Genomic DNA, 72,089 nt, shown 5'->3' on the forward strand with positions numbered 1-72,089 from the left:
GGGCAGTGAGAACTGTGAGAGCTGTGTGGGCTGTGAGAGCTGTGTGGGCTGTGAGACCTGTGTGGGCTGTGAGACCTGTATGGGCTATGAGAGCTGTGAAAGCTGTGTGGGATGTGAGCTGTGTGAGCTGTGAGAACTGTGTGGACTGTGAGAGCTGTGTGGGCTGTGAGCTGTGTGGGCTGTGAGCTGTGTGGGCTATGAGAGCTGTGAGAGCTCTGTGGGTGTGAGAGCTGCGTGGACTGTGAGAGCGGTGTGGGCTGTGTGGGCTGTGAGAGCTGTGTGGGCTGTGAGAGCTGTGTGGCATATGAGAGCTGTGTGGACTGTGAGGGCTATGAGGCCCGTGAGAGCTGTGTGGGATGTGAGAGCAGTGTGGGCTGTGAGAGCTGTGTGGGCTGTGAGAGCTGTATGGGCTGTGAGCTGTGTGGGCTGTGAGAGCTGTGTGAGCTGTGAGAGTTGTGTGGATTGTGAGAGCTGTGTGGGCTGTGTGGGCTGTAAGAGCTGTGAGAGCTGTGTGGGCTGTGAGAGCTGTGCGGGCTGTGAGAGCTGTGTGGGCTGTGTGGGCTGTGAGAGGGGCTTGTAAATATGCCAATAAAACTACTACACTATCTCTATATCAGCATTAATGTCAAACATTGCGCAAGGGGCTTGTAAATATGCCAATGAAAACATTAGGCTATCTCTATACCAGCATTAATGTCAAACATTGCGCAAGGGGCTTGTAAATATGCCAATGAAAACATTAGACTATCTCTATACCAGCATTAATGTCAAACATTGCGCAAGCAGCTTGTAAATATGCCAATAAAACTATTACACTATCTCTATATCAGCATTAATGTCAAACATTGCGCAAGGGGCTTGTAAATATGCCAATGAAAACATTAGACTATCTCTATACCAGTATTAGTGTCAAACATTGCGCAAGCCGCTTGTAAATATGCCCCTCTTTATCTTATATTCCAGCATTGAATCCAAGCATAAAAAACAATTTAAAAAAAAGTCTACCTTATAAACTAAAAAATACAAACTGTAAGCACACACAGCTAACATTATGGAAAAAGGTAAAAAAATAATTCCTTAATTCAAACAGACACTCGCTGTGATCCTTGTCAAAAATCTTTAAGCCACACATGTTATCAAAAAACATTTAGCATGGTAAATCAATTTACACACAGAGCACAACCCATTTAAATGAACACTACACTACAATGCAGACACCTGACTCATTTTCAAAATACAACAGGAATGAAGCCCAATATGCTTGTTATGCTTCCCAATACTGCAAACAGCACTCTCTCTATATTACTCATGTTTAAAATCGCTTTTGAAAATATTGAACAGTGTCAAACACACAGCAGATTTTCTTAAGCAGAATCTCTGAAATGCACCTCAGACACTGAAACCAGAAATGGCACACTTTCCCACTCATTCTTCACACATATTTCAGGTCTTAACCAATGACATCTCTTCCCACACTATTTCAAAACTAAACTAACATTTCAATTGGTTCTACATTCCCACAATTTCAAACTCACATAATATTCACCCATCCCCCTAGTGCTCATTCAACCTGTCACCATGGTAACTCCCCCCTAAGGAAGAACAGAGTTTAAAAGTTCATTATACTTTGTTGCAAATGAATCCACCAAGGTTGTTAGAGCTTTCAAAATAACAGCTAATCATCTGCAATGTTCCTTTCAATGACCTTTTCTGAACCAATACAATTGCTTCTTTTAAAAAACAAAACTATGCACCCTAATATGCTCTTTTCCATTTTCAGAAAGCACCAATCATTTCTTAAGCTTCAAGTGCAGTGAATGTCCTCCTCTTTTTTTCTACAATGCAAGCTTTCCAACTGCCACTTCATTTACAGCCCTCATCTGAGTACAACCAGACCTGCCTTGAAGATGCCTTCAGTATGGTTTGTAGGACACAGTTTTGTATTCTGGTCTAAAAGGTATGCAACAAACAGAGGAATTTTAAACCTTGATTTACCAAATGTGGATATTTTATGGATTGGCCAGAGAGGATTGAAATGTCACCAATTGATACCATTGGTGAAATCCTTCATGCATCTCCCACATCCTGACCTTATAATTGTGCACTGTGGTTGAAATGACTTATGCACTTTGACTGGGGTTGGTCTGGAAATGCTATTGAAGGACATCTTTGGACAATTGATGTCACTTTTTCCTCAAACTGCCTTTGTCTATTCCAATATATGCCAAAGATAAAAATGGAATTGGTCAAATCAATTTTGTCCACAGATTGAGAAAGCAAGGAAACATGTAAATAAATCTGTTTCTGCATACATGAGAGTCTATGGAATGGGTTGTATATACCACAACAACTTGCGTTACAACATGCAAGGCATCTATAGGACAGATGGTGTACATTTCACTGATGAAGGGAACAGAGTCTATCTCTGTAACATCAGACTCTGCATTGGTACTTACTTGTAGGTACCAAAAAAAAACACAATGAACACAACGGCTCTTTTTAGAGCCAACTAACATGTAAACACTCAAATATAATTTATAACTTTATTTTTTGTATACATTTTTACCGAGGTCTGCGCACCGAGCACTCACCGAGCAATCCCCGTGCGCGGACCTATCGTGTTTTCTCTTATTTAAAAAAAAAACACATTATTTTTAACCTTAGGAGTCCTTGAACGACCCCCTGAGAAGGCCTAAGGGGTCAGGGACACTCTACCGTACCCCCTTCCCACGTTTTTAAGTTATATTTTTCACTCTCTTCTGAAACCACAAAATGGCGGCGATAGTGTTCGCGCACCATGCATTTACCGAGCACTCACGGTGCGCGGACCTATTGCAATTTTTTTAAATAAAAATAAAACTAAATTGAAATGGACATCGTCTCCTCTGTAGATACCTTGTATGTTGTAATGCAAGTTATTGTGGTGTATTGAATCCATACTATAGTCTTTCAGGAAAGCAGAAACAGATTTGTTCACATGATTCCTTCCTTTCTTAATTTGTGGTCAGAATTGGCGTTGGGGATCATGAGTTCCTACTCTGGTGAAACACACTTGCTGTTCTATATACTTACTTATGTTGTAAACTAGTGCATCAGAGACAGTCAGTGACAGAAAGGATACAGGACACGAAGAACACAAAATTGTATCACTTTGCTACTACCTCATAAATTACATTTAAATAAGTATAATTTTCAAAACAATTTATCTTTACTAAATTAAAATTTATTTATCAGAATTTTCAAAATCTAAAAGAACTTGTAGCATTTCTTCATCAGAAATTTCATCCATCAAAGTGTCTGAAAATGATTTGTCAAACTCAACAATGTCTACACATTCCATTAATTCCATATCTAGTGTTTCATCAAAAAAATCTGCCATGGTATCTGCTTCATGTTCTTCTTGATTTGTTTCATCTATAGGATCAATATACACCTCAGAATAGGTTGCCTCAGTAAACGTTGCTGTTATTTCAAAGAAGATGTTGGTAGGCTCCTCATTTTCATTCATCATTTTATGTTAGTGTACTATTAAAAGAAAGAGTAACAGCGCTTACTACATGATTTCCTGCTCTGGTGAGACACACTTGCTGTTCTTTAAACTTACTTATGTTGCAATCTTCTGCATCAGAGACAGACAGTGAGAGAAAGGATGCAGGACATGAAGAAGAGATGTCAAATACACATTTAAGAAACTTTTGAGGAAGAACGGAAGTATTTATGAGTAAACTTACTATGTAACACAAAAAAATATCAGTTTGCTACTACTTCATAAATTACATTTAGTTAAGTATAAAATCCCATACAATATTTATTTACTAAATTTAAATTTATTATTGGGAATGATCGTCTAAGATTGCATCATCAGCAATGTCAATATTGAAAATCTCCCAAAAAGAATCCTCAAACTCAATGAACTCCAAAGCTTCCATTAAATCTGAATCCAAAGATTCATCATAGAATTCGTCCATGCCATCTCCTCCATCATAAAGCTCTCCTTCAGGATTACTCTCATCAACAGGAACATCCTCAATAACAGTCACAAACATTTCTATAACGATGTCAAATGACTCTTCATTTTCAACCATTATTGATGTAAGTGTACTATTAAAAGAAAGAGAAAGACAGTGAGATGTTGCAGGGTAAGAGTGAGATAGGGCAGAGAAAAACTAATAAATTCTATAAGAAGAGTTACTACTGTGTACATTTCACACCAGAAATTCAACACCAAAATGTCCACACAAAAGTACTTCAGACACTATAGTCACTAAATGGCCGTGTTTCCCTGGACAATGTATAGTATCAAGCAAGAATTAGAAATATAAAACACTGCATCTGATGTTGCCCTACTCAATCCATAAGTATAACAGAAAAACATTAAATAACTAACAGAAAACATTTTTCCTATTAACGTAAAGTGAACAACAGAGTTCTCCTTATAAATTAACAACTCACCTTCTAGAAAACTGTTGTACAGCAAATTCTGTCTCAATCTCACACCTCAGAAGTATACCTCAAACACTAAAATCTCAAAATGGCTGTGTTTCACTCTCATTTTTCATACATATTCAAATACCCAGCCAATCACATTTCATCACACACAAAATCAAAACCAAAGAAACATTTTAATTGGTTCAAGTTATCAACACATTCAAACTCACATAATCTTCAACCTACCCCCAATGCTCTCTACCAACTACCATACTAACTCTCCATAAAACACCTACCTAAACCCAAAGGTGAAAGAGTCATCACTCAATGTTGCACTCAACTAACATCTAAACACTGAAACTTGTTATTTTAATGTATTTCTTTTTTGTCTGTTTAAGCCGCGGTCCGCGCACGGTGCGCGGACCCCGCGATTTTTTATTTTTATTTTTTTATTTTTGTCAACCTTCGGGGTCCTTTACCGACACCATGACGAAACCTAGGGGGCTCAGGAATCTCTACCCTGCCTCCTTGTCAACTATTACACTTCTGTTTACAACCACTATCATCTGCCACAAAAACAAGATGGCGGACAACATTTCCTCATTTCGACTGAATGGAATGTTGACAGACGTCCAACAGCCAATCAGAATTCCGCCAAGGTCCGCGCACGTCCAAGAACAGTGCAAGGACGGTGCAAGCCCATGCACGCACCGTGTCCCGCCTATAGATATATAATTTGAAAAAAGTTGATTTTCTCAACAATTACTGGAGGGATTTTTACCAAATATACAAAATACATTATTGCATATCAGTCTTTACAATTTTGCCAAGTTTTCAGTAATTCCATTCAGCCGTTTGGGCTGTAGCTGTGTCTAAAGGTCCAATGCAAAATTGCATTGGACTCATTTTCACATTCAATTTTCTCAAAAACTACTGGACGGATTTACACTAAACATACAAAAGGCACTGCTCCATACCAGGCTCTACCATTTTGCTAAGTTTGGTGTAATTCCATTCAGCCATTCGACCTGTAGCCTTGTCAGAATGTCCCTATGGAAATTAACATGGGGAAAACAAGTTTTGGGACCCCCCTTTTTTCTCGGCCCCCGCTTGACGAATCCCCCTAAAACTCTCAGGGAAGGAGCGGAACGCAGCGAGGCAAATTTAATGAAAATGACAGGCAGATCCCTCAAACGGCGCCAAAGTTATTCCCAATAGAATGTTCGCCATTTCCTATGGTAACTAGGTCCTAACTATATATACCTACTGGCGACCGCCAGTAGGTAATATATATATATATATTCACAGAAAAAACCATAGGTTATAGACCATATATAGTTAGGAATTAGCATTTACAAAACCTTGAAAATTCACTGAAAAAACCATAGGTTATAGACCATATATAGTTAGGAAATAGCATTTAGAAAACCTTATTTTACTCACACAAAACCATTGAAATTCCATATATAGTCAGTTGCACTAACTATATATCGCGCACCTGCAATCCACTGCTGATGATGTCACATATTACATCATTCATGACATGGTCAGTGACATCACTGATGACATCACTGATGACATCTCAAATGACATCACTGATGACATCACTGATGACATCTCATTTGACATTACTGATCACATCACTGATGACATCATTCATGTGATGATACAATGAACCTCTTCAGACTCTAATATAACCTTAGATACACTCAGTGTAAACAGACACTCACAGACTGTCACTCATCCATGGAGTTACTCACACACCTAGTCAGTCTTGCAAAGAATCAATCACACCTCGATTTCCTCAACTATATAGTTATACACACCTTACTTATTGGAACATATAATAACACATATTTACTCTGTTATACAATCCCTGATACAAGTTCACAATAATCCATACAGCCACTCACACATTCACTGGCTCTTATGCACAGTTATTTATATATGTCAACTATCACATGTACTGTGTTTTACATATGTACTTACTTTGACATGTAGCACTGAGATATCCATTCACTCACCAATACACTCATGCACACAGTCAACCGCCCATACAGATGTTTCCACATGCACTTTTGAACCCATACATCTAGTGAATCAACTGCTCACACATCTATGCACAGAGTCATACACCTCCCAGACACCCACACACACACTCAGTCTCCCATACAAATACTTGGGCAACTAATCAATAACCCATATAGTTAGTCATATAGCTAATGATCAACACATGCATCAGATTACAAAACAACAGACACAATGATGCACAATTTAAAACAGTTTAGTCACTAACCCATGCACTCAGTGAGACACATTTAATCACTCACTTATACAGTCAGTCATGCACCTACTAAATCCTTCATCCAGACACTTATACATCCACTCATTCTTCAATATGTAAGACATATTTTAACTTTACAGAAGCATACAGTCACTGGATGTTGTCATCAGTGATGTCATCAGTGATGTCATTTGAGATGTCATCAGTGATGTCATCAGTGATGTCACTGACCATGTCATGAATGATGTAATATGTGACATCATCAGCAGTGGATTGCAGGTGCGCGATATATAGTTAGTGCAACTAACTATATATGGAATTTCAATGGTTTTGTGTGAGTAAAATAAGGTTTTCTAAATGCTATTTCCTAACTATATATGGTCTATAACCTATGGTTTTTTCAGTGAATTTTCAAGGTTTTGTAAATGCTAATTCCTAACTATATATGGTCTATAACCTATGGTTTTTTCTGTGAATTTCATTGGTTTTTTAACAGCTAATATCTGTAGCTGTAAAATGTATTCTTCTTTAAATCCAAAAATATATTTTATATGTTTATGAATAATTTTTTTTTAAAATATTTTTTTTTCTTCGTTCCCGCTTCGCGAATCGGGAAGCTTCCCGTTAGCTGACCTTGATGCCGCGAAATAGACCGCGAGCCGGTAAACGTTTCTTTACCGCAAGTGCCGCGTTAGAAAACAACATCGTGACGCCTCCCGTCCGCATGACGTTCCACGTTGTCGCTTGATACGTCATATGACGTGCTACGTTAGCGAACTGGTACGCGAAGCGAGTGCCAAAGCGCAGGTTTCTGGAAGCAAACAGGGAGGCCCTGCAAAGCGCTTAACGTAAACACAGCAAGTCATGTGACTTGGTAATAACACTTTTCATTGGTTCATTTCACTTTTGGTTTCCTAATGATGTAAGACTAGGTCATATAATCTAAAATGAACACTTTTGATTGGTTGAGAACTCTTGTTTTTCCCAAATGATGAAAATCCCTCCTTCTTTCCTCACTCTGACTTTCATCCTTGTGAGAGAAAGACCCTTTGTGATCACTGAGCAATGGCTTCTTTAGTAGCTTCAGCTGGTGCTTCCCCACCACCTCCACCACATCCAAGGAAGAGTGGACCACCTGCTCAAGTTGTAATTCAACAAGAAGAAGAAGAAGAGGAACAGGAGGACGAGCACGAAGAGAGGCAGTTTTTGCCTGAGCAGCCCAAGACGTCTCACCGGAAAGAAAACTTCATTTGGCAATTTTTTAAAATTCCCAAAGGTCAGAAAAAAGTAAATGCAAGATACGTAACTTGCCTTATATGTCAAGATAGACTGTCCAGAGGGACCGACAAAAAATACAGTTTCGGAAACTACACAATGCATCGCCATATGACTAGGTGGCATCCTAACAACTACAGTGCTGCACAGTTTCGGAACGACCTAGATAATCTCCCTATTATGGCCAGAAGATCTGTTGTACCGGAAGTAACGGGACCAGAGGGCAGGGAGATGGTGCCAAATATACAAATGAGATTTGGTGAAGTAAAACACACCTGCGTATTTTGCGATGGATTCATTTCCTACGGAGAAAGAAGCATCACTCTGATCAACAGAGCTATTGACTATCATATGCAAGTTTGTCCGAAACGCCCAAAATAATAAATACTTCTTTTTTTTGTTTTGTTGCTCCTGTTGAGCCCTTTACAATGAATCGTTTTCATTGCCCCCTCCAAGAAAAACCCAAAAAAATATAAAACTGTTCCGAAAAATTCAAAAACAGTAAAAAAATGTTCAGAAAAAAAAAAAAAAAAGTTCTTTTCAGAACTACCTCCCCGTTATTAAAAAATTGGTACAATATTTGGAACTGTGCCAACCTCTATTTCTCTTAGTTCGCTTCCTAGTTCGCTCGCTGGTACGCGAACTGGAAGCGAACCAAAAACAGTAAGTATAAGGGAAGGAAACACACACTTATGTTAAAAGAAAGACAGCTATAGGGGAGTAAACTAGAGATACTATTACCCATAATCCACTACTGATGATGTCACATATTACATCATTCATGACATGCTCAGTGACATCATCAGCAGAGGATTGCGGGTTTTTTGGCAACATGCCTTATCCACGGTTTAATAACGCTGCCTTTTGCTTTATATAACTTTTCAAATTGTATGAAATATATACCAATAGGTCTTTATGAACCTTTAGGTAGTGCTTTTGTTCATGAGGTCTGGTCGCTTCCATACACATACAGATGTTTCAAAGATGATCAAGAAGTTTATCTGAATGGAGAGGAATGCACTGAGACGCCAGATCATTCACTAATGTGTAGGCACATACAGTTACACGATTCATGCAACAAACACCGACCAAATATGGCTTGCGTGTTGCAAGGCACGCCAGTTCCTGCTATCATCCCCACGTTCAAGTTGTTGGAAAATGGTAGTTATTTGATGCTCAATAATGAAGATTGTTCTGAGTTAATTAAAAGTATTCCTTTTATCGTAACAGTAAGTGAACGGGTTATTTGCTGCAGAAATGTTCTATTTCCTCCCACACATGAACATAGGGAGTTTTCAATCTGGCCACAAATACCAACCTTGGGACACGTTTCAACGGCATGACAAGAATAAGAGCTCTTTTGTCTCAGAGAGAGGTGGCCTTGAGTTCGGCCCGTGAAACTTTCGTACTTCACATAGCGAACACCCGTACACAGGTTTGCCTTTCAATTTCAGCAACATGTTTCCGACTATCTTTAACGCATCCTCCACAAAATCCCTGGCACACTTTTTTAAAGTTGTTACCAGTGGTCTCGTGACTTCATTTGAGAAAATCTTTGGAGTCATCCCTGCTCCCTTTCATTCCATTTTCTCCACTCTGGTTCGTGGATTGCATTTTTACTTGCATTACCAGCGGACGCTCTTGTGCTTTTTTACATTTTTAAATATGGATGTCCCTCCTATGCAACCTCCGACCCTGCAGCTGCTGACACTGTTCCGCAATCGCATGCTAGAATATTATGGCACAATGCCGTTGGCGATATTAAGCACGGCATATGGATTATCTTTTCGGTTCTCCTACTTCACCTGTGTCCAGCCTGTATTTCACTGCCTGACCTGTGATTTCGATTGGGCCATTGATTTGTGTCTCTGCGGACCGGTTTCTCCTGACGTCGACTTTAATCAGCTGATGACTCCTATCATTACTCACGAGTTGGTTTGTCCTGGCGAAAGGATTATGGCTGTGGCATTGATGCATGGACTACTTGGTCCCTGGAATTTACTGGCGGCAGCACAGTCTTTCTTGGAACACAGCTTTCTTGAAAACCCACCGAGCTGTCCTCTGATGGTGATAGAGGATCCGGTGCTGGGAGAGCACGTATGTTCTTTTCCGCTTTTAAATTGGATGGCTGAACTGTTTTCGGATGAAGACGGTGACTTCCTATTGGAGGCTGTTGCAGCTTATTTTGCATACACAGTTATGTCATAGACCTTTTTCATGTTTGATATGCTGAGTACTAGCATTTCATTGACAATTCATTGACTTATTTGTCAAGTTTTTATTATTTACCTTGCCTATTGGCTTAAGACTCGATAAAGTACTTGGCTGTTTTATTTTTCTTTAGCATTGAATTTTCCTAGTTTTTAATGCTTTACCTTGCGGACCGTCCACATATAAACTTGCAATCTGCTCTCATGAGATGGCACTTCTATTATCTTATTCAGTTCGTTTCCGGATCATGAGGAGGTGTCATCTAGGTCCTGGATATCTTTACACCGTGTTAAGTTAGCATGGGCTCATTACCGGTTTAAACGCCATTTTTCCTTTTTTGCAACTTCTGCACACGACACTTAGTTGTTGCTTTAGCTTTCCACCTAGTAGTTCATCGTGGTTTACATGAGAATAATATGTTATTGGTCTACTATCTGCTTTACTTGTTAAACTATATCTGTACAGCGAGTGCTAAAGTTTCAAGAACAACACGATACAGAATTGTTATGAGGTCTGATCTCCACGACTTCATACTCATAACATAAGTGCAACTTCTGCCAATTCTGGGCATGAGGCGGGTTTTATATTGCTTTGCCGAACACACATACACAACAGTTGATGCGGTTCACATGAAGAGAGAGCTGGTGTATGCTGATGTGATTCCTTCAAATCTAAGACACTAAAGTATGGACACGCCCTAAACCAACACAAAGAGACCTTCTTAGCAAATAATATAATATGTGTATTAGGGAGGGTGAGATATAAGCAGCCGTGGAGGGAGTTACGATGGGGCAGAGAGGCGGGGAGGGGGAGAAGCAGGGTGGAGCCCTCTCTACCTTGCCCCTCCCCCTCCCCGCCTCCCTGCCCCACCGTAACTCCCTCCACGGCCCGCGGCTGCTTATAAGTGTTGCTAACTCTTATTAATTTACAGCATGTTAACATACTGTCACCATTCGCTTTTTATGTACTAGTAACTATGCTGGTAATTTTGCTACTGATAATATGTGTACTTGTATTCTCCACCCTGCTTCTCCCCCTCCCCGCCTCCCTGCCTCACCGTAACTCCCTCCACGGCCCGCGGCTGCTTATAAGTGTTGCTAACTCTTATTCATTTACAGCATGTTAACATACTATCACCATTCACTTTTTATGTACTAGTAACTATGCTGGTAATTTTGCTACTGATAATATGTGTACTTTTATTATCTAAGGTACTACGCCTGAGAAGACGGCATTAGTAAATAAACATTTCAAATACACATGTGTTCTTCTTAACTCCATGTTCTGGTTTCTAAGAAATATATAACGACCGACTGTTCATGAGTTCCACGTATCCTGAGGTACTATAAGTTCATATTCTGGATTGTCTAAACATTGAGAGTTTGTTATATCCAATGTGACACTGTACCTAGCTTGCTAAATAGTTTTTGATTACTAACGTGAGTTTTGGGACACCCTAATTCGCCGAGGTTCCAATCCTCTGTCCACAGTTCTGTGTGAGAACAGAAACCCTGCGACAGGGGCACCCCCGACCCTTGCTGGAGCTTCATCACACTTGCGATACAACTCCAGCAATGCGCCACCTTTACGGCACAGATACATCACGCATCTGTGCTGTTTTTGCCCCATGATGCGCCGCATTGTAAATGCAGCACACCATAGGTGACGGAACAGCGGCACAGAATGACTAACACATCCCTGGTGATGCGCCAGTCATCATAAATCTATCCCTATGCTTCTTATCTTGTTAGAGATGAACCGCCATATGTATCATCAAAGTTATTTGCATTTCCTAAATAGCGAACTTTAAGGAATAAATAGCGATTCTTTACCATTCCTAGTTTGCGATGAGCTATTTGCTAATTAGCCGAATGTAGCCCAATGAAGCCCAATGTAGCCCAATGTAGCCCAAAGATGGCCGCCAGACACACAAAAAAACAAATGTAGCCCAAATATCAGCCAGATGTAGCCCAACTATAGCCCAGTGACAGAATGACCAATCAGCTTCGCAAACCTCCGTTACGCGAAGCGGAGCGCTGTTACAGATATATATCTTTTTTTGAACGTTAATTTCTCAAAATCCACTGGAGCACATATATTGAGACCTAGCAAAGGCACATCGGGCTACCAGTCCCTAATATTTTGCCAAGTTTCGTGCAAATCCATTCAGCCGTTCAATTATTATTTTTTTTTTTTTTTTTTGCCCCGCGGGGCCCTTTTAAAACCTCCACATCAAACCTAGGGGGTCAGCGAGGATCTACTATGCCCCCTTATAGTTATTTCCCCCTTTGTTTTGACCTCCTCTTGTCTCTCGATCCTACCGAGAGACAAGATGGCGGCCGCTACGGACTGTTTGGAATGTTGACAGACGCCGGAGAACCAATCAGCTTCGCTTCACAAAGCTCCGTTGCGCGAAAAGTCCGCGAACCAGAGCGCTAACCGGTCCGCTGTTACAGATATATATCTTTTTTTAAACGTTAATTTCTCAAAATCCACTGGAGCACATATATTGAGACCTACAAAAGGCACATCGGGCTACCAGTCCCTACAATTTTGCCAAGTTTCGTGCAAATCCATTCAGCCGTTCGGGCTAAAAGTGAGGCCAACCGCCCTATGGAAAACTCAATGTTAAAAACACGTTTTGGGACCCCCCTTTTTTCTCGGCCCCCACTGGACGAACCCCCCCCAAATTTTCAAGGGCTGCTCAGAAACAAAATGTGCCATGTTCCTGAAAATTTCAGCCAATTCCGTCCACAAACGCCAAAGTTATTAGACATAGAATTTTCAAAAAACCCATAGAGAAAAAATCCTAACTATATATACCTACTGGCGACCGCCAGTAGGTAATATATATATATATATATATATATATATATATATATATATATATATATTACCTACTAGCCAGTAGGTAATATATATATATATATATATATATATATATATATATATATATATATATATTACCTACTGGCGGTCGCCAGTAGGTATATATAGTTAGGATTTTTTCCCTATGGGTTTTTTGAAAATTCTATGTCTAATAACTTTGGCGTTTGTGGACGGAATTGGCTAAAATTTTCTGGAAAATGGAACATTTTGTTTCTGAGCAGCCCCTGGAAATTTGGGGGGGGTTCGTCCAGGGGGGGCCGAGAAAAAAGGGGGGTCCCAAAACGTGTTTTTAACATTGAGTTTTCCATAGGGCGGTCTGTCGCACTTTTAGCCCGAACGGCTGAATGGATTTGCACGAAACTTGGCAAAATTGTAGAGACTGGTAGCCCGATGTGCCTTTTGTAGGTCTCAATATATGTGCTCCAGTGGATTTTGAGAAATTAACATTTAAAAAAAGATATATATCTGTAACAGCGGACTGGGCAGCTCCCGGTTCGCGGACCGGGGCGCGTACCAAAACTTCGCGTAGCGAAGCTGATTGGTTATCCGGCGTCTGTAAACATTCCAAACAGTCCGGAGCGGCCGCCATCTTGTCTCTCGGTAGGATTGAGAGACAAGAGGAGGCCAAAACAAAGGGGGAAATAACCATAAGGGGGCATAGTAGATCCTCCCTGACCCCTTAGGTTTAATGTGGAGGCTTTAAAAGGGCCCCGCGGGGCAAAAAAAAAAAAAAAAAATTTTTTTGTTTTTTTGCGTGGTTAGCGCCCGGTACGCGAACCGGGAAGCGTTCTGGGCAGCGTACTGCAATGAAAAATGAATGATAGACTTTTCAAATGCTGTATGTTAATTGATTGTTGGTTTTGTTGATTATTTTTTATTTTTTTTTATTTTTTAAGCATTTTTTATTGTGTTTCATAATTTATTAAACTTTCTAACATTTCATTGTCAGAAATTTCAAAATTATCATGGAATATACATTGTAGTCTCTGAGGTTGTAAAATGTCCTCATTTGCAAGGAGGTTATCTACTGCTTGTACACATTGCAGTAGTTCTTGGTCCCAAGTTTCATCCATAAATTCAATCTCATTTGGATCAATGATTTCTGTGTTGGACTCTGGAAGGACAATTTCAAATGAAATTTTTTGTTCGCTTTCCATTTTCCCTGAAATTTGCATAAAAAAAATATATATTAGTAGAGGTAGGGCACTGTTGGGATTAATTTTAGATAGGCAGTTTTTAACAGTGAATTTATCTTTGGGCAGTGTATAGTATCAGAGTGGAAGTAGGAATATAAAAAAGTGTATCTAAATTTATAAGTACTACAGAGGGATAGTATATAACTAACAGAAAAAGTTTGCCATATTAACTTAAAGTGCACAATATACTTCAGTTTTAAAAATAACAACTTACCTTTAAAAAGAAGTTGAAATTATTAATGAAAATCCTATTGAAATGTACACCAGGAAGTAGTAGTCAAAATGGCTGTGTTTCCTTCTCTTCCTTTATATATATTCGGGTACATAACCAATCAAATGTCAGGTAAAAAAAGTAGAAAATGAAAGTAACATTTTAATTGGTTGTCAATTCCAACACTTCAGATGTGTTTTGTGAAGTAATTTACCTCACGGTATTTAGAGAGGTCTACAGGCTAAATGGCTAAATGGAATTCCAATCAAATTTGTGAAAATGGTAGGGATTGGTATGTAGTATGAGCTAATCTATATTTGGTGAAATTGTCTCAAGTGGCTTTTGTGTGAACTACTTTCCCACCTTTTTTGATGGTGCGCTTCCCAGGGAGCGACCCGGTACGCGAACCGTTGAGCGCCCCGGTTCGCGGACCTTAAGCGTTCCAGGAGTCCACCATTTTGTGTTTCGGTCGAATTAAGATACAAGATGGAGGGCAAATAATGTTCAGAATGGGTAGAAGGGGGCACGGTAGAGTTATCTTGACCCCCTAGGTTTTCTGAGGGTGGCTGAGGAGGCTTATATGTGCGAAAAAAAAACATTTTCAAAAAAAATTTCGCAAGGTTAGCTCCCGGTTCGCGTACCGGGTAGCGGCCCCGGTAGCGTATTTTGTTGAAAATTAGTGAAAAATGTTAGAGTTAAATAATAATTGTGAGTGATCAGATGTAGGGTAGCTCTGAGAAGAGCTTTTGGGTTTATGGTACATTTAGGTACTTATAAGTAGGTACCAATGCACATTCTTAAATTCAGAGTGAAAATTCTGTTGCCCTCATCTGAGAAGTGAACTCCATCTCCTCTGTAGATATCTTGCATGTAGTAACGCAAGTTATTGTTGTACAGGGAGCCCATTCCATGGTCTCTCATGTAAGCTGAAACAGATTTGTTTACATGCTTCCTCGATTTCTCAATTTGTGGACAAAATTGGTTTGACCACCTCCATTTCTGTCTTTGGCATATATTTGAATATACCAAGGCAGTCTGAGGAAAAAGTGCCATCAATTGCTCAACGGTGTCCTTTAAAAGCATTTCCAGACCTACCCCAGTCAAAGTGCCCAAGTCATTACCTCCACAGTGCACAATTAACAGGTCAGGTTTGGGCAAATGCATAAAGGTTTTCACCAATGGTATCAATTGGTGACATTTTAATCCTCTGTGGCCAAACCACTTAATTTCCACATCTTGTAAATTGAGGTTAGGTAAATTCCTGCTTTCAACGTACCTTTGAGCCCAGTGAATATAACTATGACCAACAATCCAGACAGAAAACATGGTGAGAGAAGGTTCTCCTGCAGTCAGATGAAGTGTGGCAATGAAATGGCAGTTGAAAAAATGAGAGTTTGAAATGAAAAAAAACTGTGGAGTTTCTGTGTTCATGAAGCAGTAACAGTGATTGGTGGATTTTGATTGCTGAAAACAAAAAGTTAGGGTGCACGGATGTGTTCTTTGAAAGATGTATTTTGAGTGGTCAATAAAAAGTCATTAAATGAAAGAATGCACTGGATATGCAGGTGCACTGAGAGTTCAGAGTTCAATTGCAACATTGTTGTGTGAACTTGCAAACAACAGAGTTCTTCCAGGAGGTGGTTGCCATGCAGATAAAGCAGAAAGGGCAGAGGGGGGATGGGTTTTCATTTGAAAAAAGTGAGGGAAGACTTTTGATTGGGTGACATGAGAGATATGTGTGAAGAATTACAGCATTTCTGTGCTTTTCATAGCTGCAGACTCTGGAGTGCATACCTTTTGCTCTGCTGCAGACAAATTGGTGTGTTTCTGAGACTGTTTTCAAACTCAAAGTATTTGCTAAGGTGAGAAAATATTTCTTTACTTTAGATAGAGAATAGTGTGTTTTAAGGAGAAAATTATGATTTGTGTGGCGCAAATTGCTTGTAAATATGCTCTCACATGTGTATGGAAAATTTTGATTTTGAATGTTTGTGTTACATAGCCATGTTAAAAGTGACCCAACCATGCTGGAAAGGCAATCAAAAAATGCTTTCATGTGTTTTATTGACATTTTAAGTCATTTTCCCATGTGCAGTGTTTAGAAATTATGATTTGAAAATCGTTTTTGGGGAAAAGGAATTGTTTTTAAAATCATGACAAGGAGATAATGGTGTATACTTCTTTATAAGGCTATTGACTGTCCTTGATGTTATTTTTCTCATTTTAGTGTAAGACCTTTCTCTGTGGCGCAAATTGCTTGTAAATATGCTCCCACATGTGCATGGAAAATTTAGAGTTTGAATGTTTGTGTTACATAGCCATGTTAAAAGTGACCCTACCATGCAGGGAAGCCAATCAAAAAACGCATTTATGTGTCTTAAGGACATTTTAAGTCATTTTCCCATGTGCAGTTTTTAGAAATTATGATTTGAAAATCGTTTTTGGGGAAAAGGAATTGTTTTTAAAATCATGACAAGGACATAATGGTGTATGCTTCTTTATAAGGCAATTGACTGTCCCTGATGTTATTTTTCTCATTTTAGTGTAAGACCTTTCTCTGTGGCGCAAATTGCTTGTAAATATGCTTCCACGTGTGCATGGAAAATTTTGATTTTGAATTTTTGTGTTACATAGCCATGTTAAAAGTGACCCAACCATGCTCGAAAGGCAATCAAAAAAAGCTTTCATGTGTTTTAATGACATTTTAAGTCATTTTCCCATGTGCAGTGTTTAGAAATTATGATTTGAAAAACGTTTTTGGGGAAAAGGAATTGTTTTTAAAATCATGACAAGGACATAATGGTGTATGCTTCTTTATAAGGCAATTGACTGTCCCTGATGTTATTTTTCTCATTTTAGTGTAAGACCTTTCTCTGTGGCGCAAATTGCTTGTAAATATGCTCCCACATGTGCATGGAAAATTTAGATTTAGAATGTTTGTGTTACATAGCCATGTTAAAAGTGACCCTACCATGCAGGAAAGCCAATCAAAAAACGCTTTTATGTGTCTTAAGGACAATTTAAGTAATTTTCCCATGTGTAGTGTTTTGAAGTTATGATTTGAAAATCGTTGTTGAGGTAAAGGAATGTTGTTAAAATTTATGTGCGCCATATGACCCCAAATTTCTTTTTCAGGGGTGCAGCAGGGTGTTCTTGAGATACCCCTGCACGCTTGAAAAAAATCCTATTTTGTGATGAGCTAATTGCTAATCACAAATTGCAACCTTCATTCCTATGAGCCTCCTAGCCCATGGAAATGAATGGTTAATTTGCAATTAGCAATTTGCTCATTGCAAATTAGGAATAGTAAAGAATTGCTATTTATTCCTTAAAATTTGCTATTTAGGAAATGCAAAATAGTTTGATGGTACATATGGTGGTTCATCTGTAACAAGATAAGAAGCTTAGGGATACATTTATGATGACTAGCGCAATAAAGTGCACATTACTTACTTCATTGGTAGGCCTTTACATGTATTATCTCCTCTGTATTCTTCATCAAGCGTAACTTTAATCTGCAATCCTGAGTAGGCCTCACCTTAAACAAACCTCTGGATAGGACACACTTTATTGTCATCCTGGATTAATCATTTAAAATGGTAGGGACAGATTTATGATAGGTGTATGCCTCTTTTGTGCCACTGTGCGTCACTTTTATGATGCAGCGGTGGTGCAAAAGATTTGCTATGAGGCGACAACATTACAAATTGATGCATTTAGGCAGATATGTCATGGTGTAAAAAAAACGTACCACATAAAACCCAAGCAGCAGTGATGCAAAAGATGCACCATGCCGCAAGACAGGCCTCACTTGGGGCCATATGTATGAAGGTAATTAGCATTTGCAAAGATCAAAATTCTACGAATTTCAGCCTTTGTTAATGTTAATTAGACAAATGGTATGTATCAAACAAGTTTGATGCAAAATAAGGAGTAGCAAAATTTGCTATTCCTTATTTTGCAATTGCACTGAAGGATTTGCAAATTTTGTGATTCCTTAAATGCAATGTATCAAACAAAAAATATGTAAAAAATGACATTAAGGATTTGGAAACTATTGTGGTAAATTGGTGGTAATTTGTGAATTCTTTTCAAAAAGCTTTTTTTCAAAAAAACAAAAGGTGCTATATGACGCCAACACATGCCCTTAGGGCATGTATGTGTGCCATATGCCCCCAATTTTCTTTTTCAGGGGTGCAGCAGGGTGTTCTTGAGACACCCCTTCACCCTTGGAAAAATTCCTAATTTGTGATGAGCAAAATGGTAATCGCAAATTAAACCTTCATTCCTATGAGCCTCCTAGCCCATGGAAATGAATGGGTAACTTGCAATTAGCAATTTGCTCATCGCAAATTAGGAATGGTAAAGAATCGCTATTTATTCCTTAAAATTCGCTATTTAGGAAATGTAAAATATTTTGATGATACATATGGCAGTTCATCTCTAACAAGATAAGAAGCTTAGGGATACATTTATGATGACTGGCGCATCACCAGGGATGTGACAGTCATCCTGCGCCGCTGTTCCGCCACCCATGGTGTGCTGCATTTACAATGCGGCGCAGCATGGGGCAAAAATGGCACAGATGCGTGACGCATATGTGCCGTAAAGGTGGCGCATTGCTGGAGTTGTATTGCAAGTGCGATGCAGCTCCAGCAAGGCTCAGGGGTGCCGCATCTCCACAATGCTGCGTCAAGACCTATGCCAGCTTCAAGCAGGCGCAGGGTTTTGACGCAGCTTTCTCCTATCTGATTGTAAATGCGGCACACCATGGGTGGCAGAGCAGTGGTGCACGTTAACTGGTGCATGCCTGGGGATGTGCCATTTAATATAAATCTGCCCCTTTACATTTAAGTATGTGCAGGGGACACAGAGTCGGTGAGGCTTATCCAAGGTTAAGAAGAGATGAGTCCTGTTCAGTGAATAATTAGACATAGGCTTCACCTGCTCAGCATTGCTGGACATGGCTAAATAATAGCTGCTAAATGTTAATCTTGTTAAACAATTTTACTAATATAATCTCTGAGATTTGTCTCTTACTCTGCAACATCTCATTGTTGTTATCTTTCTTTAAAGATAAAGACAACCTCAACATGAGCGACAATCTGCAATCAGTTGATTTTGACCTCATCATTGAACTTGTAATTGAAACATCAGTGGATGTTGATCCTTTGGATGATTTAAATCCTGAGGATGAAGAAGAGCGTGATGAGGATGCAGATTTGTCCGAACTATATGATATAGGATGGGAAGCTGACCTGCTTGAGCCTTTGGAAATATAAACATTTATTTTTAAAATTTATAATTAATAAAAAGTAAAAAGGTAAACCGTTTAATTTAAAAATAAAGACACCTTCAAAAACAGGTTATGTGTAGTGTCTTCAATAAAATATTAAAATATGTTCATAAAATTAGATCAGATTCACATATAAAATAGCATAGATTCTTTTCTGGTATTTTTGTATTGTAAGATTGCCAATGACTAAAAAATCTTCAAATTAAAATGTCAAGTAGTGTGTTAAGTTTTTGATCACTGTTACTGATTTACTGTTTGGTAATAATGTTTATTAACATTTTTTATTATATTTTTCCTCAGATTCAACTGCAGATCATTTCAAGATTTTACCATGCCTACAATACAAAGACAGATTAAGGCTGCAAAACGTCAAAGACAGCAGGTGAAAACAAAAACCCAGCAGTCCTCTAACAAAAAGATTTCTCAAGCCACGAAGAAAGCACCGGGTAAGAGCTCTAAATATTTCATAAGAAATATTTGTAATAAAAAAAATATTACTACAGAAAATGTTTCAGTCCATAACACGAGAAGGAAATCAAATGGAAAGAAAAGGACAATGAAAAATGTTACTGCTAGAGCAAGAGATAAATCTGTGCATGATAGTAGAAGGAAACAACAGTTTAGGGAGATTCGTAAACGAATGTTCCGCAACAGGATAATTGGCAATTTGTTAAAAAATATTAAGAAAGGTCAACAGAAACTAGTTTTTTATAAGAGAAAAAAAATAGTTGAGAAAGTTATTGATCAGGCATTTGAAATTAAACGTAAGTTATTTATTTTGACAATCAATAGAATTAGGAAGCTAAACAAGGCAATTTTTGATTTCAAAAGAAATAGTAGATGGAAGAGAATAGTTAATCGTAGTAATTTTTGTGAAGTTTTTTCTGGAGAATGGATGCATAGTTCAAGCTCTGAGGCATTTTTTAATGAGGAGAGTTATTTCCAGGATAATGATTTGGTGCATGCAGTTGACACCAGTGGTCGTGCTTATGAAGTGAAAGATGGTTGTCCAGTTGAAAAAGAAAAACTTGTGACAACAGAGGCAGAAGAGGTGTTAGGTAATGAGGTTTTAGGAAGACGTGCTAAGGGTCCTGTGTACACCTGGAAGTGTAGTAGTATTTGCAGTGTGCGACAGGATTCCATCAATTTGCTTTGTGATTTTGTACGGTCATTTAACAAAAAAAGTTTGAAGCAGAAAATGATGTTGTTGCAAGAATTAGATCCTTGCAGAGTAAGAGAAGTGACAGGTTTGCATGGTCATTCACTGGCTTGTCTTTCCAGGAGAGTATGCCAGAGTGTTTTTCATCATTTCAGGATGCTAGCAGTGCATCATAACAAAGTGAGGAAATTAGTTAGAATGTTGTATTATGCTAAGAGTCCAGCAATTATGCTGAAACAATTATGCGCTGCTCTTTTGCATGGTTCTGAAATAGATGTGAAGAATATGTGTGAAGAAATTGAGTTTTGTTACTTTGGAAGTAAAGAGGAGAATGTTGAAATTGAGCAAGAAGTAGAGGGTCATGTGGAAGATAGTGTACAGGTTTCCAGTACAGATAATTTCCAGAGGGAAATTGCGACGTTTGAGGTGAAATCAAGTGAGAGGCCTAATTTCACTTGTGTGTGTTGTCGACGCACTTATTATAAGAATCAGACTAAGTTAGTGGATTTATATGCAAAAAGTGAAGGGGAAAATAATAGTGAATGGAAGGATTTTGCAACATACTTGATGGTAGAAAATTGTTTTGATTTGGGATTGGATCAACGTGTGTGTACTTATTGTTGTAACAAATTAAAACAAAACCAGATGCCTGCTAGAGCAGTTCATAATAATCTGGAATTGGTTGAGATTCCTTCTGAATTGAAGGACTTAAATACTTATGAATCTATTTTGATTCAAAGTATCCATCCCTTTCAGGCTATTGTAAGAATGGAGCCAAAGACAGGGAAATTGCCTCCATCAGATTTACAGAGAGGATTAAAGGGGAGAGTTGTTTATTTGCCTCTAGATTTCAAGAAAAACATTAACACAATTGGAGTAGAAAAAGTGGAAGAGGAACCTCTGGTTATCTTAGTTAATGGGGTTCCGACAAAGAATAAGAAAATATGGCAAGATTTAGTAGATGTTAGGAAAGTTAAAAAGGCAACATTGTATTTGAAAAAAAATAATAAATACTATAAGAATGTATATGTTGCAGAAGAGGAAGTAAGTGAGGAAGAGGATAGCGATTTGTGTGCTGGTCAAATTGAGAAAGTAGAAACCTCTACTAGTGAAGAAATATATGAACATTATAGTGTTCATCCTTTGCATTCCAAGGAAGTCATGGGGAATGCTATTGAGTTGTTTCAAATGAAACAAGCCAAAGGGAGTCCCATTAGTGTTTGGGAGGAAAGTTTGGAAGCTCGGTGTTTCCCACAGCTTTTTCCAACAGGTCAGGGAGGAAGATATGATGAGCGACCTCGTCAAATTCCTGCTTCTGAATACCGGACTTTGCGATTGTATGCAGGAGATGCTAGGTTTCGACAATGCATTCCCTATTTGTTTCATCTCCTGTTTGAAAGCGATCTGTCTGGACTGTCATATGCAGTGAACCACATCTTGAAAAGTGGTATACACATGCAAAACATCTCGGCAAGTGACTTTATGGATAAAGTCAATGTCCAAGATAGTATTTTGGATTCTCACCTGATTAATCTCATGGCGTGTCAGCGTGGTACTAATGAGTACTGGTACCGTCGTCATGGTGATTTAAAATGTATGCTGAGGAACTTAGGTACTCCCACATGGTTCCTCACTCTGAGCTGTGCCGAGTATGGCTGGGAAGACTTACTTGAATTTCTACGAGAGGCAAATGCTAACGTAGATAACATCGAATTCAAGACACCCGGAGAACTGTGCTCTTTGGATCCAGTCAATGTATGTAGGTACTTCAATCATAGATTTGAAGCTATGATGTCTTTCATCATGAATAAGAAGAATCCACCTCTTGGAGAGGTGTTGGATTTCTTCTGGAGAAAGGAGTACCAAGCAAGAGGTGCTCCTCATATACATATGTTGCTGTGGATCAAGGATGCACCTAAATTTGGAACGGATCCAGAAGACTCAGTGATGAGTTTCATCCAACAGTATTCTACGTGTGCTGTTCCAAACGCAAAGGAGAAGAAAAGCCTAAGAGAAAAAGTTCTGCGTTTCCAAAGCCATCGATGTGGAAAGTACTGCCGACGTAAATTCCGAAACAAAGACAAGTTCTACACCAAATGTCGTTTCGGCTTTCCACGACCGGTGATTTCTAAAGGAAGAGTAAACAGTTTGATGTCTTCGCTGCGACACAATGTGATGAAGAAATCACCTAAAAACACATACAATTTGAAGAGGAACGAAGAGTCCAAGTACATCAACGACTACAACCCGGTGATTTTGTCCATGTGGAATGCTAACATGGATATACAGTTTGTGGCTGATAACTGTATGGCTGTGGCTCGGTATGTGACGTCTTACATCACCAAAAAAGAGAAGACAGAATTGAAGGATATGTGGGAGGACATTTCCCATGAAAAGAGCCTCAGCAAGAAGTTGTACAGTTTCAGTCTGAAGATGTTGTCGCATCGAGAAATCGGAGCGTACGAATGTTCTGACCGGTTGTCTTCAGCAAGTCTCTATGCCAAGTCCAGGAGTATCGTTTGGGCGAGTCTTGGTCTTGCTGCAACGCGTAATAGAGTTCTCAAACCTGTGCGGGAAATTGAGTATTTGGCGGAAAAGGAGCCAAACAGTACCGACATTTTGAAGACAAACATGTTGGATACATATTATCCAAATCGAAGCAGTCACCTCGAGAATGTTTGTCTGTATGAGGTTCTGCAAAATTACATATTCAAGAGGAACATCAAAGAAGATACTGAGAAAGGAGTGTATGCTGTAATAGGAAGTGAGGGATGTCTGGTCAAGCAAAGAAAATGCCACTTGATAAACCATCGAAAATTGAGTGGCGAATCTCCTGAAAAAAAGGAGTTTTTCTATTTAGCACTTTTGCAACTTTTCAAGCCTTGGCGTGCAGAAGAGGAACTGCTTGGAGATTTCCTCTGTTACGAAGACTCTTTCAATGCCGCCAAGGAGACCATAGAATGTCCTGCTTTTCCCAAATATGTAGAAATGTTGAATGCGGAAATTGAGCAGGAAGCAACAATTGCAGCCAAGATTGCCAGAGACAGTTCTCAGGACAGTCAGAGTTCTGCTTCATTGAGTCAGGATCCACTAGGAGGACCTCTTATCGAAAATGAAGCTGCCACTGCTATGAATGAAGTGGAAAGAGCCATGGCACATGCTCAAGAGGATGCGGTTAACTTAGAAGAGTTGGAAAGGCAACTCAACGTTGAGCAGAGGAAAATATATGACGAAGTTACCATGCAAATTGATCATGGATTAAGTCATGATAAGAAAGAGTGCTCATGTACGTCGTTGAAGCCTGTCCGACTGTACGTGAGTGGAGAAGCGGGAACTGGAAAAAGTTTCCTCATTAAAGCAATTTCATGCTATTTGCAGGAAAAGACAGAGTCATCGCTGTCTTGTGTTGTCACTGCTCCAACTGGACTGGCAGCACATAATATTAAAGGGATTACTTTACATCGTTTACTGATGCTGCCAGTGGAGCATGACAACAAATTAGAATATCACAAGCTATCTGGAGATGCTTGTTTTGAAGTTTCAAGAATCTTGAGGAAAATGAAACTTCTTATCATTGACGAAGTAAGCATGGTTTCCAATGTCATGCTTGCCTTTGTGCATTTGAGGATGCAAGAAGTTCTCAAAACAGAGTATGATGTGTTATTTGGTGGCAAACACATCATTGTTTTCGGAGATCTTTTGCAGCTGACACCAGTGAAAGGGCAACCTGTGTTCAAAATGCTCACGCATGAAGATACCAGGAAGTGCCAAGGCAGCATTGGCAACGTCAATATATGGTTAAACTTCAATTATGCTGAACTGCATGAAAATATGCGTCAGGCGAAGGATGAAGTTTACAAGACTATTCTACAAGATGTTAGAATTGGAAAAGTGACCGAGCATGGGAAAGAAGCTTTACATGCACGATTACTGTCAAATTTATATCCAGAACAAGATGTTGTGCCTGAGAATATTTTTCAGAAAATTACTGAAAAGAAATCTGGAATATGTTTGATGCCAACTCTTGCAGAATGTGCCAAATTTAACAACAAAATGTTGCATTTAGAAAAGGAAGAGATTGTGAAACTGGAAGCTATTGATAGAGTAGAGCATATGGGATCAACAATTATTTTGTCTGAGAATCTGAAAACAAAATTGGATTCATTAGAGAAGAGTATATCTAAAACTGCAGGTTTTGAAAAGACTCTGAATGTGTGCTTGAACTGCCGTATAATTTTAAGAAGGAATTTACATGTTGAAAGAGGTCTGGTAAATGGATCAATGGGTAATGTTGTTGATTTTGTGAAATACAGAAATAGAGATGGAATTGAATTTTTAAAAATTAAATTTGATGGCATTGAGGAAGTACAGCTAATTGCTCGTTGTTCTGCTAGATTTTTGCTTGTAAAAGACTTATATGTTCGCCGTAAGCAGTTTCCAGTTTGCTTGGCATATGCGGTGACAATCCATAAATCGCAAGGTTTAAGTGTAGACAGTGCATTGGTGAATATTGGCAGTTCTGTGTTCAAGGAGGGTATGGCATATGTGGCATTGTCACGAGTTAGAACTTTATCGGGATTGTACTTGATTGAGTGTGATGTCACAAACATTTGTGCAGATCTAGATTGTGTTAAGGAATACAATAGGTTAAGAAGAGAGTATGCGCCACATTTGCCTCAGTTTCCTTTGTTTGAGAAACGTCTGGTAGGCCGGAAACGAAGAAATGAGAACAATACTGGGGAGGTTATAGCAAAAAGACAAAAAGTGAATGAACCTAAAATTACAAGCAGAAACAAAAAGGATTCTGTTGAAGATGTTGTTGGTTTTCAGTTTGAAAACAGTTCTGGTGTCAACTGCTATGCTAATGTAGTAATTAATGTTTTGTTTTCTCTAAAAAATGTAAAAGAAGAGATTGTGGTCAATTCTGATCAAAGATTTTGCGGTTTGTTAAATTCTGTGTTAGAGAAATGTACCACTGATAGAAGAAACATAGAAAGTGTGTCTGAAATTCGAAATCTGTTAGACAGATGTTCAGGCCAAACACAATTCTCTCAAAATATTCAGCAAGATTGTCAGGAGTTTTTAATGTATATGCTTGATGTATTACATGCTGAAGGTGTAGATGTAGATCAGCTGTTTGGGCTTTCTTATCAATGGCAGCATGACTGCGAGAACTGTATGATATCAAGTACTACTAGTGTAGACTCAGAAAGATTTATATATTTAACTTTGCCAGACAGTAAATCAGTCTCCTTTAATAAGCTAGTAAAAGCTGCTAATCACAACATGGAGTGTAGCCAATGTAAATCTGAAATGATGTCCACATTATTTATACGAACATATGGCCAGTACGTCATTTTAATGTTCCAACGATGTAGGCCTGATGGAACAAAATTGACAACTTTAATAAAAAAAATTGTAGCTTCGCAGTTGTCAATATCAGGAAGGACTTTTGTAACTACAGCAATTATATATCATGACGGCCCTTCAATATCATCAGGACATTACACAGCTTATTTAAAGTCTAGAAATGGCTGGTCATTCTGCAATGATTCTGTTTTAATTTTCAAAAAAAAATTGCCGTATGACCTTAAAAACTCTTACCTGGTGTTTTTAAAACCAAAATTTTAGGGAAATAATCTCGGGATGTGCTCTGTGGAATTTCAAGAAGTTCTAATGGCTCCTACACAATTTGGCCTTGAGGATAAGTGTAGTTCAGAGACACAACTTCTAATCATAGGACTGGACATCATGGAGATATATGTGCACTTTGAATGAGTTCAGAAAAACTGTTTCTTTTTATAAGCTAATTGAAGCAGCCAATCAAAACATGGAGTAGAGGGAATGTAAGTCTGCAATGCTGTCTACTGTTTTACATTGCTTTGTGATTAAAAGTGATGTAGAGAATTAAATAATTGTTGTAGTCATAGAGGTAGTGTAAGTCTGCTTCATATTAAGCAGTATCAGTGTCATAGGAAATGTAGAACATGACTGAGCAAGAAGGGGAAGATATTACTATTCCAGGATTGTGAAAATGATCTTCAACATTTTAATTCTGAAAGTTGCGGGAATGCCAAATGATGGGATTGGCTAACAAGAAATCCAAGAGTTATACATGGCTCTGACAAGATTTGGCCTTGTGGAATCTTGTGGTAGAGAGCAAGAAGTCATTTATTGTATGTAACATGTTTTTAAAAACGATGGAGATTTTCTTTCAGAAAGTGGCGGGCTGAAAGTAATAACAGCACAAAAGAGTGTAAGCTATTCATAGGACATCCTTGGACGTCATGGAAAGTAAGTTAACTTTAAGGAGTTCTGATTTTTGATTTCTGATGTTGTATGGGTTTTTTAAACACAATCATTTTGATTGTGTTTTTTTTTTCCCCGCTGTTACATGATGAATACCTTCAAGTCACTGTTTTTAGTGAATTTTGATACATTCTGAGAACAGCAAAAATAAACCATTTAACATGTATAATTAATTCTGTACTGTTTGCATTTATGATGTATATGTAGAACTGTGTAGGAGGCATGGAGAAGGTGAGGCTTCTGTAAGTGTCAAAGTTGTTGCATGCAGTGCTGCACTTCTGCGTATTCTTTGATATGCTAGACTACATCTGCACAATGAGATACCTAAGCAAAGGAAACACAAGTGATGTGATTGTGAAATGAGCAAAATAAATTGCATGTATTTCAATTACATCATGTGTGTTTCCTATCATTACGAATCACATTGTGCAGATCAAGTTTAGGTCTGTCCAGGGAAACATAGGAGGTTTGGACTTTGTTGAAGATTGCAGTGGACATGACTCACTTCATTGGTAGACCTTCACATGTATTATGTCCTCTATTCTCTTCAACAACTCGAAATTTCATCTACAACCCTGAGTAGGCCTCACCTGAAACAAAACTCTGGATAGTAGACATCTTATTGGCATCCTGAAGCATTTATTTTAAATTTTAGTGTCTTGCGACACTTTTCTGAGACAACAGCAATGCAAAAGATGCACCATGTTTTAAGATAGGCCTCACTTCATCTGCATCAAGATAGTGTTAGTTTAAAATGTATATCTTTAGGACTGTGTAGCTTCTGTAAGTGTCAAAGTTATTGAAAAACTGTTTGTCCTTCAATCTTTGCCCTTGTCTTTTGTAATTTTTTAATACATGTTTTTATATTTTTCAAATGTTTGTTCTCTCTTTCACAGATTGAAAGTATAAAAATAAAAAGTGAGGAATTTAACGACAATTATAAGGTAAGTATTTTGTACTCTTTTCGTTACCTTTCTATCACATTGAACTACTATTAGTTCCACTGCTTCATTTCTTTAATCCTCAGTTTCCTGCCTTTGCTACTTCCCTCATTCCTTTCTCTATTACCTACTTACTCAACTCCTTCCACTCTTTTTCTCAGTCCCTCTCTTCTCATAGTTCCTCACTCTTGTTCACTCACTCCGTCTCTATTACTCTTAGTGTCTTTGACTGATCACTGTATCACTATTTGTTCATAATGCTTTCTCTGTGTAGTTGAAGCACACTAAGGGGCATATTATGAATGCAGCTAATAAAATTATTGCTCTTTTTATTGGCAGAAAACTGGTGCAAAAGCGGCTTTAGCGGCAGTTTTCTGCCGCAAAAGCAGCTTTAGCGACACATTTCTGCCGATAAAAGCTGCAAAACTTTTATTGCCTATGTTGATAATATGCCCCTATGTTATTTACATTAGGGCTATATTGTCCAGTATAACAATCAAAATTGCTCTCCAAAGACACCAGGCAAAGCAGACGCTCCCTCAAACAGATCACCAAGCGCAATTTACCCTACTTACAATCTAGCCTGTTCTCTGTCGAGACTTTAGCAATCTTTAGAGCACAAGATAAGATTTTTTTACATGGAAGAGCCATACGTATTGCAATTCTACTTAAGAAACAAGCATTGGCATAGACAATAGGTCTCGCCTTTGGGACCTTATACGTGTTTAGCCATGCAACAGTTGATGTTGCTGCACCAAGGATATTATGCTGCATAACTAAATACTTAGAAGGTCCCAAAGTCGATACCTATTGGCTATGCCAATGCTTGTTTTTCTTTCACTTCGTTATCTATTTTGTTTTTCACAATTATACCCTCTTCTGTCTGTTCTTTGGTAAATAGATCTATTAAACAGTATCTCTTCTTTACTCCCTATAGCTGTCTTTCTTGAAACATCACTCTCTGTTTACTTTCCTTATACTTACTCTTTTTTTAAAAAAAAATGTTTTTTTTGGTTAGCTCCCGGTCCGCGTACCGGGAAGCTAACCCGGGAGCGAACCAAAAGAAAGAGAGCTTGCCAGAGTGCTAAACATTGTAGCAATTTTTTTGGAAAGGGAAGGTAGTTCTGAAAAGAACTTTTTTTTTATATTTTTGTTGTTTTATATTTTTTTTGTATTTTTTGAACATTTTTTGTTTTTTTTGTATTTTTTGAACGATTTTATATTTTTTTTAGTTTTTTTGGGGGGGGGGAAACAACAAAAAACAGGCGTTGAAAAGGGCTCAACAGGAGCAAAAAAAAATTACTGGGGGCGGTTAGGGCAATCATGGTGTTCATACGCCAGGTTCAGTGCATTGATGCTCATGTTGCCACAAGCTAATAATGCACGACAGCGCATACATAAGTGTATCATGTTCCCAAAATTGGGTTGGATATTTGGCACAGTTTCCCGTGCCTCCTCTGGTGATAAAGAAACCGATGTTGCTGGTCTCGTCACAGGAGTTGGTCGAGGATTGTCCATCATATCCCTTAATTCCGCCCGGCTGTAATTTAAGGGATGTTTCCTCGTCATGTGCCTATGCATGGTATGATTACCGTAGCTGTATTTTTTGTCCGTCCCTCTGGACAATTGTTCCTTGCATATGAGGCATGTTGCGTACCTGGCATTGACCTTTTTTTGGCCACGAGGGATGGAAAAAAACTGCCAGATGAAACTGGGTTTCTTTCTTGAAACCCGGGGCAACTCTTCAAGAAATTGTGGTTGTTCTCCCTCCTCATCCATCTCTTCATCTTCCTCCTCAGTGTTGGTAACCACCTGGGGAGGTGGTCCTCTCTTCCCATGAGGAGGTGGAGGTGGTGGTGGGGGTGCACCAGCTGAAGCAATCAGTGAAGCCATTTTCATGCAATCAAAATAGGTCTTCCAAGAAGCAAAATAGGTCTTCCTCTCACAATAATGAAAGTCAGAGTGAGGAAAGAAGGAGTGGTTTTCATCATTTGGAAAAAACAATACTTCTCAACCAATGAAAAGTGTTATTTTTAGGTCACCTGACCTAGCCTTCCATAATTATGAAACTAAAAGTGAAATGAACCAATGAAAAGCTTTATTAACAAGTCACATGACCTCTAACTTTCATGTTACGCGCTGCGGAACGCTCCCCGGTTAGCTTCCGGTTCGCTGCGCTTCGCGCCTCGGTCCGCGCCCCGGGACACTTCCGGGTGCGCTAACGCGATACGTCACAAGACGCATTTCGCGGCAACGCGATACATCGCGCTTTCGCGCCGCGGATCGCTTCCGGGGAGTTGCGTTTCGCGCCTCGGTCCGCGCCCCGGGGCACTTCCGGGTGCGCTAACGCAGTACGTCATAAGACGCATTACGCGGCAACGCAATACCGTCACTATGTTGATTTGTTACCGGTTCGCGGACCGGATCGCGGAATCGAATTGAGCTAACGGGAAGCTTCCCGGTTAGCGGACCGGGAGCGAAACAAAAAAAATATTTAAAAAAAATTATTAATAAACATATAAAATATATTTTTGGATTTAAAGAAGAATACATTTTACTTCTGTAGATATTAGCTTTTAAAAAACCAATGAAATTCACTGAAAAAACCATAGGTTATAGACCATATATAGTTAGGAATTAGCATTTACAAAACCTTGAAAATTCACTGAAAAAACCATAGGTTATACACCATATATAGTTAGGAATTAGCATTTAAAAAACCTTATTTTACTCACACAAAACCATTGAAATTCCATATATAGTTAGTTGTACTAACTATATATCGCGCACCCGCAATCCACTGCTGATGATGTCACATATTACATCATTCATGACATGGTCAGTGACATCACTGATGACATCACTGATGACATCTCAAATGACATCACTGATGACATCACTGATGACATCTCAAATGACATCACTGATGACATCACTGATGACATCTCAAATGACATCACTGATGACATCACTGATGACATCTCAAATGACATCACTGATGACATCACTGATGACATCTCATTTGACATTACTGATGACATCACTGATGACATCATTCATGTGATAATACGATGAAGCTCTTCAGACTCTAATATAACCTTAGATACAGTAAGTGTAAACAGACACTCACAGACTGTCACTCATCCATAGAGTTACACACACACCTAGTCAGTCATGCAAAGAATCAATCACACATCCATTTTCTCAACTATACAGTTATACACACCTTACTTATTCAAAGATATACTAACACATATTTACTCTCTTATACAATCCCTGATACAAGTTCACAATGATCCATACAGCCACTCACACATTCAGTGGCTCTTATGCACAGTTATTTATATATGCCAACTCTCACATGTACTGTGTTTTACATATGTACTTACTTTGACATGTAGCACTGAGATATCCATTCACTCACCCATACACTCATGCACACAGTCAACCGCCCATACAGCTGTTTCCACATGCACTTTTGAACCCATACATCTAGTGAATCAACTGCTCACACATCTATGCACAGAGTCATACACCTCCCAGCCACCCATACACACTCTCAGTCTCCCATACAAATACGTAGGCAACCAATCAATAACGCATATAGTTAATCATATAGCTAATGATCAACACATGCAGCAGTTTATAGAACAACAAACATAATGATGCACAAATTGAGACAGTTTAGTCACTAACCCATGCACTCAGTGAGACACATTTAACCACTCACTCATACAGTCAGTCATGCACCTAATAAATCCTTCATCCAGACATTTATACATCCACTAATTCTTAAATATGTAAGACATATTTTAACTTTACAGAATTATACAGTCACTGGATGACGTCATCAGTGATGTCATCAGTGATGTCATTTGAGATGTCATCAGTGATGTCATCAGTGATGTCATTTGAGATGTCATCAGTGATGTCATCAGTGATGTCATTTGAGATGTCATCAGTGATGTCATCAGTGATGTCATTTGAGATGTCATCAGTGATGTCATCAGTGATGTCACTGACCATGTCATGAATGATGTAATATGTGACATCATCAGCAGTGGATTGCGGGTGCGCGATATATAGTTAGTACAACTAACTATATATGGAATTTCAATGGTTTTGTGTGAGTAAAATAAGGTTTTTTAAATGCTAATTCCTAACTATATATGGTGTATAACCTATGGTTTTTTCAGTGAATTTTCAAGGTTTTATAAATGCTAATTCCTAACTATATATGGTCTATAACCTATGGTTTTTTCAGTGAATATATATATATATATATATATATATATATTCACTGAAAAAACCATAGGTTATAGACCATATATAGTTAGGAATTAGCATTTAATAGTTAGATATATAGTTAGTTGCACTAACTATATATCGCGCACCCGCAATCCACTGCTGATCATGTCACATATTACATCATTCATGACATGGTCAGTGACACTCATACATTCAGTCATGCACCTACTAAATCCTTCGTCCAGACACTTATACATCTACTCATTCTTCAATATGTAAAACATATTTAAACTTTACAGAAACACACAGTCACTGGATGATGTCATCAGTGATCTCATCAGTGATGTCATTTGAGATGTCATCAGTGATGTCATCAGTGATGTCACTGACCATGTCATGAATGATGTAATATGTGACATGATCAGCAGTGGATTGCGGGTGCGCGATATATAGTTAGTGCAACTAACTATATATGGAATTTCAATGGTTTTGTGTGAGTAAAATAAGGTTTTTTAAATGCTAATTCCTAACTATATATGGTCTATAACCTATGGTTTTTTCAGTGAATTTTCAAGGTTTTGTAAATGCTAATTCCTAACTATATATGGTCTATAACCTATGTTTTTTTCAGTGAATTTCAATGGTTTTTTAATAGCAAATATCATAAGCTGTCGAATGTCAAGTACGTGGTAAGTGAAAACATTTTCGTGTTTATGCACACTGATCTGCTTTGAATGGTGCCCCCCCCCCTCATTTCTATTAGGAGTACTCTCTCTTTGCACATAGTGAAGAGTAGTTAACGCAGGCCTTTGCCCCCGTTGTAATACGTCGTGCCTGCTTCTCTCTCCATTTGATTGATTGTTATCCAAGTATTTACTGTTTTAGAATTGGTTCTCTTTGGTTCATTCTCTATTTACAAACAAACACAGAGTCGCAATACTCTGTTTAGTCTTTGCAGATAACGAAAAATCGTGTAAAAAAAGAAAGAAAAGGAATCGAGCAAAATCAGTAGGCCACTAATGGGATCTCTTTTTGACCTCGCTAAAATAGAAACATTAGGAACAACCCCTCATGACAAATACAAAACTAGTGAGATGAACTGAACTCCACACAATGATGGCTGCAAAACAGCTCGGCTCCGCCACCTACCCCGCCCAAAATAACGATAAAAAGCGGCTGCCATGATTGGTTGCGGAATGGCCACGACGGAGCTACGAAATGGTGCTGCTCTCATGCTAACCCCAGCTTCAGTCTGAAACATCCAGAAACACTGCAGACTACCAATTCGATCAGTTCCGGTAGCGCCCCAATGTAACCCGGTAGAGAAGAACTAGCCCTCCCCTCTTTGACTGATGGTTCTTGTTGCCTGTTCCTTCTGTTGTCATTTAACAGAACTATTTAGCCTGCTGAAAGGGGTTGTGTTCGGACCGCTGGTTGGTGGAGACATTTTGACTATATTCTGGACCTGCGTTGTCGCGTAATGCGTCATATGACGCGCCGCGTTAGCGCATCCGGAAGTCATCCGGAGCGCGAAGCGCGTAACGTAAGCATAACAAGTCATGTGACTTGTTAATAAAACTTTTCATTGGTTCATTTTACTTTTCTTATTCTAATGATGAAAGGCTTGGTCATATGACCTAAAAATTACGCTTTTTATTACTTCCGAACATTATTTTTTCTTAAATATATGTTATAATGTTCCAGGCTAATGTACTTTCCCGGAAAATTTACAACTGTCCTGCAAGTAAAATATATTCTTTTTTCGAGAAAAAGAGCGTTTCTTCGTCCCATGACGGAGCCGTTGAGCAAAAGAGGGTCGACCTGCTGTCTTAGTCGCCGATAAGCCTGAATATGAGATTCTTATCGATCACTTTATGTTGCAGGAGTAGAAAACACAACAGCCCTTGACCATTTATCTTTACTGCGTTCCTTCGAATTATACCTTTTACCCTTCATGTAATTGGTCTGCTTTATTTCACTTGCCTTTTAATGATTCTAAAACAGTGACTATTATTAAAAACTTTACCAATGTATATACTACTACCATGTTTTCTTTTAAAAACCTTTATTGTGAAAATTTCATTATACATATACGAGCCTATAACCACGTGGGCCGGCCACGGAGCAAACTGTAATCGTATATGATGAGTAGATATTTACACTGTAGAGGAACGTAACGGGCGGGCCATTAGGTTGCAAGAACTAAGGTGTCTAACAGTTACGGAATCGGTGGACGTACATTTTATAATTAAAATACGACAGGGCCAGTTACAATAAAATTATCTAGATATACATTTGCGGGCAAGTACCATGGGTGACGTTAATTCGAACTTTCAATAGTACAGTAATCAATAACACATCAGAACTTAATATCAATAGGGATGTCGAAATATTCAATCAATTCTCGTCCCCGCCCGCCATGTGCTTCAAAACTGCATACGTATCTCGTGATTTCAAGGTTCTGCAACCAGTACACAACAAGGAGTTACGACTCCCATTTATTCCGGCGCCATTTTGGGCGAGGACGGGCAGGTCCAGGATATAGTCAAAATGTCTCTACCAACCATCCACTATGATGATGTTCATATGCTGTATTTATTAGAGTAACACTCATCTGTCCACATGAAATTAATTTGCCACAATCTAAACATGTCATTTTAATCTTTCCAAACTTCTTCTAAATATTTGGGACCGTTTCCCTTGCCTCTGATGCTGTCAGTGCCACTTCTTTGATGAATGTACTAGCAGGTCAGGGGTTCTCCTCCAAATCTCTCTTTTATGCAGCACTACAATTAATTGGTGCCACCTCTCCATATGACGATGCATGGTATAGTTACCATAACTATATTTTTTTTCGGTTCCTCTGGAGAGTTCATCGTGGCAGATGAAGCGTGTAACGTACCGGGCATTTACCTTTTTTTGCATGTACAGGAAAGGAAAAAAAAATCGAGCGTCCGAGTTCTAAGGTGTCCCAGGGCCATTTTAGTGGACCAGGCCCAAATCCAAAGAACAGGCCGCCATTTTGAGAGTCCTGTTGCACCCGCCTGTCGCTGTAGCATCAAGAGCAGCCGAAACTCAGCTGAATGGCAACTGAAACGGTAAAGGGGCGCCCCACTACAGCAGACAAGCCTCCACCTAGGAAGGCCCGTTCACGCCGCCTCCCCCCCCCCCCCTTCGGGCACCCCACGCCGTTATTCGGAGCAGTATTGTAGGATGGCCACACCAGTGCGGCAACTTGCTAGACATCACCTCTGTGGTAACTGAATCTCAGCCCCTTGTGGTGTCTCCTCTTCAGAAAATATTCTTGCGCTACCTTTGCCCCATTCACACATCGGTCCGCTACTGACGCCATCTCACAGGCTAATGGGGCGCCCCACGCCGAGTTTCAGCATTGTAGGATGACCACACCAGTACAGCAACTTGCTAGACATCACCTCGGTGCCATCCGGATCTTGGCATCTCAACGCCTAGTGGTATCTTCCATACAGAAAATATTGTTGCGCTGCCTTTGGCCCCATTCGCACATCGGTCCGCAACTGACACCATCTCACAGGCCAACAGGGCGCCCCACGCCGACTTTTACCATTGTAGGATGGCCACACCAGTACAGCAACTTGCTAGACATCACCTCGGTGCCATCCGGATCTTGGCATCTCAGCGCCTTGTGGTGTCAGTCAGAAAATATTGTTGCGCTGCCTTTGGCCCCATTCGCACATCGGTCCACTACTGACACCATCTCACAGGCGAACAGGGCGCCCCACTCCGACTTTTACCATTGTAGGATGGCCACACCAGTGCCACAACTTGCTAGACACCACCTCGGTGCCATCCGGATCTTGGCATTTCAGCGCCTTGTGGTGTCTTCAATTCAGAATATATTGTTGCGCTGCCTTTGGCCCCATTCGCACATCGGTCCGCTACTGACGCCATCTCACAGGCCAACGGGGCGCCCCAAGCCGACTATCAGCATTGTAGGATGGCCACACCAGTACAGCAACTTGCTAGACATCACCTCGGTGCCATCCGGATCTCGGCGCCCCACTGCAGATGAAGTGCCTCTCAACTATGAAACCACCACGGTGACATCCGGATCTTGGCGCCTTGTGCTGGTTCCGGCCTATTCACACATCGGTCCGCTACTGACGCCATCTCACAGGCTAATGGGGCGCCCCACGCCGAGTTTCAGCATTGTAGGATGACCACACCAGTACAGCAACTTGCTAGACATCCCCTCGGTGCCATCCGGATCTTGGCATCTCAACGCCTAGTGGTATCTTCCATACAGAAAATATTGTTGCGCTGCCTTTGGCCCCATTCGCACATCGGTCCGCAACTGACACCATCTCACAGGCCAACAGGGCGCCCCACGCCGACTTTTGCCATTGTAGGATGGGCACACCAGTACCACAAGTTGCTAGACACCACCTCGGTGCCATCCGAATCTTGGCATCTCAGCGCCTTGTGGTGTCTTCTAGTCAGAAAATATTGTTGCGCTGCCTTTGGCCCCATTCGCACATCGGTCCGCTACTGACGCCATCTCACAGGCCAACGGGGCACCCCACGCCGACTTTCAACATTGTAGGATGGCCACACCAGTGCGGCAACTTACTAGACACCACCTCGGTGCCATCCGGATCTTGGCGCGTTGTGCTGCCTTCGGCCTATTCGCACATCGGTCCGCTACTGACGCAAACTCACAGGCCAACGGGGCGCCCCACGCCGACTTTCAGCATTGTAGGATGGCCACACCAGTGCTGCAACTTGCTGGACACCACCTCGGTGCCATCCGGATCTTGGCGCGTTGTGTTGCCTTCGGCCTATTCGCACATCGGTCCGCTACTGACGCCGCCTCACGTGCCAACGCATTTTCTCCGCATTTTATACCCTATGCCACATAACAGGTCATGTGACTTGTTTATAAAACTTTTCATTGGTTCATTTTACTTTTGGTTTCCTAATGATGGAAGGCTTGATCATATGACCTAAAAACAACACTTTTCATTGGATGAAAACTTTTTTTTTTTCCCAAACGATGAAAGCCCCACCTTGTTTCTGGATGTTTCAGACTGAAGCTGGCGTCAGCATGAGAGCACCACCATCTCGTAGCTCCGTCGTGGTCATTCCGCGAGCAATCATGGCAGCCGCTCTCCACCAGAAGCCTACAGGAGTCGGGGGCCCCCAAAACTTTTGATGAATCCTCAAGGCGGAGGGGACGCTTTCGAAAATGGGGTCCAAGACCTAGCAGACAAGCGTCCGATTTCCAAGGTGTCCCAGGGCCATTTCAGTGGACCAGGCCCAAAAAGGAAAGAGCCTGCCGCCATTTTGAGAGTCCTGTGACAGCCGCCTATCGCTGCACCGCAAGAGTGGGCGCAACTCAGCTGAATTGCGGCTTTTGACACAGTGGACCAAAAGCGAACGGAATGGCAACTGAAACGGTAAAGGGGCGCCCCACTACAACAGATGAGACTCCACATGGAGAGGCCCGTTCACGCCGCCTCCCCCGGGGCGCCCCACGCCGTTATTCGGAGCAGCATTGTAGGATACCAAAACCAGTGCGGCAACTTACTGGACATCACCCTGGTGCCATCGTTCTGCTGCCTTGGAACTATTCGCACAACAGTTTGCTACTGATGACCCACCCCCCGCGACGCCCCACGCCAGAAATCTGGACGTTGTGCTGCGTTGGGACTATTCGCACAGCCGACCACTACTTCGTTGTTTTTCCCTAAAAATGTTTATATGTTATTACTGTTTTTGTTTTCTTGTATATATTTATAAGTTATTAAAGTTTTATAATCTTACTACTTTGTTGGAGTGCTATATATTTTTAATGTGACACATAATTGTAAAAACTTTGATGTACAAAGAGTCATCCCTGGAATCTTCCGCTTCAGGCTCGGTCCCCTCCCCAATCACAATACAGGATGGTTTTCAGATAATAGGAACGCGTCTGCTGTGACGGATCTCATCGAGTGTGGGCCTTGATCTACTATAACTCCTTTGAAGAGGGGTGATTCTTTACAGCTGGGGCCATAAACTACATCTGCAGGGCTAGCTGATACCCTACGACCGGCCTGGACAATCGGACACAGAGGAAAAGGAGTGTCAGACGATGCGGTAGTGAATAGGGCGAAAGGGAGGTGTCGGGCGGGCACAGGGTGTGATTCTCAGGGAAGAGCAGCGCAGATGGGGGATGGTTTATTACCCATGCATAAGACAGAGAGCGGGGGTGACCACTGCCTGGGGGAGATGCTTGCGAGGGTGGGGAGCCATGCTAAGGATCGACAGCGTGCACAGAGTGGGTCTGGTCAAGGCATCTAAAATGACTGCCGTGCACGACAAAAGTGTGGCATTTGAAAAAAGGCAAGATGGCGCAGACAATGTTTTTCAACACTTCCTGATTTCCTTCGAATCGAACGTTAACAGACGTTGGGGCATATTACCAAAGTTGAGCGATATTTATCCCTAACGATGCTTAGCAACGATTTTTTTACCGCTAAGCATCGTCAGAAATTATCGCAGATAAACCTTGCTATTATCAAGGTTTATCGCAAATACGATAAAAAACGACCGCAATGCATTAATATCGCTGAAAACTCAGCGATATTCATGCATTACCGAGCTAATGCTCTTAGCCATGTTATCCACCTCCCATTGGATAACATGCCTAAGAACTGCTCAGGGCAGGTGCTAGCTATTGGAGATATTCGCGCTTATCGCGAATATTTCCAAAAATTGATAATAGGAGATAGCGATGTTAGCGACTGTTTCCAGTCACTAACATCTTGGCATGCCCACTTTGCATGTCATTAGTGATAAATATCACTCACATGCAAAGTGGGGCCCAAGATGGTCGCTATCTCCTACTAGCCGTCGCTAACTGGTGTTAGCAACAGCTAGGTAATACAGATATAATTTTATCTCCGCGAAGCGGAGCGCTGTTACAGATATATATCTTGTTTTTGAACGTTAATTTCTCAAAATCCACTGAAGCAGATATATTGAGACCTAGCAAAGGCACATCGGGCTACCAGTCCCTTATATTTTACCAAATTTCGTGCAAATCCATTCAGCCGTTCGATTATTATTATTATTTATTTTTTTGCCCCGCGGGGCCCTTTTAAAACCTCCACATCAAACCTAAGAGGTCAAGGAGGATCTACTATGCCCCCTTATGGTCATTTACCCCTTCGCTTTGGCCTCCTCTTGTCTCTCGATCCTACCGAGAGACAAGATGGCGGCCGCTACGGACTGTTTGCAATGTTTACAGACGCCGGAGAACCAATCAGCTTCGCAAACCTCCGTTACGCGAAGCGGAGCGCTGTTACAGATATATATCTTTTTTTGAACGTTAATTTCTCAAAATCCACTGGAGCACATATATTGAGACCTAGCAAAGGCACATCGGGCTACCAGTCCCTAATATTTTGCCAAGTTTCGTGCAAATCCATTCAGCCGTTCGATTATTGACATTTAGATACGTCTACAGCCTGAATGGCTGAACGGAATTACACCAAACTTGGCAAAATGGTACATCAAACCTAAGAGGTCAGGGAGGATCTACTATGCCCCCTTATGGTCATTTGCCCCTTCACTTTGGCCTCCTCTTGTCTCTCGATCCTACCGAGAGACAAGATGGCGGCCGCTACGGACTGTTTGGAATGTTTACAGACGCCGGAGAACCAATCAGCTTCGCTTCACAAAGCTCCGTTGCGCGAAAAGTACGCGAACTGGAGCGCTGCCCGGTCCGCTGTTACAGATATATATCTTTTTTTAAACGTTAATTTCTCAAAATCCACTGGAGCACATATATTGAGACCTACAAAAGGCACATCGGGCTACCAGTCCCTACAATTTTGCCAAGTTTCGTGCAAATCCATTCAGCCGTTCGGGCTAAAAGTGAGGCCAACCGCCCTATGGAAAACTCAATGTTAAAAACACGTTTTGGGACCCCCCTTTTTTCTCGGCCCCCCCTGGACGAACCCCCCCCAAATTTTCAAGGGCTGCTCAGAAACAAAATGTGCCATTTTCCTGAAAATTTCAGCCAATTCCGTCCACAAACGCCAAAGTTATTAGACATAGAATTTTCAAAAATCCCATAGAGAAAAAATCCTAACTATATATACCTACTGGCGACCGCCAGTAGGTAATATATATATATATATGTATGTGTATATATATATATATATATATATATATATATATATATATATATATATATATTACCTACTGGCGGTCGCCAGTAGGTATATATAGTTAGGATTTTTTCTCTATGGGATTTTTGAAAATTCTATGTGTAATAACTTTGGCGTTTGTGGACGGAATTGGCTGAAATTTTCAGGAAAATGGAACATTTTGTTTCTGAGCAGCCCCTGGAAATTTGGGGGGGTTCATCAAGGGGGGGCCGAGAAAAAAGGGGGGTCCCAAAACGTGTTTTTAACATTGAGTTTTCCATAGGGCGGTTGGCCTCACTTTTAGCCTGAACGGCTGAATGGATTTGCACAAAACTTGGCAAAATTGTAGGGACTGGTAGCCCGATGTGCCTTTTGTAGGTGTCAATATATGTGCTGCAGTGGTTTTTGAGAAATTAACGTTCAAAAAAAGATATATATCTGTAACAGCGGACCGGGCAGCGCTCCAGTTCGCGTACTTTTCGCGTTACGGAGCTTTGTGAAGCGAAGCTGATTGGTTCTCCGGCGTCTGTAAACATTCCAAACAGTCCGTAGCGGCCGCCATCTTGTCTCTCGGTAGGATCGAGAGACAAGAGGAGGCCAAAGCGAAGGGGCAAATGACCATAAGGGGGCATAGTAGATCCGCTCTGACCCCCTAGGTTTGATGTGGAGGTTTTAAAAGGGCCCCTCGGGGCAAAAAAAAAATAATAATAATAATCGAACGGCTGAATGGATTTGCACGAAACTTGGCAAAATTGTAGGGACTGGTAGCCCGATGTGCCTTTGCTAGGTCTCAATATATGTGCTCCAGTGGATTTTGAGAAATTAACGTTCAAAAAAAGATATATATCTGTAACAGCGCTCCGCTTCGCGTACTTTTCGCGTTACGGAGCTTTGCGAAGCTGATTGGTTCTCCGGCGTCTGTCAACATTCCAAACAGTCCGTAGCGGCCGCCATCTTGTCTCTCGGTAGGATCGAGACTCAAGAGGAGGCCAAAGCGAAGGGGCAAATGACCATAAGGGGGCATAGTAGATCCTCCTTGACCTCTTAGGTTTGATGTGGAGGTTTTAAAAGGGCCCCGCGGGGCAAAAAAATAAAATATTAATAATCGAACGGCTGAATGGATTTGTACGAAACTTGGAAAAATTGTAGGGACTTGTAGCCCGATGTGCCTTTGCTAGGTCTCAATATATGTGCTCCAGTGGATTTTGAGAAATTAACGTTCAAAAAAAGATATATATCTGTAACAGCGCTCCGCTTCGCGGAGATAAAATTATCTCCGTATTACCTAGCTGTTGCTAACACCAGTTAGCGACCGCTAGTAGGAGATAGCGACCATCTTGGGCTCCACTTTGCATGTCAGTGATATTTATCACTAATGACATGCAAAGTGGGCATGCCAAGATGTTAGCGACTGGAAACAGTCGTTAACATCGCTATCTCCTATTACCAACTTTTGGAGATATTCGCGCTAAGCGCGAATATCTCCAAAAACTAACACCTGCCCTGAGCAGTTCTTAGCCATGTTATCCAATGGGAGGTGGATAACATGGCTAAGAGCATTAGCTCGGTAATGCATGAATATCGCTGACTTTTCAGCGATATTAATGCATTGCGGTCGTTTTTCATCGCATTTGCGATAAACCTTGATAATAGCAAGGTTTATCTGCGATAATTTCTGACGATGCTTAGCGGTAAAAAAATCGTTGCTAAGCATCGTTAGGGATAAATATCGCTTAACTTTGGTAATATGCCCGAACGTCTGTTAACGTTCGATTCGAAGGAAATAAGGAAGTGTTTAAAAACATTGTCTGCGCCATCTTGCCTTTTTTCAAATGCCACACTTTTGTCGTGCACGGCAGCCATTTTAGATGCCTTGACCAGACCCACTCTCTGCACGCTGTCGATCCTTAGCATGGCTCCCCACCCTCGCAAGCATCTCCCCCAGGCACTGGTCACTCCCGCTCTCTGTCTCATGCATGGGCAATAAACCTCCCCCCATCTGCGCTGCTCTTCCCTGAGAATCACACCCTGTGCCCGCCCGACACCTCCCTTTCGCCCTATTCACTACCGCACCCTCTGACACTCCTCTTCCTCTGTGTCCGATTGTCCAGGCCGGTCCTAGGCTATCAGCTAGCCCTGCAGATGTAGTTTATGGCCCCAGCTGTAAAGAATCACCCCTCTTCAAAGGAGTTATAGTAGATCAAGGCCCACACCCGATGAGATCCGTCACAGCACACGCGTTCCTACTATCTGAAAACCATCCTGTATTGTGATTGGGGAGGGGACCGAGCCTGAAGCGGAAGATTCCAGGGATGATTCTTTTACATCAAAGTTTTTACAATTATGTGTCACATTAATAATATATAGCACTCCAACAAAGTAGTAAGATTATAAAACTTTAATAACTTTTAAATATATACAACAAAACAAAAACAGTAAAAACATTAAAACATTTTTAGGGAAAAACAACGAAGTAGCGGTCGGCTGTGCGAATAGTCCCAACGCAGCACAACGTCCAGATTTCTGGACAGCACCCAGGTGATGTTGCCTGGGTGCCGCACTGATTTCGGTATCCGGCGTCGAGGGGGGTGGGTCATCAGTAGCAAACTGTTGTGCGAATAGTTCGAAGAGAGCAGAACGATGGCACCAAGGCGATGTCCAGTAAGTTGCCGCCCTCCAAATAATGGCGTGGGGCGCCCCGGGGGAGGGGGGGAGGCGGCGTGAACGGGCCTCTCCAGGTGGAGTTTCGTCTGCTGTAGTGGGGCGCCCCTTTACAGTTTCAGTTGCCATTCCGTCCGCTTTTGGTCCACTGTGTCAAAAGCCGCAATTCAGCTGAGTAGCGCCCACACTTGCGGTGCAGCGATAGGCGGCTGTCACAGGACTCTCAAAATGGCGGCAGGCTCTTTCCTTTTTGGGCCTGGTCCACTGAAATGGCCCTGGGACACCTTGGAAATCGCACGCTTGTGTTGTAGGTCTTGGACCCCATTCTCGAAAGCGTCCCCTCCGCCTTGAGGATTCAACAAAAGTTTTGGGGGCCCCCGACTCCTGCAGGCTTCTGGTGGGGAGCGGCTGCCATGATTGCTCGCGGAATGACCACGACGGAGCCACGAGATGGTGGTGCTTTCATGTTGACGCCAGCTTCAATCTGAAACATCCAGAAACAAGGTGGGGCTTTCATCGTTTGGGGAAAAAAAAAAGTTTTCATCCAATGAAAAGTGTTGTTTTTAGGTCATATGATCAAGCCTTCCATCATTAGGAAACCAAAAGTAAAATGAACCAATGAAAAGTTTTATAAACAAGTCACATGACCTGTTATGCGGCATAGGGTATAAAATGCGGAGAAAATACGTTGGCACGTGAGGCGGCGTCAGTAGCGGACCGATGTGCGAATAGGGCCAAAGGCAGCGCAACAATATATTCTGATTTGAAGACACCACAAGGCGCTGAGATGCCAAGATCCGGATGGCATCGAGGTAGTGTCTAGGTTGCTGCACTGGTGTGGCCATCCTACAATGCTGAAAGTCGGCGTGGGCGCCCCGTTGGCCTGTGAGATGGCGTCAGTAGCGGACCGATGTGCGAATGGGGCCAAAGGCAGCGCAACAATATTTTCGGAATAGAAGACACCACTAGGCGCTGAGATGCCAAGATCCGGATGGCACCGAGGTGGTGTCTAGTAAGTTGCTGCACTGGTGTGGCCATCGTACAATGCTGAAAGTCGGCGTGGGCGCCCCGTTGGCCTGTGAGATGGCGTCAGTAGCGGACCGATGTGCGAATGGGGTCAAAGGCAGCGCAACAATATTTCCTGAATAGAAGACACCACAAGGCGCTGAGATGCCAAGATCCGGATGGCTCCGAGGTGGTGTCTAGTAAGTTGCTGCACTGGTGTGGCCATCCTACAATGCTGAAAGTCGGCGTGGGGCGCCCCATTGGCCTGTGAGATGGCGTCAGTAGCGGACCGATGTGCGAATAGGGCCAAAGGCAGCGCAACAATATATTCTGATTTGAAGACACCACAAGGCGCTGAGATGCCAAGATCCGGATGGCACAGAGGTGGTGTCTAGTAAGTTGCCGCACTGGTGTGGCCTTCCTACAATGCTGAAAGTCGGCGTGGGGCGCCCCATTGGCCTGTGAGATGGCGTCAGTAGCGGACCGATGTGCGAATGGGGCCAAAGGCAGCGCAACAATATTTTCGGAATAGAAGACACCACTAGGCGCTGAGATGCCAAGATCCGGATGGCACCGAGGTGGTGTCTAGTAAGTTGCTGCACTGGTGTGGCCATCCTACAATGCTGAAAGTCGGCGTGGGCGCCCCGTTGGCCTGTGAGATGGCGTCAGTAGCGGACCGATGTGCGAATGGGGCCAAAGGCAGCGCAACAATATTTTAGGAATAGAAGACACCACTAGGCGCTGAGATGCCAAGATCCGGATGGCACCGAGGTGGTGTCTAGTAAGTTGCCGCACTGGTGTGGCCATCCTACAATGCTGAAAGTCGGCGTGGGGCGCCCCGTTGGCCTGTGAGGTGGCGTCAGTAGCGGACCGATGTGCGAATGGGGCCAAAGGCAGCGCAACAATATTTTCGGACTAGAAGACACCACAAGGCGCTGAGATTCTGTTGGCACCGAGGTGGTGTCTAGCAAGTTGCTGCACTGGTGTGGCCATCCTACAATACTGCTCCGAATAACGGCGTGGGGTGTCCGAAGGGGGGGGGGAGGCGGCGTGAACGGGCCTTCCCAGGTGGAGGCTCGTCTGCTGTAGTGGGGCGCCGCTTTACCGTTTCAGTTGCCATTTAGCTGAGTTTCGGCCGCTCTTGATGCTACAGCGACAGGCGGCTGCAACAGGACTCTCAAAATGGTGGCCTGTTCTTTGGATTTGGGCCTGGTCCACTAAAATGGCCCTGGGACACCTTAGAACTCGGACGCTTGAATTGTTTTTTCCTTTCCTCTATATGCAAAAAAAGGTAAATGCCCGGTACGTTACACGCTTCATCTGCCACGATGTACTCTCCAGAGGAACCGAAAAAAAATATAGTTATGGTAACTATACCATGCATCGTCATATGGAGAGGTGGCACCGATTAATTATAGTGCTGCATAAAAGAGAAATTTGGAGAAGAACCCCCGACCTGCCAGTACATTCGTCAAAGAAGTGGCACTGACAGCATCAGAGGCAAGGGAAACGGTCCCAAATATTCAGAAGAACTTTGGAAAGATTAAAATGACATGTTTAGATTGTGGCAAATTAATTTCATGTGGATAGATGAGTGTTACTCTAATAAAAACAGCATATGAACATCATCATAGTCGATGGTTGGTAGAGACATTTTGACTATATCCTGGACCTGCCCGTCCTCGCCCAAAATGGCGCCGGAATAAATGGGACTCGTAACTCCTTGTTGTGTACTTGTTGTACAACTTTGATATCACGAGATACGTATGCAGTTTTGAAGCACATGGCGGGCGGGGACGAGAATAGATTGAATATTTCGACATCTGTATTGATATTAAGTTGTGATGTGTTATTGATTACTGTACTATTGAAAGTTCGAATTAACGTCACCCATGGTACTTGCCCGCAAATGTATATCTAGATAATTTTATTGTAACTGGCCCTGTCGTATTTTAATTATAAAATGTACGTCCACCGATTCCGCAACTGTTAGACACCTTAGTTCTTGCAACCTAATGGCCCGCCCGTTACGTTCCTCTACAGTGTAAATGTCTCCTCATCATATACGATTACAGTTTGCTCCGTGGCCGGCGCACGTGGTTATAGGCCCGTATTTGTATACTGACATTTTCACAATAAAGGTTTTTAAAAGAAAACATGGTAGTAGTATTTAGATTGGTAAAGTTTTTAATAATAGTCACTGTTTTAGAATCAGTAAAAAGCAAGTGAAATAAAGCAGACCAATTACATGAAGGGTAAAAGGTATAATACGCAGGAACGCAGTAAAGATAAATGGTCAAGGGCTGTTGTGTTTTCTACTCCTGCAACATAAAGTGATCGATAAGAATCTCATATTCAAGCGTATCGGCGACTAAGACAGCAGGTCGACCCTCTTTTGCTCAACGGCTCCGCAATGGGACGAAGAAACGCCCTTTTTCTCGAAAAAAGAATATATTTTACTTGCAGGACAGTTGTAAATTTTCCGGGAAAGTACATTAGCCTGGAACATTATAACCTATATGTTTAAGAAAAAATAATGTTCGGAAGTAATAAAAAGCGTAATTTTTAGGTCATATGACCAAGCCTTTCATCATTAGAATAAGAAAAGTAAAATGAACCAATGAAAAGTTTTATTAACAAGTCACATGACCTGTTATGCTTACGTTACGCGCTGCGCGTCGCGCCCCGGATCACTTCCGGATGCGGTAACGCGGCGCGTCATATGACGCATTACGGGACAACGCAGGTCCAGAATATAGTCGAAATGTCTCCACCAACCAGCGGTCGGAACACAACCCCTTTCAGCAGGCTAAATAGTTCTGTTAAATGACAACAGAAGGGACAGGCAACAAGAACCATCAGTCAAAGAGGGGAGGGCTAGTTCTTCTCTACCGGGTTACGTTGGGGCGCTACCGGAACTGATCGAATTGGTAGTCTACAGTGTTTCTGGATGTTTCAGACTGAAGCTGGGGTTAGCATAAGAGCACCACTATTTCGTAGCTCCGTCGTGGCCATTCCGCGAGCAATCATGGCAGCCGCTCTTTATCGTTATTTTGGGCGGGGAGGGTGGCGGAGTCGAGCTGTATTGCAGCCATCATGGTGTGGAGTTTAGTTCATCTCACTAGTTTCGTATTTGTCATGAGGGGTTGTTTCTAATGTTTCTATTTTAGCGAGGTCAAAAAGAGATCCCATTAGTGGCCTACTGATTTTGCTCGATTCCTTATGTTTTTTTACACGATTTTTCGTTATCTGCAAAGACTAAACAGAGTATTGCGACTCTGTGTTTGTTTGTAAATAGAGAATGAAGCAAAGAGAACCAATTCTAAAACAGTAAATGCTTGGATAACAATCAATCAAATGGAGAGAGAAGCAGGCACGACGGATTACAACGGGGGCAAAGGCCTGCGATAACTACCTTTCACTATCTGCAAAGAGAGAGTACTCCTAATAGAAATGAGGGGGGGGGGCAGCATTCAAAGCAGATCAGTGTGCATAAACACGAATTTTTTTTTACTTACCACGTACTTGACATTCGACAGCTTATGATATTTGCTATTAAAAAACCATTGAAATTCACTGAAAAAACCATAGGTTATAGACCATATATGGTTAGGAATTAGCATTTACAAAACCTTGAAAATTCACTGAAAAAGCCATAGGTTATAGACCATATATAGTTAGGAATTAGCATTTAAAAAACCTTATTTTACTCACACAAAACCATTGAAATTCCATATATAGTTAGTTGCACTAACTATATATCGCGCACCCGCAATCCACTGCTGATCATGTCACATATTACATCATTCATGACATGGTCAGTGACATCACTGATGACATCACTGATGACATCTCAAATGACATCACTGATGACATCACTGATGACATCTCATTTGACATCATTCTTGTGCTAATACGATAAACCTCTTCAGACTCTAATATAACCTTAGATACACTCAGTGTATACAGACACTCACACACTGTCACTCATCCATGGAGTTACTCACACACCTAGTCAGTCATGCAAAGAAACAATCTCACCTCCATTTCTTCAACTATACAGTTATACACACCTTACTTATTCAAACATATACTAACACATATTTACTCTCTTATACAATCCCTGATACAAGTTCACAATGATCCATACAACCACTCACACATTCAGTGGCTCTCATGCACAGTTATTTATATATGCCAACTCTCACATGTACTGTGTTTTACATATGTACTTACTATGACATGTAGCATTGAGATATCCATTCACTCATCAATACACTCATGCACACAGTCAACTGCCCATGTAGCTGTTTCCACATGCACTCCTGAACTCATACACCTAGTGAATCAACTGCTCACACATCTATGCACAGAGTCACACACCTCCCATCCACCCCCACACAAACTCAATCTCCCATACAAATACTTGGGCAACCAATCAATAACACATATAGCCTCTCGTATAGCTAATGATCAACACATGCAGCAGTTTACATCACAACAGACATAATGATGCACAAATTAAGACAGTTTAGTCACTAACCCATGCATTCAGTGAGACACATTTAATCACTCACTCATACAGTCAGTCACGCACCTACTAAATCCTTCATCCAGACACTTATACATCCACTCATTCTTCAATATGTAAGACATATTTTAACTTTACAGAAACATACAGTCACTGGATGTTGTCATCAGTGATGTCATCAGTGATGTCATTTGAGATGTCATCAGTGATGTCATCAGTGATGTCACTGACCATGTCATGAATGATGTAATATGTGACATGATCAGCAGTGGATTGCGGGTGCGCGATATATAGTTAGTGCAACTAACTATATATGGAATTTCAATGGTTTTGTGTGAGTAAAATAAGGTTTTTTAAATGCTAATTCCTAACTATATATGGTCTATAACCTATGTTTTTTTCAGTGATTTTTCAAGGTTTTGTAAATGCTAATTCCTAACTATATATGGTCTATAACCTATGGTTTTTTCAGTGAATATATATATATATATATATATTTATATATATATATATATATATATATATGCAAAAAACACCTCCGGGTTAGCGAAAGTAATGGGCGCACACGAGTGCGCCCATTACTTTCGCTAACCCGGAGGTGTTTTTTGCATATGGAACGGCGAGGTTCCGCCGTAGGGAAACGCACCCACTTTGAGCGCTCGAAGGACTGGGAAAAAGGAACCGACGTGTGAGGAATATATATATATATATATATATATTCACTGAAAAAACCATAGGTTATAGACCATATATAGTTAGGAATTAGCATTTACAAAACCTTGAAAAATCACTGAAAAAACCATAGGTTATAGACCATATATAGTTAGGAATTAGCATTTAAAAAACCTTATATATATATATATATATATATATATATATATATATATATATATATATATATATATATATATATATATATATATATATATATATATATATATATATATATATATATATATATAGAGGCTCGCGTGTCGAAGAACACATGTCACACTCGCGGGGCTGCTTTGAACAAGGCTTTAATCCACACACAATGAGCTTGGATAGCTTGGTGTAACGGGAGAGGTCATTAGAATCCTGTTTCGTCGAAAAGTTCCCTGACGCGTTTCGAAGGCGGCTGCCTTCTTCCTCAGAGGGTGACGATATCATTCACAGGTGAGCAGCAGGACGGGCCTTATTATACGATAATGGCACGCCCCTGGATGCGGCGGTGCCTCATGGTCCTTGTAGTCCTGCTCATTATCTTTGTCACATATGGCGCTGTCTCCCACTTCACCAACTGTGCGGGAAAAAGTCTCGCTCAGAAGCCCCTCGCCAGCCAGGCAGCATCTCAGTCTATGAGCAGGAAAGTAGTGAATACCGTCGATCCAACAAGCTGTATGCTCGCCCTATCTGGACTCTTCCCTCGATGATTCCTGGTGGTGCATAGCGCAATGCAGTAGCCCTGCGACGCTCCGTTTACCCATCAAGGCGCTGGCACTCTTATATATATATATATGGGTATGCTCAGTGGGGTGACCAAACCACAAGCAGATATTCAGCCGCTCTGTATGAGACTGTACACAGGATTTCTGGGAATTGTAGTTCGCCCAAGAAGCCAAGTCGTGCCAAATCCATGGTGCGTGTTCCATTCGGAGCCCCAAAAGTGGAACCTCGTGGCCCCCTACTCTACACAAGGGGTGGTGCTGCTTTGCGGCAGGCCGGCCGCATTAATATAGTATGCTCAGTGGGGTGACCAAACGACAAGCAGCACTCGAGCACACACCTGTTTTTCCCCAGTAAAAGCCTTTATTGGAGTACACGGCTTCCTTCTTAGTCCGATTATACATGCAACCGCAGCCTGACGTGTTTCGTAAAGTCTACTTCCTCGGAGGCTGCAGCTGTTGAACGGAACTTGCCGTGCCACACCCTTCTTTTATGCTGATTCGTACGTTGATATTCAGCCGCTCTGTATGAGACTGTACACAGGATTTCTGGGAATTGTAGTTCGCCCAAGAAGCCAAGTCGTACCAAATCCATGGTGCGTGTTCCATTCAGAGCCCCAAAAGTGGAACCTCGTGGCCCCCTCCTCTACACAAGGGGTGGTGTTGCTTTGCGGTAGGCCGGCCGCATTAATATAGTATGCTCAGTGGGGTGACAAATCGACAAGCAGCACTCGAGCACACACCTGCTTTTCCCCAGTAAAAGCCTTTATTGGAGTACACGGCTTCCTTCTTAGTCCGATTATACATGCAACCTCAGCCTGACTCGTTTCGTAAAGTCTACTTCCTCAGAGGCTGCAGCAGTTGAACGGAACTTGGCGTGCCACACCCTTCTTTTATGCTTTTATTCTTCCTTGCAAAGCCCCTTGACGATCGTGTCCACATTGTCCTCCCGAGTTGAGAGGGCTGGCCCCCCCCTCAGCAGCGGGCTGCATTCCACGACCGGGGCGGCTGTCTTAAATACCACAATAGCGAAGGAACCCTTTCGGAATCAGCCACACACGAACTCAGTGATGAACTCCTTTATTTCCAAAACCTTGCCAGCAGGGTTTCAAAGGTGACGCTCTTTAGCTAAGTCAGCTGCCATATGCATTTCAAGAGCAGAAAGCTCTCTTTGTCAGTGGCAAAATGTCATCACGTGCTGGAGCGCTCCCCATTTATACTCAGTCCCCGCCCACCTGGGCGTCTGCAATCACTGGCGTTTCTGGGATCTGAAGTCCTCGTTTATCAGGTAGGATGCTCTCAGCGAAATGGATGCAAATTAAAACCCCAGTGGGTTTTAAAACCCCAGTAAGAAACCGATAACAAATATAGTCTTTATTATACCAATTAAGTCAAAGCAAGAAAGACTTTAACACAGTTAAATAACTACATATTATATATAGTGAGACTCTACAAATTAGTCAAGGAAACAATCAATAACACTGTTACTAAATCCATCATTCACACATTTAGATTTATATATCCACTCATACTTCAATGCAAAGTAGTGCATTTAAAATACATATTTAAATATCAAAGCAAACCACAGTCACTGGATGATGTCATCAGTGATGTCATTTGAGATGTCATCAGTGATGTCATCAGTGATGTCACTGACCATGTCATGAATGATGTAATATGTGACATCATCAGCAGTGGATTGCGGGCGCATGAGTTTTAGTGAGTACAACTAACTATAACGGGAGAATTTCACTGGTTTTGTATGAGTAAAATGTCCAGCTAACCATAACTGGTGTGAAACCTATGGTTTTTTCAGTGAATTTCAAAGGTTTTTTAAATGCTAATTCCTAACTATAACGAGTGGGAAACCTATGGGGCCTTATTTACGAGCCCCTTGCGCTTCCGGAACGTCACTTTTTGTGACGTTCCGGTGGCGCAGAAGACTGAGTGATATTTATCAGGCAGGACTAAGCCACTTTTTGTGGCATAATCCTGCCTGATAAATATCAGTCCCTTTAACGCAGTGTCCTGAGTTAAAGGGGCGTGCAATGGGTGTTGCTGGGGGCGTTCCCAGCAGCATCCATGGACTTGAGTAATTTATAGCATCCTCAAAGTCAGTCTTTCAAAAATTCCAAAGTATAGGACATGATAATCCAAATCCAAATGTTTCTCAAGAAAAGTCATAAACCGTGTCCGTGGGTCATATCTGCCCAAACGCCGATATTCCGAACGATTGAAAATGACTTTTCTTGAGAAACATTTGTATTTGGATTATCATGTCCTATACTTTGGAATTTTTGAAAGACTGACTTTGAGGATGATATAAATTACTCAAGTCTGCCCAAATTGTGTGGGTAAAATTGATACCTAGTCACTTTGAATAAGAATGTACTTATGACTCGTCTAACATTTTGAAGAAATATCTAGTTATATGACAACAGGATACCGACATAACTTGAAGGAAATAAGAACCCCCTGAAGAAGTTATGTTGTACAGAATGAAACGCGTCGGCTGCCTGTGGTACATAAACTTAAGGGAAATAAAAGCATTTGAATATACACCAAGATTCAGCGCTTCAATAAGGACTCTAAGTGATATGATATTATTGAACTTGTTGTGCAAGTGGTGCTATGCCAAACTTTGGAGTATTCTCCACTACTCTCTACTACTCGCTCTCTACTACTCCACTACTCTCTAATACTCACTCTCTACTACTCATTCTCTACTACTCTACTACTCTCTACTACTCTCTCTCTCTACTACTCACTCCCTACTACTCACTATCTACTACTCTCTACTACTCACTCTCTACTACTCTCTACTACTCACTCTCTACTACTCTCTCTCTACTACTCACTCTCTACTACTCACTCTTTACTACTCACTCTACTACTCTCTACTACTCACTCTCTACTTCTCACTCTACTACTCTCTACTACTCACTCTCTACTACTCTCTCTCTACTCCTCACTCCCTACTACTAACTATCTACTACTCTCTACTACTCACTCTCTACTACTCTCCACTACTCACTCTCTACTACTCTCTCTCTACTACTCACTCTCTACAACTCACTCTACTACTCACTCTGCTACTCACTCTCTACTATTCACTCTCTATTACTCTCTACTACTCACTCTCTACTACTCTCTACTACTCGCTACAACTCACTCTACAACTCACTCTACTACTCACTCTCTACTACTCACTCTACTACTCACTCTCTACTACTCTCTACTATTCTCTCTCTGCTACTCACTCTCTACTACTCACTCTCTGCTACTCACTCTCTACTACTCACTCTCTACTACTCACTCTCTACTACTCACTCTCCACTACTCACTCTTTACTACTCTCTACTACTCACTCTCTACTGCTCTCTACTACTCACTCTACTACTTACTCTCTACTACTCTCTACTACTTACTCTCTACTACTCACTCTCTACTACTCTCTACTACTCACTCTTCTATTCACTCTACTACTCACTCTCTGCTACTCTCTATACTTCTCTCTACTAGTCTCTACTACTCACTCTCTACTTTCAATTACTCACTCTCTACTCTCTACCTCTCTCTACTTCTCTCTCTACTAGTCTCTACCTCTCTACATCTACCTCTCTACTTCTACCTCTCTACCTCTCTACCTCTACCTCTACACCTCGACCTCTACACCTCTACCTCTCTACCTCTCTCTACACGTACACATGTACACATATATATATGCATATATATGCATATGCATTTATATATATGTATGTGTATATATATATATACATACATATATAAACATATATAATCTGCATATTTATATAAATACAAATATAAATGCATGCATACATATACATATATGCATACATATGCATGTTATTTACATGAAAGTTTGAAAAACACTAATAAAAGCACTGCTAAAAAGGCACCTCATTACAAACAGAATGGCTTTAACTTAAACGAGGGCGAGATCTATTGCATTTTCAATGCTTGTTTACTTTGGTTCCATCAAGAAGGCATTCAGATGTGTCACACATTTGCCATAAATTCTGAATGTTATCACTCTAGTTGCTCATTAGATCACTGTAGTAAAGCTACTGCTCACCAGGGAAGTCTGCTGCTGGTATTCAAAGTGCATGTTTCAGTCTGCATGTTAGAATTTTTTTAATGAAATAGAAGAGGATTTGAGAAGTCAAAATGTGCCCTAATTTTTCTTTCTTCAGCACTAATCATAATTTCTATGGCAAAATGAACCTCCTCATTTTGTTCCTTTGCAAATTAAATGTTTTAAGTGTTATCACTTTATTCCAATCAAGATGACTTCAGGTGTGCCATACTTTTGTCATAAATAAGACCGTTAGCGCTCTAGTTGTTCTTTAGAACACTCTGGGACATTCTGTCATTGGGCTATACTTGGGCTACATCTGGGGGATATTGGCGCTACATTTGGGCTCTTTTGTCTCTGGTGGCCATCTTGAGAGACTTATTTGTTATGAAGTTTCCTAATTTCCTCATTTACTACAGTCTCCTCAGTAGGAAATACTTTCAGTTTTCTAATTTGATTCCATCAAGAAGGCATTCAGATGTGACACACATTTGCCATAATTTTCAGAATGTTAGCACGCTAGTTGCCTATTAGATCACTGTAGTAAAGCTGCTGCTCACCAGGGAAGTCTGCTGCTGGTATTGAAAGTGCATGTTTCAGTCTGCATGTCAGAATTTTTTAATGAAATGGAAGAGGATTTGAGAAGTCACTCAAAATGTGCCCTAATTTTTCTTTCTGCAGCATTAATCATACTTTCTATGGCAAAATGAACCCCTCATTTTGTTCATTTTTAAATTAAATGTTTTCAGACTTACCACTTCATTCCAATCAAGATGGCTTCTGGTGTGCCATACTTTTGTCATGAGTAAGACTGTTAGCCCTCTAGTTGTTCTTTAGAACACTCTGGGACATTCTGTCATTGGGCTATACTTGGGCTACATCTGGGTGATATTTGGGCTACATTTGGGCTCTTTTGTCTCTGGTGGCCATCTTGGGAGACTGCATGTCAGAATGTTTTAATGAAATAGAAGAGGATTTGAGAAGTCACTCAAAATGTGCCCTAATTTTTCTTTCTGCAGCACTAATCATACTTTCTATGGCAAAATATACCCCCTCATTTTGTTCCTTTTTAAATTAAATGTTTTAAGATTTACCACTTTATTCTAATCAAGATGGCTTCAGGTGTGGCTTACCGTTGTAATAAGTAGGACTGTTAGTGCTCTAGTTGTTCTTTAGAACACTCTGGGAAGCTGCAGTAGAACACAAAGGAATCAACTGACAGTCTCTGTCCTTGTTGGATGTACATGTTTTACTGAGAATGTCAGACTTCATTCTCACATGACTGAGAAAGATAATGTGAATTTACAGAAAATATGCTTTCAGTTTAGCTTATAGATCACCTTCCAAACCACTGTGGGAAAAGCATGAGATAATAGTTTTCTTTCAAACATGATTCATGATATCCCAGGAGAAGGCTTTTTCACATGATAAAATCACCTTAGAACACACCGAAATTCCTAAAATGAGTATGGTACCATCAACAAATGATTTATAATGTAACTAAAGCCCTAAAACCTTCTATTAACTGCAATGCTTTTTAATGGGGTGCTATCATGTATATTGGTCCCAAGATGGCTGCCAACACTTCTTGGATGAAGTGCGGACAGCCAATCAGATCTCATGATGAAATGTGTGGTTAGGCTCCGCCCAGATATATACATTTTTTCACATTTGATTTTCTCAGGAACTACTGGAAGGATTTATACCATTTAACCAAAAGGGCGATCTGCGTACCAGACCCTACCATTTTCCCAAATTTGGTGTAATTCTGTTCAGCGGTTCGGGCTGTAGCCGTGTCTAATCGTCCTATGGAAAAAAACATGGGGAAAACACGTTTCGGACACCCCTTATTTCTCAGCCCCCACTTGACAAATCCCCCCAAAACTTTCCGGGAAGGAGCAGAGCGGAGCAGGCCATCTTCTTTGAGAAATTTGCGAAGATTCATCATCCGGCGCCTATGGAAACTAGGTCCTAACTATAACTACCTACTGGCGACCGCCAGTAGGTAATATATATATATAAATAAATAAATATATATATATATATATATATATATATATATATATATATATATATATATATATATATATATATATATATATTCACTGAAAAAAACATAGGTTATAGACCATATATAGTTAGGAATTAGCATTTACAAAACCTTGAAAATTCACTGAAAAAACCATGGGTTATAGACCATATATAGTTAGGAATTAGCATTTACAAAACCTTATTTTACTCACACAAAACCATTGAAATTCCATTTATAGTTAGTTGCACTAACTATATATCGCGCACCCGCAATCCACTGCTGATGATGTCACATATTACATCATTCATGACATGGTCAGTGACATCACTGATGACATCACTGATGACATCTCAAATGACATCACTGATGACATCGCTGATGACATCATCCAGTGACTGTGTGTTTCTGTAAAGTTTAAATATGTTTTACATATTGAAGAATGAGTAGATGTAGAAGTGTCTGGATGAAGGATTTAGTAGGTGCGTGACTGACTGTATGAGTGAGTGATTAAATGTGTCTCACTGAGTTCATGGATTAGTGACTAAACTGTCTTAATTTGTGCATCATTATGTCTGTTGTTCTGTAAACTGCTGCATGTGTTGATCAGTAGCTATATGAGTAACTATATGGGTTATTGATTGATTGTCCAAGTATTTGTATGGGAGACTGAGTGTGTGTGTGGCTGGCTGGGAGATGTGTGACTCTGTGCAGATCAATGTGTTCTTGTATCAATGATTGTATAAGAGAGTAAGAAAGTGTTAGTATATGTTTGAAAATGTAAGGTACTCTATGTTTAACTGTATAGATTAGAAAATGGAAGTGTGATTGATTCTTTACAGGACTGACTAGGTGTGTGAGTAACTCCATGGATGAGTGGCAGAGTGTGAGTGTCTGTATAGGTGTATGAGTGCATATGATAGTGTTGTAAAGATGAGTGATTGTATGTATGAATGATTGTATGGGTGAATGAGTGAATGTGTGTGTAGACGTAGGAATCAGTGAGTGCGTATGTAGTAACTAGTATTGGTGTGTCAATGGTTTAAAACATTATATTCTGTATTTAACACTGGGTGTAACAGAGGTTATATTAAAGTGTGAGGAGATGCATTGTATTGTCACATGAATGATATCATCAGTGATGTGACCATTGATGTCAAATGAGATGTCATCAGTGATGTCATTTGAGATGTCATCAGTGATGTCATCGGTGATGTCATTTGAGATGTTATCAGTGATGTCATTTGAGATGTCATCAGTGATGTCATCAGTGATGTCATTTGAGATGTCATCAGTGACGTCATCAGTGATGTCATTTGAGATGTCATCAGTGATGTCATCAGTGATGTCACTGACCATGTCATGAATGATGTAATATGTGACATCATCAGCAGTGGATTGCGGGTGCGCGATATATAGTTAGAGCAACTAACTATATATGGAATTTCAATGGTTTTGTGTGAGTAAAATAAGGTTTTGTAAATGCTAATTCCTAACTATATATGGTCTATAACCCATGGTTTTTTCAGTGAATTTTCAAGGTTTTGTAAATGCTAATTCCTAACTATATATGGTCTATAACCTATGGTTTTTTCAGTGAATTTCAATGTTTTTTTATTAGCAAATATCAAAAGCTTTAAAATGTCAAGTACGTGGTAGGTAAAAACATTTTCGTGTTTATGCACGCTGATGTGCTTTGAACGCTGCCCCCCCCCTCTTTTCTTTTAGGAGTATTCTCTCTTTGCAGATAGTGAAGGGTAGGTAACGCAGGCCTTTGCCCCCGTTGTAATCCGTCGTGCCTGCTTCCCTCTCCATTTGATTGATTGTTATCCAAGCATTTACTGTTTTGGAATTGGTTCTCTTTGGTTCATTCTCTATTTACAAACAAGCACAGAGTCGCAATACTCTGTTTAGTCTTTGCAGATAGTGAAAAATCGTTAGAAAAAACAAAAGGAATCAAGCAAAATCAGTAGGCCACTAATGGGATCTCTTTTTGACCTCGCTAAAATAGAAACATTAGGAACAACCCCTCATGAGAAATATGAAACTAGTGAGAGGAACCGAGCTCTACGCCATGATGGCTGCAAGACAGCTCGGCTCCGCCGCCCACCCCGCCCAAAATAACAACAAACCCTATGCAAATATTATAAATATATACAACACACCAGCAAAGTAACAGGGTAAAACGTTTTATTAAATAACTATTTACATGGCAGCCTGCTGCAACATTGATCCAAATGCATGCCGCTGTTCCCGGGATTTCACCCCGACTACTCTGCGGCCTACGAGATGGAGAGGCCGGGGCGTTGACTAGGCGGGGCCTCCGGCTGCAACCACAGCGCCAACGATCGCTGCTGACGGAGGGGGCCTTACCGGTGAGACCACTGATCTGAAGAACCGCTGCCTGCGGTGCCTCCCTGAGCCGCTTGACGGAGGGCCCCGAGGGGCGGTGTGGTGGCGAGGACTCGGAGGGGGCGCTTGGCTCCTGCCCCCTCCCCAAGTCTTGTTGCCCTGGTGTGGCCTGAGATCGCCCCCGACATAGGCGGCCGGCTCCCGGGGTCCGGCGGAACTTTTTGCCTTTTGGTGACTCTTCCATTCTGGACCTTGTCCCACAATCCGTTTGACCTGAAGACACGTCCTGCGGTGCCCTGGTCCGACCATCATATATACCTGCGCCAGGAGACGGCGTGGGGTGCACTGGAAGGGAGAGGCTCCCCCACCTCCCCAGGTGGAGGTTTCTCAGCTGCACCCCAGCGCTTCACTCGGCCAGCTGAATTGCGCCCGCTCTTGCGGCACAGTGCCTCGCTCGGCCACCTGAGTTGCGCCTGCTCTTGCTATTACAGCGTCTCACCCGCCATCCGGCTGAATTGCACCCACTCTTGTGGTACAGCAACAGGCGGCTGCCACGGAGCTCACGAAATGGCGGTCGGCTCCACAGACTTGGGCCTGGCCTGCAAGGATCGCTCTGGGCAACCCTGGCACTCGGACGCTTGACTGCTAGGGCATGGGCCCCATTCCCAAAAGTGTCCCCTCAGCCTTGAAGATTCTACAAGAGTCACTGGGGCCCCCGACTCCCGCAGACTTCCGGTGGGGAGCGACTGCCATGATTGCTCGCGGAATGGCCACGACGTAGCCACGGGGTGCTCTCATGCTGACGCCAGCTTCAGTCTGAAACATCCAGAAACACTGTAGACTACCAATTCGATCAGTTCCGGTGGAGCCCCAACGTGACCCGGTAGAGAAGAACTTGCCCTCCCCTCTTTGACTGATGGTTCGTGTTGCCTGTCCCTTCTGTTGTCATTTAACGGAACTTTTTGGACTGCTGAAAGGGGTTCTGTTCCGACCGCTGGATGGTGGAGACATTTTGACTATATTCTCGACCTGCCCGGCCTCGCCCAAAATGGCGTCGGTATAAATGAGACTCGCAACTCCTTGATGTGTACTGGTTGCTCAGCCTTGATATCACGAGATATGTATGCAGTTTTGGAGCACATGGCGGGCGGGGGCGGGTACTGATTGAACATTTGCACATCCCTATTGATATTAAGTTCTGATGTATTATTCATTACTGTACTATTGAAAGTTCGAATTAACGTTACTCATGGTACTTGCCCGCAAATGTATATCTAGATAATTTCATTGTAACTGGTCCTGTCGTACTTTCATTATAAAATTACCGTCCACCGATTCCGCAACTGTTAGACACCTTAATTCCTGCAACCTAATGGCCCGCCGTTACGTTTTTCTACAGTGTAAAGGTCCCCTCATCATATACGATTCCAGTTTGCTCCGTGGCTGGCCCACGTGGTTGTAGGCCCGTATTTGTATACTGACATTTTTGCAAAAAAAAAGTTTTCGAAGGAAGTATGGAATCAACGTCATAACAATCGTCTAGGTTGGTAGGATTTTAGAATAATGGCTGTTATTCCCAAACAATAGAAGACAGATAATGCAGACCCTTTGCCTGAATTTTGGATTGATTGAAATTTGTATCCGTCACACCTGCCCTTTTTCCAGAATTGTTAGAAAATGGTCGACCGTAGCTTAAGGTATCTGCCGAATGTAAGGTGTGGTATTTCGTCCCATAAAATAAGACTAATTGAGAAACAAATACACGAAGAGGGAACTCGAATTTAGAGACAAACAAAATGAAACATTTTTTGGCATCATAAGAAGGGGAGGATATGGTACACAGAAAAATAATGCGAAAGGGATAGCCAAGATCTGTTGTATCACACGTTCCTGCAGCTAGTCTGATACATGGTAAGTAGAAGCTTTTTCGTGTTTGCGCGCGCTGACATCCTCTGAATGCTGTATCCCCCCCCTTTCTTTTCTCCTCTGTAGGTTACATCGGAGTTCCGACTGAAGAATGGAGTGGACATGGACCGCACCGTGCTCCATGTAGGGAAAGACATAGACAAGCGCTGTGAGATATTGCATGGAGTGCAGACCATCACTGTGAACGTGAAAAATTGTATGGTGTGACTGTGCGTACATGCCCTGATTGTATGGTATGAATGTGTATGTATTCCATATGCCCGGCCGATAAACGTTCTGTTTGCGCAACTGCCGCGTTAGAAAACAACATCGTGACGCGCGTTGTCGCGTAATGCGTCATATGACGAGCCGTGTTAGCGCACCCGGAAGTGCTCCGGTGCGCGAGGCGCGAAGCGCAGCTTCCCGGAAGCGATCCGGAGCGCGTAACGTAAGCATAGCAGGTCATGTGACTTGTTAATAAAACTTTTCATTGGTTCATTTCACTTTTGGGTTCCTAATGATGTAAGGCTAGGTCATGTGTCCTAAAAAAATAACACTTTTCATTGGTTTAGAACTATTTTTTGTCCCAAAATGATGAAAACCCCTCCTTGTTTCCTCACTCTGACTTTCATCTTTGTGAGAGGAAGACCTTTTTTCATCACTTAGCAATGGCAAGTGTTGTAGCTTCAGCTGGTGCATCCCCACCACCACCACCACCTCCTAGGAAGAGAGTACCACCTCCTCAGGTGGTGGTTGAGCAAGAGGTGCCCCCCCCACCTTCTTGTTGCCTGATTCGGCCAGCTCAATCGATCGAGCATGAGACTCTGTTGTGACCTGAAGAACCGCTGCCTGCGGTGCCTCCCAGAACCGCTTGACGGAGGCCCCCGAGGGGCGGTGTGCTGGCGCGGACTGGGAGGGGGCGCTTGGCTCCTGCCCCCTCCCCAAGTCTCGCTCAGCCAGCTGAGTTGCGCCCACTCTTGCGGCCTACGACATGGAGAGGCCGGGGCGTTGACTAGGCGGGGCCTCCGGCCGCAACACAGCGCCAACGATCGCTGCTGACGGAGGGGAGCCTTGCCGGTGAGAGCCACTGATCTGAAGAACCGCTGCCTGCGGTGCCTCCCTGAACCGCTTGACGGAGGCCCCCGAGGGGCGGTGCGGTGGCGCGGACTGGGAGGGGGCGCTTGGCTCCTGCCCCCTCCCCAAGTCTCGCTCGGCCAGCTGAGTTGCGCCCACTCTTGCGGCCTACGACATGGAGAGGCCGGGGCGTTGACTAGGCGGGGCCTCTGGCCGCAACCACAGCGCCAACGATCGCTGCTGACGGAGGGGAGCCTTGCCGGTGAAAGCCACTGATCTGAAGAACCGCTGCCTGCGGTGCCTCCCTGAACCGCTTGACGGAGGCCCCCGAGGGGCGGTGTGGTGGCGCGGACTGGGAGGGGGCGCTTGGCTCCTGCCCCCTCCCCAAGTCTCGCTCGGCCAGCTGAGTTGCGGCCACTCTTGCGGCCTACGACATGGAGAGGCCGGGGCGTTGACTAGGCGGGGCCTCCGGCCGCAACCACAGCACCAACGATCGCTGCTGACGGAGGGGAGCCTTGCCGGTGAGAGCCACTGATCTGAAGAACCGCTGCCTGCGGTGCCTCCCTGAACCGCTTGACGGAGGCCCCCAAGGGACGGTGTGGTGGCGCGGACTGGGAGGGGGCGCTTGGCTCCTGCGCCCTCCCCAAGTCTCGCTCGGCCAGCTGAGTTGCGGCCACTCTTGCGGCCTACGACATGGAGAGGCAGGGGCGTTGACTAAGCGGGGCCTCTGGCCGCAACCACAGCGCCAACGATCGCTGCTAACGGAGGGGAGCCTTGCCGGTGAGAGCCACTGATCTGAAGAACCGCTGCCTGCGGTGCCTCCCTGAACCGCTTGACGGAGGCCCCCGAGGGGCGGTGTGGTGGCGCGGACTGGGAGGGGGCGCTTGGCTCCTGCCCCCTCCCCAAGTCTCGCTCGGCCAGCTGAGTTGCGGCCACTCTTGCGGCCTACGACATGGAGAGGCCGGGGCGTTGACTAGGCGAGGCCTCCGGCCGCAACCACAGCGCCAACGATCGCTGCTGACGGAGGGGAGCCTTGCCGGTGAGAGCCACTGATCTGAAGAACCGCTGCCTGCGGTGCCTCCCTGAACCACTTGACGGAGGCCCCCGAGGGGCGGTGTGGTGGCGCGGACTGGGAGGGGGCGCTTGGCTCCTGCCCCCTCCCCAAGTCTTGTTGCCCTGGTGTGGCCTGAGATCGCCCCCAACATAGGCGGCCGGCTCCCGGGGTCCGGCGGAACTTTTTGCCTTTTGGTGACTCTTCATTCTGGACCTTGTCCCACAATCCGTTTGACCTGAAGACACGTCCTGCGGTGCCCTCGCAATGCGGCCTGGTCCCTGAATGTGTGCAGGGGGACGGTATTGATTGGATCAAGATGACGGCTTCACACAAAGCTGACTCAAGTGTTGCTGCTGATGCTATGCAGACAAAAACTGGTTTTCAGTTTGTACATTCTTCAGGATTTTTCCATCCAAGGCTGGTTGAGAATTTGTAGAACGATGGCTTCAGATTTTCAACATACTACTCTTCAACATTCTTCATAAATGTAACAATGTGAGACTCACTAGGAGAACGGCCGTTTATCTTTCCTTTCAAAATGCTGCCAACAATATTTTCTGAATGGAAGACACCATCTTGTAGCATAAAGGGCTGCGTCAAGGGTGGTATTGCCCAGAATGTCTTGTTTTCTAGTGCTCGTAATGACGAAGCCAGAACTGCCGAAAGGGATTCTGGTCCTGCCGCTACTTATTGGAGACATTGAACTATACTCTGGACCTGCCTGGCCTCGACCAAAATGGCGCCAGTATGGGAGCGACTTGCAACTCCTTATGACGTTCTAGTTACTTAACCTTGACGTTATGGGGGATGTATGCGGTCTTTGTGCACATGGCGGGCGGGGAAGGGTACTGACTGGGAATACGGACAACCCTATTGATGTCGATTTTTCATTATTGATTATTGATTATTGTATTAATAAAGCTTCGAAGTAATGTTACCCATGCATCTCGCCCATGGTGTGCGTATGGACGATTTTATTGTAACTGATCCTGTTATACTTTCAATTATAAAATCAACCTTCACTGATCCTGCAACCATTTGTCACGTTTAGTTTTTTCAATTAAATGGCTCGCTTGTTACATACTCCTATACCCCTGGCTTTTGAAAGACACCATCTTGTAGAATAAAGGGCTGCGTCAAGGGTGGTATTGCCCAGAATGTCTTGTTTTCTAGTGCTCGTAATGACGAAGCCAGAACTGCCGAAAGGGATTCTGGTCCTGCCGCTACTTATTGGAGACATTGAACTATACTCTGGACCTGCCTGGCCTCGACCAAAATGGCGCCAGTATGGGAGCGAATTGCAACTCCTTATGATGTTCTAGTTACTTAGCCTTGACGTTATGGGGGATGTATGCGGTCTTTGTGCACATGGCGGGCGGGGAAGGGTACTGACTGGGAATACGGACAACCCTATTGATGTCGATTTTTCATTATTGATTATTGTATTAATAAAGCTTCGAAGTAATGTTACCCATGATACTCGCCCATGGTGTGCGTATGGACGATTTTATTGTAACTGATCCTGTTATATTTTCAATTAAAAAATCAACCTTCACTGATTCTGCAACCGTTTGTCACGTTTAGTTTTTTCAATTAAATGGCTCGCTTGTTACATACTCCTATACCCCTGGCTTTTGAAAGACACCATCTTGTAGAATAAAGGGCTGCGTCAAGGGTGGTATTGCCCAGAATGTCTTGTTTTCTAGTGCTCGTAATGACGAAGCCAGAACTGCCGAAAGGGATTCTGGTCCTGCCGCTACTTATTGGAGACATTGAACTATACTCTGGACCTGCCTGGCCTCGACCAAAATGGCGCCAGTATGGGAGAGACTTGCAACTCCTTATGACGTTCTAGTTACTTAGCCTTGACGTTATGGGGGATGTATGCGGTCTTTGTGCACATGGCGGGCGGGGAAGGGTACTGACTAGGAATACGGACAACCCTACTGATGTCGATTTTTCATTATTGATTATTGTATTAATAAAGCTTCGAAATAATGTTACCCATGATACTCGCCCATGGTGTGCGTATGGACGATTTTATTGTAACTGATCCTGTTATACTTTCAATTATAAAATCAACCTTCACTGATCCTGCAACCGTTTGTCATGTTTAGTTTTTTCAATTAAATGGCTCGCTTGTTACATACTCCTATACCCCTGGCTTTTGACCCTTTCCTACGCGCAGTCTGTACTACCGCCCTCGGGCGATCTATGTAATGAACAGACTACCATTGCCGAAACACAAGGGAATGCATCTCAGAGACATAAGTCAAGTACGTGGTAGATAAAAACATTTTCGTGTTTATGCACGCTGATGTGCTTTGAACGCTGCCCCCCCCCCTCATCATTTAGATTACCACCGCCCATTGCACAAAAGCGTACCGGGCGCTCCCCACGCAAAAAAAACGATTCTTTTTTTTTTTTGCCCCGCGGGGCCCTTTTAAAGCCTCCACATCAAACCTAGGGGGTCAGGGAGCATCTACTATGCCCCCTTATGGTCATTTCCCCCTTTGTTTTGGCCTCCTCTTGTCTCTCGATCCTACCGAGAGACAAGATGGCGGCCGCTCCGGACTGTTTAGAATGTTGACAGACACCGGAGAGCCAATCAGCTTCGCTTCGCGAAGTTCCGTTACGCGTCAAGTACGCGAACCGGAGCGCTACCCGGAGCGCTGTTACAGATATATATATTTTTTTGAACGTTAAATTATCAAAATCCACTGGAGCACATATATTGAGACCTAGCAAAGGCACATCGGGCTACCAGTCCCTACAATTTTGCCAAGTTTCGTGCAAATCCATTCAGCCTTTCGAGCTAAAAGTGAGGCCAACCGCCCGATGGAAATTAACATGGGAAAACCGTGTTTTTCTTATCGGTTTCATGCAGGGAATGCACAGCACTCGCGATGATCCAGGGTATGAATAAAATACACCAGGATTATTCATGTACATTGGTTTTGCTCACAGCCTTTTGAGTAGCTCCGAGACATTACAGGAGCATATTGCACACAGACTTTGCCTATGTTCTTTGGATTTCTTTTGAAACATTTATCTGGTAAAGTGTTGGGGATCTCAAGTGATTTTATATTGCTTTCCTGCACATTGATCTTGATTACTAAGTATCAAGCTGTGAAATATTGAGTTCCAGGAAAACCCTCTGACTCGAGTCAACTTTTGGTTGTTCTTCCTTTATATCAGTTTCTTCAGGAGAGAGGTCGTTTTACAGGGGGCATGACTTGGCATCACAGTACAAGAGACAAAAGATCTTGGTAGGTGGATTCATCATCTACTGTGAAGAAAGTATTGTGAGGGCTAGAAGGGAACACAAAATCTTTCTAAAACTATGCGCTTTCTCTCTTTTCTTGTATTTCTGCTGTAGACGATGTTCTGAAATGTGTTGTCACCATCTGCTCTCTTCTGATGTCATCACTTCCTTTTATCTTTGTTACAGGTAGGGGTTATAGTTCATAGGAGAAGGAGGTGTAAAGATAGTGCTTAAGAGGGAGAGGAGACGAAAGAGGTCTCACGTTATTTTCTTGTTTACCTCACAGATCTCCCTCCCCGCAGTCCCTACCCTTTCCTTCTCCCGCTCAATTGCTTCAATAGTCTATGTGTTCATTAGTAATCCAGACTTGGGGTAGTTCAGAGGTGGGCCCTTTGAGCATCAGCACGATCCCAAGGATTCAGACGGAGGACCGCGACATAATTATCGGCCTACAAATTTAATTCCTCCTGGTTGTGCTGGGTTCATAGATGGCTACCTTAGAAGATGTAATGGCGGCTTTGGTGCTTGTTCAAGCAGAACTGACTGCCTCCCGTCAGAAAACAGTGGCCTTACAGGTTAGAGTAGACAGACTTCAGCGCAACCCATTTAATGCAGGGGAAACCCCCCACCCAATGTCAGTGGTAGTGGAGATGCCTGCCCAAGTACCTTTAGCCCATCCAGAGAGATTTTATGGGGACATTAAAAAGGTTCAAATCTTTGTTACCCAGATGTTACTCCACTTTACTTGCAAGCCAAAAATGTTTGCCACCCACCAGGCCCAGGTGTCTTTTCTGATTTCCTACTTTGGAGGGGAGGCTGCACAGTGGGCTGTGCCCATCAATCGGAGAGACGATCCCCTACTCTATGACTGGGATGAATTCAGAGAAAATTTCGAGAAAACCTTTGATAGACGAGCCAAGACCTTTTCTGCAGATTGGGATCTACTGGAGTTACGGCAGGACACCTCTGATTTGGTTAGCTATTTAAACAACTTTCGGAGACTGATGGCAGAAACCGAATGGCCGGAAGCCAAACAGTCAGCAATATTTTATCAAGGGCTCACGGATGATTTAAAGGACGTACTAGCTCAGATCGACCCCCAACCTCGTACTTGTGCGGCTCTCATAGTACTCACTCTTTGTTTGGACCACCGGATGCGGGAACGCAATGGGGAGCATAAAAGGAAAGAGAAGTATATCCCTTACAGTGAGCGCACTATTGGCATGGATAAGACAATGCCTAAACCAGAACCAATGGAGTTTAGAACGGTTAGAGCATCCTTGACCCTCAGTGAAAGAGACCATCACCATAAACAGGGCTTATGCCTCTTCTGTGGAAAAAAGGGTTGTTTCCTTCGCGAGTGTCCAGTTAAACCGAAGTATGGTCGGCTTAGAGCAGGGCAAGCCGCAGCAGTGACAACAGAAAAGTAGGAGGAAAACTGTCACATTTGAAGATTCATAAAGGGATATCATCAAGCGGTTGCACCATCCCTTCTGTCAAATCCTTTGCCACAATGGAAACAGATCATTTCTTCATTACGCTGGTCATAATGAATAACCAAGAACCCAAACATGTTCAAGCTATGGTAGATTCAGGAGCCACCGGCTGTTTTATGGATCATGAAGAGGAAATACGGTTGGGCGTCCAACTTATACCAAAGACTACCCCAGAACATGTGTATGCTGTGGATGGGAAGGTATTAGAGTCAGGACCCATTCGGCATAGCATACCTGAGTACAAACTTATATATGAAGAATATCATAAGGAGAAGTTGTCTTTCAACATCATACGGGCTCCGCAATACGGCATCATACTGGGTCTTGCCTGGTCACAGAGACACAAACCCTCCATTCAATGGACAGAGAAGACTTTACAATTGGATTCTGCATATTGTCAAACTCACTGCAATCACGGGGTGACGCGACCATCAAGAATGCTATCCACAAGACACCACATAGACACAGCGGCAGAAAAGAAGGTAATCTTGCCTGAGAGCTACATGGAATACAACGACGTTTTCAGCGAGACAGAGGCAGAAGTATTGCCTCCTCACAGAGAATACGACTGCCACATAGAAGTCATCCCGGGGTCAAATGTCCCTTGTGGCAGGATATACTATCTCACAGTACCAGAGACTAAGTACTTGCGGGAATATTTGGACAAACACCTTGAATTGGGATTTATACGTCCCTCCAGATCTCCAGCAGCCTCTCCCCTCTTCTTCATTCCTAAGGCCAACGGGGATCTAAGATGTTGCATAGTTTATAGAGCCTTGAATGCCATAACCATAAGGAGCCAATACCCACTTCCTTTGATTCCCTGTGCTCTTGGAGCAGGTGCGGGCTGCCGTCATATACCTTTAGCTCGACTTGAGAGGAGCCTACCATCGAGTTCGAATACATCAGGTGCGATGAATGGAAGATCGCATTCAAAATGAGATATGGGCTTTTTGAATACCTAGTTAGGCCCTTTGGGCTCTGCAATGCCACTGCGGCGTTTCAATTCTTTCTAAACGAAGTCCTAAGAAGTTACCTGGAACTGTTTGTCATGGTCAATTTAGACGACATTCTTGAGGGATAAAATCAATACTCTACATTTATCGCAATCTTTTGTGTTAGCATGATGTATCTATATTCGTATGTATCTATATTCTTACTATCATAGTTTAGATTAATTAGTTATGTCAATACAGGAACTCCTTTCCTGCTCTTGCATTATGTTTCTTTGCACGCAGACTGAGAACCAAACAGACTCCATTTTGTTGTACGTGGATTAGACTCGGGCGCTGGTCACGTGCCACCTCAAGCAGTCCAGTAAGCCCTGTTAGTTGAGTTATACAGACAGCTGAATTCATACTATTCTTTCTTTATACTGAGACCCAAGGTCGCATCTGGTTTCAGAGGTGATAAGCGCATTCCTGGAGGCGCCGTACCCATGCTCCCAGGCACCGACACGAAAGGGAGTCACCCCTTCTGACCCTCCCCAACAATAGCAGAAGCAGACTTCTAAACAAGCTTTGTGTGCCATATATGGTCTTTCCTTTAAGCTACTGTGCCTACCAGTACTTTTCCATGCACGGTGATCTCATGTAAAGCAATGAAAGTATATATGCCATGTATTGAGTGTGAATCGTCAGTCTTCTCCACGCACTGGCTGGGTGACATCGGAGGTGGTCCTCTATAGAGTATTGGTTGTCTAATAAACGATTGACTTTTCTTCACTGCCAACTGATGGATTGTTTGGTAAGACAATAAGTGGGGGCAATTGGTAGGTATAGCTCCATAGATTATTTTTGCAATACGACGTCCTCATATATTCCACGATAGAGGAAGAGCATGTAGTTCATGTACGCCTGGTACTACAAGCACTGCGGAACCCCCGCTTGTTTTGCAAGATCACGAAATGTGAGTTCCACGTGACTACGGTGGAATTCTTAGGGGTGATGCTCGCTCCTTCTGGGCAGGTCATGGCAGAGAGGAAGGTAAAGGCCATCGTTGAATGACCATGTCCTCGCAACATAAAGGAAATCCAAAGTCTATTTGGTTTCGCAAACTTCTATCAGAGATTTATAAGAGGATTCTCAGACATGGTGGTGCCCTTAACCAAGTTGACCAGAAAAAGATTCCGTTCTTATGGACCGAGGAAACACAAAAGGCCATTGATCTCTTGAAGCAGTCATTCATGTCAGCACCCATCCTCACCCACACCAACCCGGACTTGCCATTCATCATAGAGGCCGACACCTCCGACATTGCCGTAGGAGCAGTACTATCTCAGCAGAATGAAAACACCGGGTATCTTCATCCCATAGCATTCATGTCCCCGAAACTGAATGCTGCTGATCAAAGTTACACGATTGCAGAGAAGGAGCTCTTAGCGATTAAGGACGCTTTAATGGAGTAGAGGCACTGGTTGATGGGGCGATACATCAGGTAACAGTCTACACGGATCACCGTAACCTCCAATTTCTGAGGTCCGCTCGCCTCCTCACACCCCGTCAGCTCCAATGGATGTTATTCTTTGTGGAATACCATTTTGTGGTGACCTTCCGACCTGGCGTTGACAACAAGAAGGCAGACGCCCTCACAAGGCAAGATTCCCTTCCACTGTGCTCCATCAATCCAGAAGATTGTATTATCAAACCTAGTAAAATGGCATGTGCCGTACAGACCGAGGACTTCCTACAAATGATTTGCAAAGGAATACAAACTTCAAGTGGAGAAGCTTGATCAGAAGACATCCGGAGTGGCAGATTAGGCAAGGCCTACCCGTAAAGGGCCAACAAGTATTGGTTCCTACCAACATTCTACGCAGAACCGTGTTCTCATGGTGTCACGATCTCCCATGTGCAGGACATTTGGGTGGCACAAAAACCCTGGAGAAAGTGCTACGTCAGTTTTGGTGGCCATCAGTTCGCTTGGACGTTTTGACATTAGTAAAGGAATGTACGACGTGTGCCCAAAATAAGACAGATCATCGACAAGCACAAGGGCTCCTACAAATCATGCCCACACCCGAAACACCGTGGGAAAGATTTTCGGTAGACGTCATCATGGGTCTACCCAAGGATCAAGAACCCACAGCCATCATAGTAGTCATAGACTATTTGACCAAGATGGGCCATTTCATTGCATGTAAAGAAACACCCTCAGCAAGCCAGTTGGCAAAACTATTGCTAGTCAACGTCGTTTGGCTTCACAGTCTTCCCACAGTCATTGTGTCAGATAGAGGGGCCCAATTTACAGCTGGTTTCTGGAGAACATGGTGCTCTGAGCTAAGGATTACGTCTTCATTGTCAACAAGCTTCCACCCGCAGACCGGTGGTCAAACTGAGAGGCTTAATCAAACCCTCAAACAGTTCCTTAGGTGCTACGTTGATACTAACACGGACGCTTGGGTGGATTGGTTGTGGGTGGTGGAGATTGCATACAACAGCGCCAATCACTCCTCCACTCAGTTCACCCCTTTCTACAGCACTTATGGTTTTCACCCTCAGTTGACTCCCTTAATTATTTCAGTACAAACACCAAACTCCCAGCCCTGAGAAAAAGGCTACAGCTTATGTGTAAAATACTGCTGACCACGCGTAACAATATGCTCAACGCTAAAGAAAGATATAAAGCTCAGGCAGAACAGCACCGAAGGCCAGGTCCCTTATACCAAAGCGGTGATTGGATTTGGTTGTCGACACAACACATAAGATTCAAGAGGCACTGTGTGTTTAACCCCAAATACATTGGTCTATATCAAGTAGTTAAACTCATCAACCCTGAAGCTGTGAAACTGAAGCTGCCAACCCATTTCCGAATACATCCCGTGTTTCACGTATCTCTCTTGAAGCCCTCACCTGGCCCAGGGAAGAAGAAACCCAATCCTGTTTTAGTTCAGGGTGAACAAGAGTTTGAGGTCTGTGGTATACTGGATGCCAAGAGTAGGCATGGGAAAGTGTGGTACCTAGTGTTCTGGAAGGGATATGGACCTGATGAGAACTCCTGGGAACCGACTGAAGCAGTGCCGTCGCCCAGGCTGGCGCCCAGATTCCACCGTTTAAACCCGGACAAGCCCTCGGGCAGTTAGTGTTTTCTGGGAAGGGGGATGTGGTGTCAGGCTTAGTATGCGGATAAACACTGCCTGCCCTCTTTGCGCGGAATCGTCCCGAAACACCCGCATTAAACTACATATCCCAGCATTCCTTGTGACACCCCGCACTACGTGAGTTAGACATGACCCTGGAAGGAAATAAGATTGGCGGAAACCCGAAAGCACTGCCGATAATTCTATCCGGTACACTGATGTGAAGTCCTCCAAAGAACCGAAGAGTTTCATCTGGCGGTAAGGGTGCTGGGGTACTGACCTTCGAATCATCAGTTTTGACTACAGCACGGTAGTAAGTACAACGTTATCTTCGTTGCACTCCCCTGTTGGACGAGACACTAACACTGTATTGTGGTCTCTTGCAGGGGAGATTAGGTGCTGGTAGATGCACTTGGGTTGCTTTTCCCCTGTTGGCGAAACCGTGTTTTTCTTATCCGTTTCATGCAGGGAATGCACAGCACCCGCGAGGATCCAGGG

The sequence above is a fragment of the Lissotriton helveticus genome, chromosome 5_1, assembly GCF_964261635.1.
Source record: "Lissotriton helveticus chromosome 5_1, aLisHel1.1, whole genome shotgun sequence".
NCBI lineage: Eukaryota > Metazoa > Chordata > Amphibia > Caudata > Salamandridae > Lissotriton > Lissotriton helveticus.